This window comes from Coffea arabica, chromosome 1c (assembly GCF_036785885.1).
Source record: "Coffea arabica cultivar ET-39 chromosome 1c, Coffea Arabica ET-39 HiFi, whole genome shotgun sequence".
NCBI classification, from domain to species: Eukaryota; Viridiplantae; Streptophyta; class Magnoliopsida; order Gentianales; family Rubiaceae; genus Coffea; species Coffea arabica.
This window is the reverse complement of record NC_092310.1, coordinates 55,861,043-55,930,583: the sequence shown is the minus strand read 5'-3', so window position 1 is coordinate 55,930,583 and position 69,541 is coordinate 55,861,043. Positions and strand designations below refer to the sequence as shown.

Below are 69,541 nucleotides of genomic sequence, written 5' to 3'. Positions count from 1 at the left end.
TCCATTGAAAGAGGGCTACCCGATACGCTGAAGATGAACCCCAGTATTCCACCAACTAATCTGGAAGCTAAGCTACGTCTTTTCTTCAGGCCTCCAATTGCCTTCAATTATCCAAGCAGTTAAAATTTAAGCAGTGAAATAATCAGTTGGTGTCTGCGCTGCTTTGAGTATTATCAAGTCTGAGCTACCAGACCAGAAACGCTTTGCCGTGACGGGTGCTTCTGCACCCAAAAGTCAGCAAACCACTAACAATAGCATGCTCAGACATCCGTTGACTTTCATGTGGATTCCACTTGGATTCTTGCTAGCTTCCACCAAAGGTGGGGGAAGTGACCCTACTTTTAAGGGGAATCCACAAGATGGAGGATCATCCAAGGGCAATAACGAGGCTAGGTACAAAACGAAAGAGGCATGTATGAATGTAATCCCAACCAGTGTTGGAACTTATATAAATGATGTCTATAGAGAAAAAAAAAAAAAAGTTCAACCAACCTTATTTAGTATAGATACTTTCGAGTACAGGGCAAGACAAGCCACTATGCAGAACAGGTTATAAGTTTTTTAAGAGAGCATCTAACTGCTGAATACACCACCCCACTCAGCCAGTTAATCTAAAGTTCTTCTAGTTGTGCATCTTTTAAGTGTCGAACTGGTTCCCTTCCCACTGTGACACTTCAAAATAGACAACCAAAAGACTACATCATCATTATTACAATTTCCAACGCACCTTTTTATCTTCCCAATTACCTTTTTATCTCACATACATCACATCACAAAAAATGCTACAGTAAAAATATCTCAAATAATTTACAATCCAAACAGAGCCTAAATTCACATACAGCAGTGTTTCGGAGAAGATACCCCAACTAAGCATTTATCAATCAAACAGCAACTAAATTAGCTATGAATTTGCTCGCCACTATCTATAAAGGAGGCGGCAAAGATCAATGCAAACGTATTCAACAGAGAAGATATAGACGGCATACCTAAAAAGATACACATTTAGGTTGTTACATAAGAACCAAAATTTTACAGCAGCGAGATAATTAATAGTGTAATCATAGCACCAGTTACATCACCACAGCCAGAGAAAGATAAGCATATAGATTTATATATTGTAATTAACTGCACTACTCTAAATTGTCTTACTTTACCAGAAAGCGCAAACACCTCTACCCTATCAAGCAACATTTGAGGACCTCACTTTAGAAAGATAGACTTGAGACCTTATCAAAGTGTCACCGATTCTAAACCCTGGCAAGATCATAAACTCAACTTTAAACCTCTTATCTCCTCGACTGACCATGAATGCATCATCCTTCAACTCCTCTACACATTCCATGTAACTGCCTGAGAATTCACTTCCTCGATCAACATAAAAAATCTCAACTTTTGGAATTGTTGCACCGCAAGTTCCTTGCAGGATCCAAACCCATCTTGCCATTCTGACAAATGCTCTGTAGAATGGTGTATATGGATGCAATCCATTCGTCACAAATGTTCTATGGTCAGTGTTACCGAAAAAGGATGTTTCCATCCACGGATGAATTAACAATAGGTACTTTTTTCTGCAAAATTTTGCAAACTCAGATTGTGGGTCCTCAATTAGAACATTAATTGGGTCATCAAGTGTCATTATTCTCTCTGTATCGCATGACTGGGACGAGAACCCATGAAACATTCTCCGGGCAATGTAAGCTTCGAATGCATACTTCTTGTGGGACCTCTTGGCATACACAACCTTATTTTCTATAGCATTTGCAGCGTGGTCTAAATCCCAACCCGAAACTTTCATTAAGGCAATCAATGGCTTAGCAAAATCGTGAGTTGCCTTTGAAACTGCTTTCACAATCTCCTCAAAGGAAGAAACATTCACAGTCTTTATACACTCCATTCCTCGTTTCTTAAATTCCTCACTCAACCTCTTGTTTTCCAACTTCAAATCCTCAAGCTCTCGATGCAGATTAACCACCTTAGCCTCCTTAGTTTTGACTTCAGACTTCAATTTCTCCAAAAGCCGCTCTTGAACTTGGATTTCTGCAAGCAAAAGAGCCAAGCAAGCAGAAACAGAATTCACTTCCCTCAACTGCTTTTCCTTAAAAGCTCGCTTAATCGCGCAGAGTGTTTCAAGTTGAGAGACCACAACTTCATCAGCTGCAACAATTTTATCAGGGTCATAAGGAATATGAGCTTCTTGAAGCTTAATATAAGCTAACTTTACAGTTGAAACTGTATCAAACAACTTGCAAATCTCCAAATGCCCACATTCACATCCTACACTCCCCTCGTCAACCAGATGGATCTTCTCATTATCACGCTCGGCCTCCGCAGAGAGATCACTGCTCGTTTCCTCTCCTAAAAATGCCACCTTTTTACCACCATCACTGCACTGGTTTTCGGCAGTAAAGACCCCAATGGACATGAACTTGCAAACTCTCGCAAATCTGGAAACAATGTCTGAAATATTCGAAGGGGTATTGGACGGTTTAGCAGCGGCACATTCCATCATCCCCTCCTAGTATGCTTCCAAACCCTTTTTTTTTTTAAAATATCTGATTCCAAGAAACCAGACCAATGGGAAAGTGGGATTTCAGGAAGGAAGGAAAAGCATGATTCCCTCTGAAATTAGCCTTAAACAAATGGCCCAAAACAAATAAAGGTTCAAACTTCAATTCAGTAACAAGAAAAAATAATGCCAGTAGTATTAGTAAGATTCTCAACAAGTTAAAAGAAAAAAAAAAAGAGTTAAATTAACAGCAAACAAGACATCTAGGTCTTCATAGATTTGTAACTTCACAAGCAAGTTAAAATAGAAAGATTCGTTAGCTTTACTACGAGGCTATTCAACCAAGAAATCAAATAGTAGTAAAAAGAATATACAGATTGGGAAAAAAAACAAGATAAAAGCTTTGAAAGAAACAAAAGGAAACGACAAAATCTTACTGCGAAAACGCAACAACAAAAATCCACCAACTTTTACTGTTAACAAGCTCCAAAAAACCGAAGTGGCTTTATTCGTTCCTTGAGGGGCTGGGAAGTCACGGCGAAGAGAATCAATGGGATGGAAAAGAGGTTAAAAGAGAAAGAGAGGAGGCATTTTGATGATGGAAAAGGCCGTGGGAATAGAGACAGCAGTGAGGTTGCAGCTTTATTTGATTCAAGATGGTGGACAGCTGGTAGTTCTGACACTTTGGGAGCAGGGACGACGTCCTGTGGTACCTAAACGGTTGGGTCGAGAGTCGAGACAATACTAAAGAAGTTGAGGAGAAGAGGGAGATTGGAGAAGCTAGAGCCTAGAGAGAGTTTGGGTACTACGGCTATACTTTTTCTCTGCAGAGAAACCAGCGAGTGGGAAAGGGAAAGGGGCAAAGAGCTTAGAAGGGAAGAGAAGCTATGCCCAAGCTTTCAAGTGTCAGTCAAGGGCGGGACGACAGAGAGAGCAGTATGTTGTGTTTCTTGAAGGTTCGTTTGGTTAGACTAAATTGAGCTCATTTGAATTGCTAGTTTAAATTTTTTAAGAATATATTATACTCCTGATTCGATGAACGTGAAATAAAAAAATAATAAAAATATATATGTATGATAAATGTAAAAAAGAATTACGTAAAACGTGCAACAAACATCACAAACTACTTTTTCGGATTAAAAAAAAAAAAAAAAGAAACAAAGAGAGAGTGAATGGGTCAGAAGTTTTCATTTCTTGCTTGTAAAGTTCCGTGACCTTTACATCAGACTAGCGGTAACTCGACTCATCGTATTCAGCCAGCCAGCCCAAAATTGGAAGCTTCAATCCCGCATTCGTTTTCGGCTCTTTCTTTCAATTCTTTGGTCTTGGCCGAACCTTCAGAAGAAAAGCGTATTCATGATTCATGTCACTGGCTTATGTATCCCAACATTTTCATTTCCATATTATTATTGGAATCCTTAACGAAGGCAGAGTTTTGAACACTTTGGTTTGTTTCTCTGATTTTAATGATCCGTGCCGAGAAATTAGACGACAGGCAAACGACAAGGATTCATGTACGTTAGGCAATTCTGAGAGAGAGAGAGAAGAAGAAGAACAATGGGTGATTTCTGGCCCATTTCTTGAATATATATAAACTTGCGAATATAAACAACATAACTTTAAGGAACGAAAAATTGTTCTTTTGGACTTGTAAGATTTAAGCACTGCTATTGGTTCTTTAAACTGTTACTATAAACAACAAATGAAGCGAAAATCGAAGACTAGACCATAATTTAAAATTAAAAAAATAAAGTAATTGGTAGACAGTAGACTGTCAAAGATTTATGTATTTGAGATAAAAAAAAAAAGGGTAAAAAACAAAAAAGTTCTCCGCCATAAATCTAATATACAAAAAAATTTCACGTATCTTCAAAACGTACAACACAAAACCTCATGATTTGAACTAAATTGTACAGGTGACAAAATTTGTTAAATTTAACAGAAATGGACGAAATAACAAAAATGCTCCGATATAACTAAGCAAAAAACAATTCAACAAAATCATTTGTTTTATTCTCTAGAGAGAGAGAGAGAATTGAGGGTTAAGGGGTAGAACAGGTATATTTGATAAAAATTAGATATAAATTTTTTTTTAGGTTACAATAAGTTATTTCCGTTAAGTTTAACGGATTCAATCACCTTTACAATTTAGTTCAAAGCACGAGGTGTCATATTGTACGTTTCGAAACCACGGGGGTTTTTCTGTATATTAAATTTACTGCGAGGAGTTTTTTATTATTTTTACCCTAAAAAAAATGATTATAACACGTTTGGATTGTTATTTTTTAAATTTTTTTATAAAAAATAATATACTAAACTAATGTGATATACATCAGATAAAAAAGGTAAATAAAAAATCGTGTAATTTTTTTGGTTGAGATAAGGGTATGCCGACCAATACAGGCTCAGACTAGCCAGAATAACACATACTAATATTTGGGTCCTGGATGGGCTCTCTGAAGTTTACGTAACTAGGCTAAGATCATTCTGGAGGTCCAACTCTTTCGCAGGTAAGTTGGATCACAGCTGTTAATATGGTACAATTTGCCAGCCAGATTATTCACGGAGGGTTGTCCAAATTCAACTTAGCCCAAACGAGTCGAGTGAAATTGGAGTCATCCTCCTGCTCATCCTTGCTTGGGCCCGTCTCTTTTTTTGATCCTTCGACAAGGCAAGGCAGTCACTGCTATCATTTCCATTGAGTACGCTAGGGGCGCGGGGAATGTGCACGCAATTGGTGGCACGGATTACACTTGGAGAACAATGCATGATGTATTGATTTTTGTTTTAATTTCCTTTTCTTTTTTTTTAGTAAGAGAGGAATAAGATTTAAGAAATGAGAAGAGAACGATGGATTTGAATTTTGAACCCCAGAATCTCTAATGCATTGATTCAATTAGTAAAGACAAATCATTTCTTGACAAAAAGATTGATTGCTAGTGACGGTGATCGAAGGCAATATCACCTAAATTTTTTTTTTTTTTGTTCATTGGAAAAACGAAGGAAATAAATAGAAACTCAAAGACAACAGACGTACAATTCAACAAAACAATGTAATAAATATTCTACCCGTATGAAAACTATTTCTCATATTTGATCCCAACTACCTAAATTCAGAATAACTCTCAAACTCCATTTTCCATTCCCAAGCTCACCCAATAATCACACCCGTGATTCCAAACTCTTACACATTCAGCAGGGTCTTCCCCTTCATATCCTTTTTCATCTGAATATTTGATAGCGACCCATGATCAAGGTCCCTGCTCAGCTTGATGATACTAATGGTCTGAAGCTGGACTATTCATCAGATGGACTAGGAATTGAATGGCTGGGCAACTTTTTTGTTTGGTTGAACTAGGCTATAACTGGTTCGAATCCCTTCTCGTTGGGTCAATTCTTGAGGCTCCGCAATTGCTTTTTACGCCCTCAGTGCTTTCAGTTATGAAGAAAATTAAAGCTTTCTTTCCGCAGAAAGATTGAACGTGTCGTGTCTGTCGTGCTTACTAAAGCTCGGAACTATGAATCTCAGCAAGGAAATTAACTTTTGTAGTTGAAAATTAAAATCGTATAAAAAAAAATTAAAAGTTAAAATAATATCTCAAAGACCAAGGAAGCTGTTTTTATGTATGTGCCTAGCAATTCATTTTTGGTAATTGATTTTGTCATGTTTGCCTAGCATTAAATGCCTAATAATTGATGTACAACGTGATTTGCATTTTTCTTTTCTTTTCTTTTTTTTTTTCCCAGGGGTGAAGAGCACTGATTGGACTTCCTATTGAAGTTTGAACGACAAACAGGGAAGGGCCCATATGATCGAGCCCCCGATAGTTCCTGGCAAATGCTTCTTATCTCCAAATTTGGGCCCCTCCTTTCCTCTTCATAAGTTTGTCTTTCCGAAGGAGTCGCTGTCCTTCATCTGTTGTTTGCTCAATCATGGATGCATAGAAGGAGTAATTGGGGGTTGGGGTGGCGGGGGAGTGATTGTACCATAATTATTGTGTATATTTACATTTTAAACTGCTCATCATTACCCCCAAGAACAGAAAATTGCTATCTTGGGTCTTAAATTTTGTTATTCACCACTGCATTGGGTTTTTATACGATACATGTATAAAAATGGTATATATGGAAAGGTAGTTTATGCACTCCCTTCGTGCACAAGTTGTGAAATTAGAAGCTGGCATGTTTTTGGAAAGTAAAATAATAATAAGGGTTTTCTAACTGGTGCCCAATAGACACTTATAACTAGGGATGTACGCGAGTCGAGCTACTTGCGAGTAGCTTGGTCAATGGCTTGGCTTGAACTCGGTTTGGCCGAGTTTGAGCCGAGTCTCAAACTACTCGAATGTACTTTCGAGTCGAGTTTCGAGTCAGTATTTTGGGGCTTGTAGCTCACCGAGCTACTCGTCGAGTCAGGATATATTTAAATAATATATATAATTTAAATAATATATATGTATTATAATTATAAAATGACCGTTATGGATATAATTTATACTGAATTTATAATATACTCTTCTTTATAATAAAATTCTATAATGACAGAAGTGTAAATTTTTTGAGTCGAGTCAAAAAGCGTGATTAGACTCGGTTTGGTAAAGTTTGACTAAAAGTCGAGTCTTATTGAGTCAAGTTTTGAGTTTAAAGGGATTTTCTCGAGTCAACCGTCCCTCAAGTTACGATTTTTTAGGTTTGGTCGAGCTCGAGCCTAGTTACGTATGGGTCGAGTCGAGCTCGAGTATAGCAATACTCGAGCTCGATTTGGCTCGAGTACATCCCTACTTATAACACACCTATAATTCACTTAATTTATCATATGTATATACATATTCTAATAATTGTTACATTTCGTTACATTTATATACTTTTTCTATTTAATCTTGGGAAAATGACATGTTTCATCCCTCATATTTCGAAAAAAATATTCTTTTCGTCCCTCACTTTTAAAATGAAACAAATTTATCCCTGACATTTAAATATTAAATCTATTACATCACTGAACCTAATTTTCATTCTGAATCAAACCATCCAATAATCCAGTAATAAATTTCGAAAATAGAATTGACAGATCACTCGGTCAACTTCATCATATTTACATGACATTTATTAAACCAAAAAAATAAAAATTATAACATAAAAGGCCATCCTTTGTCTTGGAATAGTAGATTTTTTTTTTTGGTAAATCTTTTCATGCACTATTAGTATGTCCAATTGCGAATCTAGATGTGTATTATAAATATAAAATTTAATGTTTAAATTTAAATTAAAATGATATGACGGTACATAAAACCGTCAGTGTATACAATTATAATGTAGGAAAGATTAATTATTCTTTTTTATGTTATAATTTTTTATTTTTTATTTTTAGGTTTATTAAATTTCATATGAATATCAAGTTGAGTTAACCAAGTGATCTACCAATTACACTCTCAAAATTTGTAATCATGTTGATTGGTGGTTCGATTCATATTGAAATTTGGATTCAAAGATGTAATAACTTCAATTTTTAAATGTCAATGACGAAATTGCTTCGTTTTAAAAATGAGGGACGAAAAGAATATTTTTGTGAAATGTGAAGGATGAAACCGATCATTTTCCCTTTAATCTTCACTACTCTCTTTTGTATTTATTTATTTTCTCTAATTAATCTTACATTTTTTAAAATATACTTTAACGAGTGGCGGATGGGCACTTGATAAATTGACACATAATAATATTATAGTTGCTAGAAGTACAAATTACTCTAAGCAACTATTTTTTTAACTATTTTTTACCTTTGTATTTTAAGTATTTTTACTCTTGATTTTTACACGTTTTCGCCAATTCTTAAAATCCTAAACTATAAAACATAATGATTAACAAAATTTTAAATTATATGCTTATAACTTTTGATGTTCAATGTGTGCCAATGTTACAATGAATGTGATGCTATTAAAATATTTTTCATAAATTAAATTGGTAATGAGCAAGTGAATACGGGGGTCTTCACATTGGTGGAGACAAAACAAAGGCACTTGACAGTTGACACATGCACGAATGGCTCAGCAATTCCGACAACTCACCGAAGCCTTTCTCACTAATATGCGACATGTTTTCTCTGACGATGGCGATGCTTGAGGTGCTTTCGTTGTCGCGAGATTGTCACCATGGGCCCGAATAACTCCCCCTCACTGCGAAGCTTAAACAATCTCCGCCCACTCTCCTTCCATCTTCAATCACAAACGGAAATTGGTGATGTGAAGAAGATGCTGGTGTAACTTCAAATTTTACAGGACGACTTTTAGTCACTGTAAAAGTTTGATACGCCCACTTTCTTCAAAAGTTTGGTACATCTAATGGTGTAGTCAGTATTGAAACTGCATTTCGAGTAGCCATTAACAATCATAGTAAGGGTTCTATTTGAATGTTGAGCCTCTAGCTTTTGGTTTCCTCCCCTTCCCTCCCTCCCCCCCCCCCCCCCCCCCCCCAAAAAATGGAAGGATTCCATTTATGACAAGAGAGCAGCCGTTCCAGTAAATCAACTTGAGCTGCTTCAAGCAGCTACATGGAACTGCAGCTTTATACAAAACTCAATCAAGCTGTGAGAGTCACCAATTCATTTCACTAGTTGCTTGATTTTATTAACGAAAACTAAAACGAAAAAAGGAATGCCACCTGCACTTGAATTTATCAGGAACTCAAGTGAAAGTACAGTGATGTAATAACCAAATATGGTACAAACTTCTACCACCCTTTAAAAGCCAGAGAACAAGGAAATGGTGTTAATGATTTGGACATGATATGTGCCAGTTAAGGTACGTTCGAGTTGGACTCAACAAGCGGGTGCGAAATCATGCCATAATGCCTTTTTTTTTTGTGGTAACTTTGGGACCCAATCAATTCCAAGTACTACATGTGTTCTAATTTTAAGTTGTAGTAAAAGCCTTTGCCCCCAGCCCCCTTGCATTCTGGAATCTACGGAAGTGACGGAGGACAGAGATTAGAGAGTGATGGGTGTTTTCTGCCATCTGCTCTGCTTATTTGATCAGAGAAACCACATCCCTCCCATCCCTCTAGGGTTTCAGAATGTTGCAAGTTGCGACACCTCCATCAGTGGAGTATATATGTTAGTACTACTACTGTCTTACAGTATTATTAGTTGCTAAACCCTGCAACTAATTAAACTAAGCATTTAACGAGTGTACAGGCATGAAAAGTTACGTAATTAGTGTATTACCGACGACCAGATTGTCCTGTTAGCCTATAATTCATATCAATTAATTCCGCTGTCAAACCCTTTGCATGCATCTCTAATTCTAATTATCTTGATATTATTCCCTTGAATTTCCATGATCATTCGTAATACTAGTACTTTTCACAGTCTAATGTGAGACAGAACCTGCCTGCAGGCTGCAGCAAATCAGTTAATTATGTAGTGGACAGATATTTTGTCACCTGGTTCTTTTTGGATGAACATGAAATATAGGCAAGCGATTGATTGACATTGTATTGTACACAAGCCTAATTAAGGCCAGTAAACTAATCATACGTGGTGGGATATCATCATATTTCTGATTTAAACCAGGAATATTTTCAGCGTACTCTTAAGAGTAAAAGTATTCTTCCAGGGAATTTTGATGTCTCACATTCTTGCGTTGCTTACCGAATTATCTCGTGCACATATAGTCATTTGTCTTTAATACTAGTCAAACCTCAACATTGATGGGAATAAGAAAGAGGCCGGAAAAGGGTCCGGCTGTCAGCTAGGATGCATCAAATCCGTTGGTAGACATAATTTTAACAACTCATGAATTCGTGGCTTCTGCTTATTAGCAGGGTCGATTGCTGGATTTATGTTCCAAACCAAACGTATCCTTTTGGTTCGAGCTCTTTACACATTGCTTCTTCTATGGTGTGCAAACGAATCGAGTGGCTTGTGAGATCAAACATGTTCTTTTGGTTCGAGCTCTTTACACATTGCTTTTTTTATAGGAGTGTAAATGAATTGAGCGGCTCGTGAACTGCTCACAAACTGATCGATTAAACAATCTACTTAACTTAGAATTAACCGAATTCAATTCGACCTCAAGCGGCTCGTTTCATTGCATTGACTGAGTTTGAGTCGATCTCAAATGGCTCGTTTAACCAAACGAATTGAGCATCGATTATTTTTAGTTAAGGTCGATAGCTTGTTGAGTCTTATCAAGCAATACATACAATATATAAAAAATATATTTATAATACATACACATATATATATATATATTTGTGTATAGTAAATTACATATATAGGCATTAAATTCTTATAAATTTTCAAAATATCTCCTTTTCTAATTGAATTCAATATATCTAGCTCGATTGGGCTTCAGTTTGTTCGAACCAAATGAGTCGAACTCCAACATCTTTAAAACATCAACGAATCGATCTCGATTTGTAGAATTTCGAGTTCGATCCAGTCGAGTTCAATCTTGAGTAGTGCTATATTAAGTCAAAATCGAGTTCAAGTATAGCACTGCTCAAGATCGACTCGTTTTATTTGTACATCTATTCTTCTACTCCTTAAAACTCTTCTACGCTTTTTTCAACTGGCAGGTACTTTTGGAAACAGCACTATCAAATTAAAACAATCGGAAATTTTCATAAAGTGGCTGAATTAAGTAATCTTATGAAAAAAAAAAACCACGTGAAATAAAATGTGCAAAAAAAGATAATACGCAACAAATTGACAGATGGCTAATCGAACGCTGAGAGGTGAGAAGATTGGATTAGGGAGGATGGCATCGGTTTGGAGCCAGTGCAGGGAGTGTTACCTTGGGTCAAGAAATGCACGTTGGCGCATCTCTTCAAAAATTTTCTGTGTCTTCCAATCGGAAGGAAAAGAAACAAAAAAAGAATTGTCGAAATTAAAAACTAATGATTAGGCATGTTAACGAGTCGGATATTAATCAAACTTATCATCCTGCAACGGAGCACTTCTTGTTTGGATTTGATTTTTCAAAATCAAATACTATTCTGATCCATACTCTATGAAAATTGATCACAATTCATTCTTTCAGTTCATATTTTTTGCACGCAACACTCTTGAATTTGATTCCGTAATTTGAAAAATATAATTGGACTGCATTTTAGTTATCTTTGAATTCATATTATTTTTTTTGCTGTTTTTGAATTAAACCTCTTAATTACACAATTAGAGATACCTATAGATACTCATTACGTACCAAAATCCACAAGGATGTAGATCTAGATTTTGTTTTCGAGACCCCATGAAGGTCTAGATCCGGGTCCGGGTGTTGATAAATTTGGTGATTCTGAGTCTTAATCAAGTAGATCTAGTCCAAACCCACCAATTGACATGCCCAACACTGACTAACAAGTTGCACCAAACCACTGCAACTCCATTGCAGGATATAAATGGTTCCTATAGCAGAGAATCATTGAGGCATTACGCCAATCCTGTGTAGCATACTCTGCATGGTTCTATAACACTGGTGCTAAATGTTCGCCTAGCAACAAACACAAGTATTAACATCGTACACGCATGGATATATTCAGATCTTAGGAAAAAGGGGAGAGAGAGAGAGAGAGAGAGGGTGATGAGAGCTGTTGCAGCAGAGAGCTAGCAGAGGTTTGAGAGATAATAGAGAGTATTTTTTGGGGGGTTTTTAGTTAGACTTTTACTGGGAATAGGAATCGGTGAAGTACAGTGAAGAAAAGACTGGCAAAAGAATCTGTGGCCTAAATATGGCAAAGCAGAGGAAAACACCGTCTGTTTAGTTCCTCGGAAACCTCCTCAGTCCTCCAGGCCCACCCCAAACCAAGGCGAGCCCTTCTTTCAGCATTATCTGTACCTACACTTGTCAACTACTCCCACTATTAAGCTATCTAGGATTCCCCGGTTGGATCCAAGAAGAAGACCTGAAACCCTTTGCAAACTAAGAAGAAGAGGGCCCAAAGGGAAGAGTAGTTTGTCTGCAGGAGGAAAAGGGACTTGACGTGACCAGAAGAGTTGAATGTGTGCTGTATAGGAATGATTCTGCTGCGTAAGAGTTGTTGCATGGGGTGGGACTGGAGAAATTAATCGGAGCCTGATCAATTGGCAGCACAGGGTTAGCCTTCGGAAGATATTAATTAATCTTGATTCAGTTCCTTTCCACTTGTTGCTTGCTTCACCTCCATCCGAGTTTGACTTTTTCGTTCTGGGCTTGCTTCAAATGAAAGAGATGGAGTATTGGAAGCTGAATAGTCTCAAGTTGACGAACACAAGGCTTCTTATGTACCTCGTTTCCATCGCCCTTATATCACTCCTTGCAATGCTTGCCAGCATCACCCGAATGTCTCCTCCAGGTAAGGGATCAGCCTTATTAGTAATCCTACAAACGCGTAGTGAGATGCAATTATTTGCATGAATTTTTGTTGTAAAATTTATGTGATGATGGTTTGGATGAATGATTGTGCCTGCCGTAAACTTGGACAACTGAATTTCTTTCTGTGTTCCCATTTTATTTTTCTTTTTTTTTTTTTTGGGAGATATGGTTTCTTTAGTCTCTGCAACTATGTAATTCATGGGCTTGGCTGGTTCTTTTGTCTTCCTCTCCAGGTTCCAGGTCCCTGCTGACTAGTAAAGCTGATTTTCACTTCCAGCTCCAGGTGGGTGCGTCTAACTGTCTCTCTAATATTTACTTTGCACTAGAGTCTAGACAAATGAACAAACGGAGAATTGTAGGCAGGCAGTCCCCAATTGGTATAACAAATTTTTACAGAATCAGAATTGAATATGGCAATTTACTGCACCGGAGTAGTAAATCAAGGAAGTAAATTGCAAATTCTTGGGCCAGGGCCAAGAGGGTCGTTAATCTTGTGAATCAAATGAATTCCTCCGAGCAAATGGTTCACCTGAAGAAGAATTCTCATCGTCTGAAACTGAAAGTTGAAGCTTGCAGGGGATTAGGACTCCATAATTTAGATAGCTGAATTACACCTAGCTTAGTGAAGCGAATGTATAAATGGAGTCTAGGATGTAGCCAGGTTTTCCTTGATGCTAAATGGCTGACCCTTCGGATCGCCAAACAATAAATTGTTCCTGGAAATCCCCGTTCAAACTTCAAAGTGTGCTAGCTTGCTTGGTCTATGCTCCGCTTCGTGCAGCTTGACTTGACCATATAAAGTTGGAGTGCCACCCTTTTTGCCCTTTATGGCCATCCCACCACGTACCTTCACATTGATCACCTGTTGAAAGAATTAAAAGTACCAGTACTATTGGATTTGGATGCCAAAATTTTTCTGCATATTTTTTTTTGGCTCGAATTCTAAGAACTGGTATTAGTGGATATCAATATTTTTTTTAACATCATTTTTCTTATATCACAAGCATGCTTTTCAATCAATTTTTATTTTTAATCTTTTCAATTATCTTTCTATCTCACACGCACGTCACATTACAAAAAAACATTCTTAGTTTATAGAAGAGAAACAATTTGTGTTGAAGATAGGTTAATTTAATAGTGGCTAAAATTATAAGTTTAAAAAAAAGTAGAGGCCCTGGGTTCAAAATTCTTTGCTCCCTCCTCTCTCACCACCGTTTCTTAGATTCTCCTATTCCTCCTCTCTGTGTCGTTAATAACAAAAAAAAAAAACAATAATAGTAGTAAAAATGAAAAAGATATGTAGGGATGATGAGGTAGTACCGAGTGTTTTTTTTAGGCGTTTGTCGTGTTTGGAATGCATGTGTGGGGCGGTGGGCTGGAGCTAGGGTCTTCTGTGTTGAAACTTGACCAGCGGATTCAACGGAGCCATGTTCTCTGCTTCCGCCTCGTGATCCCTGGCCCGCCAGCTGACTGATTTTGAGGTTGACAGCGGCCTGAATTTCAGTGTAGCCGCTGCCCTCCTCCTCCTCCTTTCATCGTTTCGTTCTGCAAGAGGCCCTGTCTCAATTACCATCCTTACAGAAAATGAAAATTCTCATTTGGCCTTCAGAACTGTGCAATCTGCGTTGAGTTCATCTTCCAATCCGACGGAACAATAATAGTAGGAGTAATATTTTGTGTGGTCTCTAGGCCTAACTGACTGACGAATTTTATTGACTCAATAATAGTAAAACGTTTTCTTTTTTAAGATGAATAATAAAAAGGCATTATAAATAGCAGCAGTGAATCCCATTGTCGACCCCTCCTGGGGGTAACTCGAGTGATTTGATGTCCCTCTTTAAGGTATGTCGACCATGGTTCGAGTCTCAGGAGTATCTCGCTCGGAATTCAGATTGGGTGCCTTCTCCCCGGACCTTAGGGAATTAGTTGGGTCGTAAGGCCCGGACACCCCCCAGGTGAAAAAAAAATCTCATTGTGGACGTGGGGTACAGCAGCAGCAGCACAGTAACCTTGAATCGGTCCAAATAGCATTTCTGAATTCTAGGCTGGTGTGACTTGTGGGAAACCCATCGATATTAGATGTATGTAGGTTGGGCCTATGGTGCGCTGAGCCACTTGGTTGTTTAGCCTGCTATTTAGCCTTTTACGACCCATTGCGATGAAATTTTATTGCTCAATTGTGTTTTGGAAGACTCGAAATCTGAGAAAGAAGGTGTTCATAAAACGCTGCTGTAGCCTGTACATAGCTGATGAAATCGAAAGAGTAGAGAAAAAAAAAATTGAAAGAGATAATAGTTAGCCTATGCAAATTCAAAGACATGGCAATGGGATATACATATCCTACGCGGTTGCCATTTGCCATTTGTAGTTGTGCGATTGCTCATGCACTTGAACTGTTTCTTTGTTCTCCCCAAGTGGGAACTAAAAGCTTGTGGTACTTGTGCGAGTCACCGTTGAGCCCATGATTCCAATAGCAGGCCTCAACTTTTAAACCCACAGAGGTCGAATCAATGTTGTTTGCAAAATCCGCTTGTTTTCAGCCCAAAAACTCCCATGTACATTTAACTTTTAAGCTATTTGCCCACTCCAACAATTTTTAGAAAAACTCCAAAGTTTATATATATGCATGTATGTATATGTGTGTGCGTGTATGATTAATTTTTTATATGTTGATAGTGTAGTGATTTTTTTACACTTAACAACTTTGAAATATATCATATATACATGATTTAAATTTTAAATTTTAATACATATTACGTGACATAATTTAAAACTATTGGTATAAAAAAAAAAAATCATACACTGGCAGTATATAAAAAAAAAATTATTCATGATGTAGGTATGTATGTATTTCACTCCCTCAAATTATTTCTGGTTCCGTCGCTGAATGGTCCGACCAGCCTCTTTTTTTTTTTTTCAAACAACCCAACAGAAATCGCATAATATAGTAGTAGCATAACAAATCCCACTAGCACGAATAACAAGTGGAGTATTAATACTGATTTTGACAAAGTTTCGGAACTCAGATCCAGGAGGCGCAGACGCTGGGGCAGAGGAATGGAGCAGTGGAGATTAAGCATTCCCTGGATGCAGGGGGAAGGAAGCTTTTAGGCGGTCCCGGTTCATCACCTCCTCGATGCATATCAAAGTGCGGTAGATGCACACCATGTCGGCCGGTCCATGTCCCGGTGCCCCCTGGAACGCCGGTGACGACCGAGTACTACCCTGAAGCCTGGAGGTGCAAATGCGGCAATAAGTTGTACATGCCCTGAACCTGCTGGTGCTTCATTTAGGACATCGGGCTAGAGCATCATGTCATGTGTCTTCCAACTGGAGTAGCATCATCCAAGTACAACCAACGATCACATATCTACTTGCAGATTTAGCTTATTCGGAGGAGGATGACGCTACACGACGTCCTCATTATAGGATAGCACCATTCCAACTCTACTAGTATTATTAGAAGTATCGCACCCTCAGTCGAGCTCTAAGGTAGGAACTCCACCACTCTTTGATTATAAAATAGTGTCCTAATGTTAAAATTGAAATTTTTTTTTTTTTTTTGAGTATAAAACAGTGTCCTAATGTTAATAATTGAATTTTTTGAGTTTGTCTATTGGAGAAATTTGGAATTTTAAGGTAAGGCGATGTCTAAAGAAGTCTTGAAACTTTTATATTTACGGGAACTCAGACTCGGAGGATGCTTTCGCTTGGATTAAATACATGATGACACAGTACTGTAAAAGAAGAGTTTTAGGGTTTGTGCTTATTCAAAATTTTAAAAAATAAATTTGAATTTTGAAGTTTGTTGAAAAAATCTAAACCACAGAAAACCAAATAGCTTCGTCGCCTCTAAAGTATCCATACGAATAACTACCACATTTTTTTTATTTTCAAGTTACTGAATATTATTTTGTTTATTGAAAAAAAATAGCCAGAAATAAGTGTAACATATCATTTTCAGGTTCTCTCTCGTATGGGTGTTTTTAAATCAGACTGGACCGCTCGAATCGGGAGCCGGCCAATTATCTGGTCCGAGTTAATCCTAAAAATCGAAAAATCAAAAACTCAGTCAAACTAGATCAAAAAGTGGGGTTGACCCGATTTGACTGGAAAAATATGAACCGGTCAAAAATTTTTTTTTTTTTTGGGAAAGATCAAAATATTTTTAGTAGTATGTTTTGACCCCTAGGTTGCTAAAAATTACTAATATACTTCAAATATTTCATACTTTGTAAATGTTATCTTAAAGTTTGGTGTTATTTTTCAATTAAATCCATAATTTTAATTTTAAACTTGTTAATGCTCATTAAATAATATAATTACTACTTGATTGTTCTAATTTATTTATATTTTCTTGTTAAATATATTTAAAACATCAAATATATATGAATATATCTTTATTAATATTAACATGTTATTATATATTGTATATATAATATTTTAATTTTTAAATAATTTTTATTCATGACGTCATCCGATTCAACTCCGATCAAAACTTATTAATCCCTGACCCTGAATTCGATCGAATCGATATTCGATCGGCTTCTGAAAACATAATCTAAGATCGCTCACGCAGAAAAATGGCGGGGCTTTCCGGTTACCATCGCAGTCGTTCTTTCAACAACTTGAGAAACCTCAAGTATTTGAGTTACCATCGCAGTCGTAGAAGACAATAATAGTGAAGCCCTTAAATGGAGATCGAGTGATGGTGGGGGCTGCTTCGATTTTAACAGATGAAGATGAGGAGGGAAATGGTCCACTGGTCTCTCGAGCATTCTGTCACGTTCGAAATTCATGTGAAAACTCCTTTGCAATTTGCGTAAGCCCCTCACTTGGTCTCCATCATCTGGCTCTTCCCTCAAAAAGTTTCTGATTTCTATACGTCTCCTTGCGCGTGAACGGAATAGTACCGCGTAACACGAATTTCACGTTTCACAGTTCACGCCGCTTAAGAAAAAAAGAAAATCTACGTTAATATTCAATACACACAAATGCTTTTACTTACTTTATGCTGGTACGGTACTGCCGTGCAAGAACCGCAAGCACCGAAAAAAAAGGGGTGATGGACTGGGCCGTGTGAGTTGCTGTATTAATCAATTATTGGTTGGAAGTTTGGTTTGGATAGCGACATATAATAGTAATTAAAAAAAATTTAATCATTTTAGAAAGCTGTTTGTGGTTGATTAAAAAGTAGAATGAATCAATCACGCTTCATATTCATAATTTAGCTTCTATTATTGTTTCTTGCCGACGCAATCAGCAGCGTGTGGTTTTGGCGGCAACCGTGTGTTGCTGCCCGTAACCGATCCCAATGGCCATTTTCGAGTTTTTGACTTCAGAATTCAGATCGCACTCCGAGCAGCCACCACTTTCCCTGCCGCAGCGGCAGAGGAAGTTCAACTCTTTTGAAAGTCGAAATGACAAAATAATGATAAAAGGTCCATGACGTCAAGCAAAAAATAATTATGTACCCCTCAATCCTTACTCGGAAGCTTCAGGTTTTGTCTGATGTTCAACATTTTGATGCAAAAAAAAGAAAAAAGGTACTCCCTCCCTTTTTTTTTTATAACTGACGTTTAAAAAATTTGCTCTAGTATATTTTTATCTGTCATTTTATTATTTCTATACAGTATTAATTATTTTTTCACAATTTTACCCTTTTATCTCTCTTTTCCAATACAGGGTTCTTAATTACTACTCTAGTTTGGTGGGAGTTAGTTTGCATTACTTTTGACCTAATAAAATAGCACCATTTAGTACTCTAATGAGAGAAAATGTGGGTGAATTGGACAATTAATGAGGGTGCAAAAGGAAAGTAGTGTACAGATTTAAGTAATAAAAAACTTTTCTTAATTGATGTGTAAAACCTTAAATGTCAGTTATAAAAAAAGTGAGGTGGTACTAGCTACTAGCGGATGAGTTGACATCCCTTTGTGATATACTACGCAATTTTCCACTTCTGATTGAAATCAAGAGCTATTTTATTTTCCCCAAGAAAAAAAAAACTATATATATTAGATTTCATTCTTTTTCTATGTTAGTGTACAATTACTAATTTTATATATTCATTTATTTGGCATTTTAATATCTATAAAGCTTACAGGTTAAATTTAGAGGATTTTTTGATAGATCAAAAGATTTAATATATATATGTCTGTGTGTACGCGTGCGTGTATATACATTCGCACATACATGCACACGACACGAATTTAGTTGAAGCAAAATTATATCCCAAGTTAAAAATGCGTGTGTTTGGTTAGCAAATTATTTGTACAAAATTATTTACTTTTATTATAAACATATTTTTAACTGTCTTTTATCTCACATACACCACATAAAAAAAGTGTTTCAATATATATATATATATATTTAAAAAGTTTATCTCAAATAATCTCCTACTTAGTATGATAATTCGACAGGATTTCTATCCTGGAAGCTCGATAGGGTGTTAGAAGAAAGAATATATCTATCATTTTATTTTTAAGGGATTCTTGTACCATTTTGTTCTTGATTCATTTTTGACTATTATGGCAAGAGTTTTGAAGTGATCTTTTTTTTTTTTTTTTTAGAGTTCTACGTAATAGGATTATTACTAAGGTGTGGCTTCAACTTATGTTTTTATTTTAATATATAATTATTAAAAACAAAAATGCATCTACACAATAATAATATTATGTAATTTGGGTAAAGAAGTAAAAGCAATTTTTCAAACAAAGGGAAACAACAACAGAACTCATTTACCATTTTCGGTCAAATGTGCTTTAATCATCAGACTCGAGCAAAGGAAAACTAATTAATATTCCACGCAATCAGATAAAGATAGAAGGAGGATATTGACAACTTGTATTCTTATGTATACCGCTCCCACTTTCCAGCACAAGACTTTCATTTATAGAAAGGAAAATCAAATCATGCAGTAACAATTTTCCATATATACGACTACGAGCTAATAAAGGAAAAATAAATTGACGTATATATAGAGACCACTCAAACTCTCCGGAGGTTGTTCTCTCAAACTTGGACGATCTTAAACGCGCCAGCCGAAAGCGCAAGGTCCACAACCAACTACGACAACAAAGCAAACTAGAAAGCCAGCCGAAGCTGCAGCCCTGCCAGCTGCCCAATATAAATCTCCACCATTTTTACTTCCTTCTATTTCTATTTTTGGCGATTCCTTCCGTTTCTTAATAATCTCCCAAATCACACATCTTTCCCAGCCGGTCTCTGGCTCACCCAGGCATCCCTATGCCGGAGATCGAGGAAGTCCCTCCGGCTTCGGCCGTATCGGAACCTCCGTTATTCGGCAAATACGAAGTCGGACGACTTCTGGGCTGTGGCGCATTTGCGAAGGTGTACCACGCTAGGGACGTCAGAAATGGCCAAAGCGTGGCCATCAAAGTCATCAACAAGAAGAAAGTATCCAGCACCACCTTGATGTCCAATATCACGCGCGAAATCTCCATCATGCGCCGGCTGCGCCACCCCAACATCGTTAGACTCCATGAAGTACTCGCCACCAAAACCAAGATTTATTTTGTCATGGAGTTTGTCAAAGGCGGCGAATTATTCGGGAAGATTTCCAAGGGCCGCTTCTCGGAAAATCTCGGCCGTAAATATTTCCAGCAGCTGATCTCCGCCGTCGGTTACTGCCATCTCTACGGGGTTTTCCACCGGGATTTAAAGCCTGAGAATCTATTACTCGACGAGAACGGCGATCTCAAGGTTTCCGATTTTGGGCTTAGTGCCGTGACGGACCAGGTAAGAGAAGATGGGTTCCTGCACACGCTTTGCGGGACCCCGGCTTATGTAGCACCCGAAATATTGAGCAAGAAAGGATACGACGGAGCTAAGGTGGACGTTTGGTCCTGTGGGGTGATTTTGTACGTTTTGACGGTGGGTTATTTGCCGTTTAACGATCCAAATCTGATGGCCATGTACAGGAAAATCTACCAAGGCGAGTATAGATGTCCTAAATGGATGTCATCCGAGCTCAAACGGTTTTTGTCTCGTCTTTTGGACACCAATCCCGCGACTAGGATAACTATTGAGGAGATCAAGCGAGACCCTTGGTTCAAGAAAGGGTACAAGGAGAGGAAGTTTTACGAGGAAGATTTTGTTGAATTTAATGATGACAAGGTTATTAAGGATGATCAGGTGATTCAAGGTTCCACGAGTTTCAACGCCTTTGACCTAATCTCATTATCTTCCGGGTTGGACCTTTCCGGGCTGTTCGACGAATCGTGTAGCTCCGCCCGGTTGGCCGTGGAGGATTCTCCGGAGAAGATCATCGAGAGGGTGTCGGAGGTGGCAAAAGGGGTGGAAAACGCGAGGTTGAAGAGGAAGAAGGAATGGGGCGTGGAGTTACAGGGTCACCGGGATAGCGGTAAATTCGTAATTGGATTGGACGTTTTCCGGCTGACTGATAGTATGGTAGTCGTGAACGCCAAGAAAAGAGCCGGAGATGCGGGATTCTTTCATGAATTATGGGAAAAGAGAATTAAGCCGGCAATTCTGGGCCAACACCAGCAGGGATTGGAGTTGCAGGCTTCAACCTCTGGCTCTAGTTGCTGCTAGCGACGATTCTTTGCACCCAATGGCGAAAAAGAGTATTCAAATTGGGTGAACCCAAATGATGATTCATAATCATTACACAAATTTTACTTCTTGCTGATCATAATTATAGAGTCCGTGTTTGTCTGTACATGATTGTAAACAAGAGGAAGAAGGTAATTCTTGTCTGGGTTTATCGATAATTACCTAGGCAGGATTTAAACCATTTTTTACTACTAGTTTTTTTTTAAATTAATTTATTTATTTTATTGAGTCGAGCCTCTTACATGGGGAAGAAAAATGACTCGTTAAAGCATGAAATGGATTAGCGTCCAGTTATGGTGCTGTATTATTCTGTCAAAAGTGTATACACCATTATTAAGCAGCTGGCAAATGTATGCTGTGCCAACTGCCAAGTCCGATTTGATTCTCACTGTACATATATTCATTCAATAAAAGTCGACTGAATCATTTTGGCTAATATATTAACTCCCGTCGCTGTTTTTGGCAAACACATTAACTGTTGTGTTTTTGCAAGCGTGCTTTCATTAGTCTGCTTGCTTTGACGGGTCAATTTTGTGTTAGCGGAAGTGAACCTTTTTAATAAGTTTTCCAAGAGTGGGTTTCAAGTTTTCTAAGCTGATTTGAGGCAAATGCTTGTTCAACTGTTTTGCTATTGTAATCAATGCTATTAGTTGAATTTTGGCACCTAATTTGCCTCATCTGTCGCTGTTTAGGCCCTTTACGTACAGGCCCTGCTGGTTGAATGAATGGAAGTCCGCTGAATCCGCCCCAGCAAGGAAGCTGCCAGAGGCAGATACAACGATCGCTGGGTGCCTTTAATCCATGTCGACACTTATGCCTTTGATTGATCTATGTCGTCCACTATTCTGCTGGCTTCTTCTTGATGTGACGTCGGGGAAATTTCATGGCAAGCGATCCAGTTTGTCACTTTTAGACGACTTTTTTTTTTTTTATTATTATTCATAGAGTTCAACTCCAATTGAAACATTGGATGGCACAAATATCTCAAATAATTAAATATTTCGCTTACATCATCAACACATTTTCCAATTCGCCTTTTTATATTTATACTCCCTCCGTCCCACTTTGATAGTCTTATTTTCCTTTTTCGTCTGTCCCAAATTGTAGTCCACTTTCCCATTAAGAAATGTAGTAATCTTTCAAATTATCTAAAATACCCTTATTAAATATCTTGTTATTAATACATTGTTATTAAATACTAACCCACTACATTGAATACATTGAGCTTTTCCAATACTAACCTATTAGCTGTAACTGATATTAATTGGCACTCTTCGTGATTAGCGTAAGGGTATTTTAGGAAATTATTAATCTAAATTTATGTTTCCAACCAAATTAATTACACTTTCTTAATCTGTGTGAAAAAAAAATCAAGACAAACAAAACGGGACGGAAGGAGTAATTATCTTTTTATCTCACATACATCACATCACAAAAAAGTATTACAATAATTATTCCAAATAAGATTTTAAATAATACTCTATCCAAATAAACCCATCCTCACTTTTACCTTCGTAGAGGACGGTATCCAAAATATTTTGGAAAGCAATTTTCTAAAAAAAATTATTGCTTTTTTCGTGAACACATTTTTCAATCATCTTTTTACCTCACATGTATCAAATTGTTATAGTAATTTTTCTATAAAAAAAATTCAAATAAATGCAATCTAAACAGAGCCTTAATTGTTAGATTTTAATTAAACATTCATGTCCACAACACAAGTACCTCATAATACTTTCATATTGAATGTATTTCCCCACTTTCAGAATCGACATTCACACTTTAAGGCTTGAGATATGGCTTAGGTGTTTAAGGTTTTGTTTTAAAAAATAAGAAAAATTAAATATTAGCATGCCGATTAAATAAGTATTAAACAGGAAACATCCATTTTCACACCTACCTGTTATAATCTCACAGATCAGCTAAATAATCAGCTTCCATTTTGTTCTCACTTGGCATCTATTGAGCGCATAATAGGACTGGAATCTTTACACTCTACATAATTGCGTGTCCTGCAATATGCAAATCTTAAAAAAACGCAACGCACTGACAGATGTCAAATAAGCAATCACGAGTCTCTCAATAATTAAGCAGTGGTGAGCACTTTGATTAGTAAATAAGTATAGCACTAATTAACCACTCCTCTTTTTGCCAAGAAAGATGAATTATCATTCTTTAATCCTTTCTACGTGAGACTTCACTTTTACCGTTTGCTTCGAGTGACATACAATTAACCAATCAGGTCTACGAGGTGTGCTGGAAAAAAGGATTGGCACTTCATGATGCTTATCAGGTGCAAAATTTTGAGCAATTAGTTGTACGTTGATAGGTATATATATATATATATATATATATATATATATATATATATATATATATATATATTCTCTGAATGAAGATGTGTTTTTTAATTGACGACGCTAATTCAATTACACCTCAACAGCAAAAAATTTCAAAAAAAAAAAAACACACACACACACACACACACAATCATATTTGTATGTCATTTGTTGATACCGATAAAATTCATCATAAGAGGCTAATGGTTTGTTTGAATTGTAGTTTATTTCATCGTATCATCAATATATTTTTCAGTTACCTTTCTATCTCACATATATCACATAAAAAAAAAAGTATTGTAATATTTGTTTCAAAAAATTATTCCAAATAATATACAATCCAAATACACTAATATAACCTGCAACTGTTCACTTCCAGTTTTTACCTTCTTAGAGCACGGCATCATAGTAAATAGTTGAATTGTTCTCTTCAGAAGTTAATTGGTTCATGGACAATGCTTGAAAATATTTCGTGCTTGTTCCTCTAAAAATTAAAAGAAATTTGAATGTAATCTCCAAATCTATGCATACACAGACATGTATGATTTGCCAAATCCTTAGCCTGGTGGTCTTAATTACAAGTAATAAGAGTCGATGCATTTTCTGTCACCCTTTAATCATGGATTTATCACAAGTTTTCATTACATTTTATTAACTTTTTTTTTTTTCCCGAAACCATAGCTTGTATTAGTATTGCCAAAATTGATAGTATATGGACAATAGTCCAAACAAAAAGGGCAAAGGTCCTACCATCTGTTCCAATACTTTACCACTAAAGATTGGGGTTAACCTATTTTTCATCTAACCAACAAATGTTGAGAGTATATTTGCTAATTTGAACAATCCTGTCATTCTTATCTATGTGAATGGGGAAGGAGGAGTACTGTGAAAACAATGCACTAAGGGATTGCATGTCTTCAATGATTGTAGCCACTCGACTTCCTTGATGATCAGACATGAACTTTGAACATAACTTATCAGCTTCTTGCTTTCCAACTCTATTCAGATATTTGTCCATCTTTGGTCTGCAGCTTTTTGATTATGACCATCTTGACTGCTTCTGCTTGGTATTGCACTGAGTCTCCAGTTTTCCTTTCTCTAATTGCCCAAGTAGCCTGCAGTTGATCTGATTGATTCCTTGCCAAGATCCCAATGCCAACCTCCGGTTGCTTCTTGCTCTGTTGCATATGTATTTTGATGAACAATCTTCCTTATTCCTGCTTGTTCCTTGAGGGTGGCGGGTCACATTAACGATCTATGCATTGTCCAAACCTTCAATTGCTTTAGGCACGCCGACACGCTCTTGGACGACCTTGACCAACGCTTGCAAAGATTCATTTAACTTTTTAGCTCGTGTACATGTCATTGGATCAAACGGAACCTTGACTCACTCAACTTACAGAGTTACACCATCGACCTCATCATTAAGGTAGTCCTGTTATGCTTGTTTCTCGAGTGCTCCCCCTATGATCAATTTTCCGGTTAGTTTCGTCGAACTCCATCCATCCCACTCGTGCCTTTCCAATTACTCTGTGAGGTTCTTTTTCTTTGTGGTTGAACTCCCTGTCATTTCTGGGTTTTCAAATTTGCCGAAGGACATTGATTGTCAATGGTATCTGGTCAGCCACTGCTCTAGATTCTTGAGCTTCCATGACTGCTGTCCACCATTTATGAAAAGTATTCTGTCAAGTTGTTTATGCCATCCCATTGTATTGGAGACGTTTTCCATATTTCCTAAGTTTGTTGCACTGCAGTAGCATATGTTCTACTGTTTTTTACTTCTCACCGTAGCCTGACTAGATTGGGTTCCCTTATCTTGCTTTCTTGTGAATGTGATCCTTCACAGGGAGGGCATTATGTAAGCATTTCCAAATAAACTACAAAACTTAAGGACATGTAACTACAAAACACAAAACTCAAATATATGTAATTTAATAGAATATCAATTTTGACACTGTCTACTCTCATTTTTGCATTCACATATAGGATTGAAAGATGAATTAAATAAGGCGATACTCAAACGAGTTCAACTTAGTTAGAAGTTGTTTGAGTTTTGTTCGTCCACTAAACAAACTAAATGTGAATGGTATTTTGTGTTTGACAAAATTTCAAACTTAGGCTATGCTTCACTCAATTAGTAACAAAATATTTGAGACTTACGTCATAAATATTTGAACTAATAGAGCTTGATTTAAATTATACTCAATAAAAGCTCGTGAATTCGGCTCAATAAATAAATAAGTCAAGTTTAAAAATATAAAAATATTAATCACACTTCAATTTTTATTAACGGCACTTTTACCATTTATTTTATTATATAATTTAATAAATAAAAATCATATAATAGAAATGATAGTGAAAGTATCATTAATAATTCTCAAATAAATAAACAAATAACCTTAAACAAAGGAGTGTTGGGCTTGAGTACATTCGTTCATCGTACCCCAATCTACGGACACGAGCGTCATTTCGCTTGAACAAAATATAAGGGCTTAATTATCAGCTTGGCTTGGGTTATTAAGCATTTTTCTGAAAGCGTCCTGTTTCGGTCCACCTTCTTGATTGGACTCGAGTTAGGGTCCAGACACGACATAAAACTTGCGGAGTGGGTTTCGGAGTTAACTTAACGGCCGCATCTTAAGCAACGACGTCGCTTACCTTGTGGTTTCATTAACTCTGATGAGTGAAGGCTGAGTAATCAAACTCGCGAGAGAGCGGCAAACTGAAAACGGAAAAAGCACTCAACAAACCTTCCAGAAACTCTGTAGATGCTCGCAGGTAACTTTTTTCACATTGTTATACTGTGCTTGCCTGCTGCCTGTATATTACGTTTGTATGGTGCCTATGGAGGAAGCTGCCTTTATGCTAATTGTCGCTGCCCTGCACTTTATTTATTCACACTCTCACTGACAAACCATCAAACAATTCACGTGCCAGCATCAATGGCGCATTTAATGGTTTGTTTGTTTAATATAGGTTGGCTTTCAAGGTAGCGGCTTAACATTGTGTCCTAGAGAGGATTTCTTAATGGGGTTTTGTGGGTTTTGAGGGTATGTATGTAGAACTTCTCGACAATGGTTCTGGGCAGAAGTCTGCAGAATAATAAGCAAGAGAAGAATTTCAAACCTGCAAACCGAACATTTGGGGGTTCTGGTGCTAGTAATGGAAGATTAGCTTCTGAATCAAAAGGGAATGGCAGAAGTAAAAGGGTTCAAACTGGAGGGAATAGAACTACAGGTGCTTCTCATCCTAGTCAGAGTAAAGTGACAAAGCAAGGGGTGTTTGGAAAAAGAAGTTTCAAATCAAAGATTAATGGTGTAAGCAATGGATACGTGACTAAGGGAAATAGTGGTTGTAAGCCATCGAATTCTGATAAAAAAAGAAAAAGAACTTATGCTGATCAGCCTCCAGACGAGGAAAGAGTGTCCAATGACAATGTAGGATTCCCAGCAAGAAGGTTTTCATCTAGAATCGTGAAGAATAAGCTTAATGATCATTATCATGAAGAAAAGCGGACAACAAAAGGAAACTCCTCTGGGTTTGGAGATTTGAGTAGAAAAGGTTCATTGGCTGGAAGAGGAAAATCCAGGGAAAGTGAGTTGGCGGGCAAGAAAAAGTCAATAGCCAAGGTAAAGGCTGTAGATAAACTGAAAGATGTTGAAGTTGAAGGAGTTAGGAATGATAAGCTGAAGAAAATTGCTAAAAGCAAATCCGACGTAACAAAGCAAATGGAGCAGAACCATGGCAAACATGCTGTCGGCTCTCCTGAAAGACCTTCCAAGAAGAAAGTGCAGTACAAGAAAAATATCACTGATGATTCAGAAGTAATGGATGAAAAGCCTAAGAAGAAAAAGCGAAGGATCAGGCTAGATCCTCATGATACATCAAATAAGAGGCTCGATGATGGAGCAGCTATTAATAGTCAGTAACTTGATACACTTTGTCTCCTCCTTCTCACTCTCCCTCGACACTAATGCGAACATACACCCACAGACATATCTTGAGATGTCATTTTTTTTATAGGTTCATTTTTTGTTCATCAAAATGATGCTTTAGGCACATGCTTATCGCTATTTCCCTCTTTCTTATTATATTTTAATGTCAACGGGGTTCATGCAAATAACATTGAGTTAGGTTTTCCTGGATACATTTGGAATGTAGGACCACTTACATTGTTAGGGCTGGTGCTGGTAATTAAGGAAGGGAAAGACATATTGGTATAGTTATTGGTATACTCACAGACATATTGGTATACATTGTTGAAAACACAAGAAGAATTATTAGCTGTCCATATCAAGCCATTGTCTCTATGTGAAATTTGTGGCAGGTTAAGGACTAAATTACTGCTTCTTGCTCTTGGCAGCGCAATATGTCATTCAGTCACTCTAATTGAACTTAAACTACTTGAAAGGAAATTTGAACTTGAACTTTTTGAATTAGATAAGGTGGGTTCTACCTACTTTCTGAAGTTGCAAAATTTGCTGCAGAAACTCAGAAATTGTAAGTAAATCCTTTTATCTGAGCTAGGTGAAGTTTAAAACTATTGTTGATTATATATGTGATTCAAGCTATGTGTGTTTGTCCCATCCATTTGGATCAAGCATTCATACGTCTTCATAATAATCTGTATCTTGGCTCTTTTTAGAACTCTGAGCTGTTTACAAGTGTTGTTCATCTCTTTCTAACTTATTCTCTTGTTTACCTTCCAGATCAGGTTAAAAAGAAGAAGGAAGATGACTCAAAAACTTGTGTTTTGGAGTTGTCCAGAAATGCACAATTTCGAGCAATAGTTCCTAGCCCCTCTATCCTTTCCTTTGTCGAAGACAATGTAATTTACCTATTTAGACGTTCTATGCTTGAATACTAACACCAAAGTCTATATTTTGTCAAACTCTACTTAGCCTACTCAGAGATAAAATTATGAATAAAGTGATTTTTCAATTCTTATACAGTTATTAGGCCGAAGACGAGAAATTGAATTTAGGAGGGCTGGCTACAATACTGAGCTTTCTGCTCCTTTAGACAATATTCCCTATTCATCAAGCTCTGAAAGGGAAAGGATTGAAGAAACGGTATGTTCATATGTCATGTATTGCATGGGGTTTTTAACTGGTATTGAACTCCTTTTCTGTTGAGGGATGGGTTGAAGGAAAATACAGCATAGCTAGGTGGATCCGTGTTAACTATGCAAGGAAAGAATTTACTTCTGCGGATTAACTTTTTCGATTTTCTCTGTCTCGGTTCAATTTTCTGGTCAGGTATTTAGAAATAAATTGACATTTTATGCTGCTGCAAAGATTTCCTCATCATTTCCTCCTTCTGAACTTCCAGAGATTGCATTTGCAGGTAAATCTCATGGAAAATTTTTTTCATCTTCTTTGTGAACTCTTCTGCTTATTTATGGTTTGAATAAAGTAATTTTGTCATCCATAAATTGGCCTTTCAGTAGCTGATTAATGTAAAGATGATATGGGTTTATATGATATGGTGAGTGCACTTTCTGCTGGCACCATAGAACTGTATTAGGACATAACAACTGTGTAAGTTGTATGAGAAAACATCAAATGCATACTGCTCCACATTAAAGCCATTGTACAAGACACATAGGTTTGCATGATGAAAGTTGCTTGTCTAATTTATGTTAACATGACAAAAGCTTTTTGGTTACGATGTTTCTGTTGTGAGAATGTTCTGTTTGAGATTAGTTCGTCATGACTTTTTAGCATGTCAGACAAGATATATGCTTTTTTGGCTCCTGTATTTTCTCAAACATGATGAAATTAAACATTGTTTTTGAAGTGGTTGTAGGAAAGAGTGTTATTTTATTTCCTTTCTGTCAGATAATCTTGCTGACTTCTCTTATCTGCATTAAAATTCTTTTTTTCAGTTCTCTTTACTATTACTTTTTCATGTTTCTCATGCCTATTGAGGTTGCTCTAGTTATTTCATTGTTGTATAGTAAATTTATGGAGCTGTGCCTTTGAGACTATTTTTGATAATATGATAGTTGTAGTGTTTCATTGAACTCAATCTTTTTATCAGGGAGGTCGAATGTAGGAAAGTCATCTTTACTGAATGCATTAACTAGACAGTGGGGTGTTGTGAGGACATCAGACAAGCCTGGACTTACTCAGGTGTTACATTTATGACGTCCTTGGATTAAACTTAAAAGTTGCACATGCATATTATCAGCTTATGTTTTTCATGTAGACCATAAACTTCTTCAAACTTGGACCAAAGCTATCTTTAGTCGATTTGCCTGGATACGGATTTGCGTATGCAAAAGAAGACGTCAAGGAAGCTTGGGAGGAGCTTGTGAGTATGCAAATGGCTTTTAGCTTCTTTACAAATTCCTATTCCACTCTTTAGTCTGCTTGGTTTTATCCAGATACAATTGTTGCAATTATTCACTGACGAGTTAGGTCATTGTGAATATTTCGCAATTATGATTCAGATTTAGACTTATCATTTAGAACACTATGCCACTGTTTACTTTTTAGCAAAATTAGTGTTCAATGCATTATTTTGGTCATAGGTGTTTGAAAAAAAAATTGGTTTGAAGCAGGGTATTGCCTTGAACTTTAATAGTCGTTTTAGTACTCACTTAAAATGGAACTGCAGTTTATACTGCATTTCCTGTTCTGGATTCTTTCCATTCTTCTCAATTAGTGCCTTATTAAATGCTCATACCGAAAGGTTGAAGGTATGGGTTAGAGATATAATTTCTTTTGGTTAGTAGTCTTTAGCTGGAAATGTTAAATGTAAGTTATATTTTGTGGTAATTACCCTACTTGTTCTATTAAATCTAAGTTTTAGTAATTGCTGGTTGCCATTGTTCATGAACTAGATAATGCCTTTTCAGCAGTGCAGCTATCAATGATCTTCTTTTCCTGGGTTATAGCTGTATGATTCCCTTGTTACCTTGGCTGTAATTTGCTTTGTTTGAATGTCTTTAATATACTTCCAATCTCTAGGTGAAAGAGTACGTGTCTACACGAGTTGGTCTAAAGAGAGTGTGTCTTCTTGTTGATACAAAATGGGGAATGAAACCAAGGGATCATGAACTTATTGATCTGATGGAAAGGTACAATAAGCATATTATCTGCTCATTAAAAATTTTCTCCCTATACAGTCATCTTCTGCTTGGTTTGGTCTTTCCCTCATGTTATTCAAATTGTTAGATGAGATTTTTACAAGAATTGTGGTTTTAGGAAAATAAAATGTAAAGGACACATATATGAATGTTTATGAGGTCTCACCTTGGACTTACTCCAATCATGAACTTATTGATATGATGGAAATGTGTAATAGTGGATGACATTTTTTACAAGAATTTAGTTTTCACCTTGGACTTGCTCCACATAATGAATGTTTTTGAGGTTTCAGCTTGGACTTGCTCTGTCATTAGTTGTTTCTGTAAAGGGATATATCTTTTTTCAAGTTAGATTTTGGCTCAACCTGTAAATCCACTTTCTTCTGTATGGTTAATGTGCAGGTCGCAAACCAAGTACCAGATTGTTTTGACAAAGACAGATATGGTTTTCCCAATTGATGTGGCACGTCGGTCAATGCAAATAGAAGAGGTAAATGCAGCAGAAATAATTTCCCCTTTTACTTCCAAATGTTTTTCTACTCTTTGCTGAGACTAAAATAAGCTCTCTCTGTTTGCTGCAGAACCTCAAGGAAAAGAAGTCTGCGGTTCAACCTGTGGTAATAGTGAACATGAAATAAATCTAGCTTTCTTTCATCCTGTATTTATCACACTGAAAAAGCATCCCTGTTTTTTTTGACATTGGATTTATTGCAGATGATGGTAAGCTCAAAAACTGGAGCTGGTATTCGAAGCTTAAGGACGGTTCTTGCTAAGATTGCTCGCATTGTGAAGCCTTAGGAGATACTGCTCAAGTGCACCTTTACTTTCCAAGCATATTAGTAGTATGGCATTGACTAATGTGGTCGTCTTGATCTATGAGTGACTCTTGACATTGGTTGGTATGTGAATGAATAAAGGCTCATGTAATGTCCGCAGATTGCTGATATGTTGGTTGAACGTCTAACCAAGAAAAATTTTGGTTGCAGATGTTGAAGGCGCATTGGAAATTGTTGCTGTAGGTCATTGAAGAGCGTTTGAATTCTGAACAGTTTCGAGTGTGAAAAAGTCAAGATTCAAGTTCTCTTTTTAGCCCCAATACTTCATCAAGATTCGGTCAAGAGGAAGAAACTTATACTAATATCGTAGCTGCTCATGGTAAAGTCAGTAGTGATTTTTAATTCCGTTCAATTTCCATAAAACTACAATTGGATTCTAATGTTTTGAACTTTTGATATTCTGACATTCACCTCTTCCATGAAACTAACTCTATTTGGTCTAAAAAAACAAGATGATGATGTAAAAGTAGCAGCAGTGTTATGATAAATTCGTGATACACTAAAGGATTATGGTGCAAAATTCTGGAATGGAGATAAGGTGAGAGAATGATGATATTAGGAGGGCAGGGAATTGAATTATCATTCATTGGTGATGCTCTGTCAAAAGTTTTGGTTGAGCTGTTACAACTCACCATCATCATATTTCATTGAAGTTGTGTCTGTGTAGCATATTGATGAATGATGAGCGTGACGTGAGAAGTTCATAAAATTCAACAACGGGTGGACCATTGGCGGTGATGATGCATTTTTTTGTCAATCAATTCAATTTGTGTGGATTTGTTCCATTTGGAGATAGTTGCCCACTACTGCACTAAAAAGTCTCCATTGACTGGGTTCGGTCAGTGTTCATGCAGCTCCACCTCCATTTCACTAAAAAATATGCATGCATGCTTTTTATAGACGGTTGTTGTGTTTATGAACGAAATTTCCGCTATTAAATTTGTCCAATTGAGAAAAAGGAAGGGGGGGGGGGGGAAAAAAAGAAGAATAAGGAAAGATAAATTAATTTAGAGAGTCGTTCACCTAAACCCCAATCAATGAGCTGCGTGTGCGTTAGGAAAGTAATCGGGGATTTTTCCGGAATGGGTCAACCCTTGCCCGTCGACTTGTCTTCGTGCCTACGCTGTTATTCTTCTCTCCCCGCGCTTTTGACATACGTGACTGCCAACTTCTGTTCTGATATGCCTTGGTGGCCTCCATGTCCATTACTAGCAAGCAAAATCATGCTGGTAAATGCACACGTTCTTGGAAGCTGATTGGTTCCCATTACCCTATTTTGTCAACTCCATTCAAATTCGTTTTGTTACAAGATGAATTAATGGAAAGTCGCCAACTAACACTTGGAAAAGAATTATTATGGTAGTTGTGGAATAACAAATTTTTTTTTTTCAAATTTAAAAAAAAAGAAAGGCGAATGCCATCCCAGTCAATCTCCATCATTGCAATTTTTGTTCCCTCTTTTATTCTTTTTTTTTTTTTTTAAATTCTTTCTCACCAATTAAAAAAAAACTAAATCAGTTGAGATTAAAGTCTATAATAGTTACATACCTCCCAATAGAAAGCCATCCCTTTTGGGAATACTTCCATTCTAGAAAAAGATAGTAATGTATAAGTAAAAGATTTTTTTTTTTTTAAAAAAAGGTGTTCTTGAGGCACTTATTACTCAAAAGATTTTCTCAAATTTTTTGTCATGAACAAATTAACACCCGAGAGTGAGACCAAATCCACAAATAAAGAAAAGTCAGACCCAATCATACTATGCATTAACTACTAGTAATATGAAAATATAAAACAACTAATGATTTATGGATAACCCTAGGAAATTCTAATATGATCATTAATTGTTCTACATAAATTCGTACCCAAAAAAAAAAAAAAAGAATGTTCTATATAAATAATAAATAATATGTGATCATATGAATCCACTTGATCATTTAGAAGTCGCTGGTGTGGAGGTGGCGACCAAATCTTTTCTTCTTACCCACCTCCTTCCGGAAAGGGCCTGCGCTTCCCGGTCTTTCTCTCTCTCCTCTCTTCAAAACCTCTCAAAGCAAAGCAGCAAAGGAGGGAAGAAAAACAAAAGATAGGCTAAGAAAAGTAAAGCAAAGGAAAAAGAAAAAGAAGAATGTGTCCATTGAGAATTATCCTAATCTTCCTGTCTGCTACTCTTGCCGGATTCTTCGTCTTCCGAAATCTCAAATCTCAACCCACCACCGATCTTGACTCCGACACCGACACCCTAAACACTGTAGAATGCAATTCCCCAGATAACCTCTCAAAGTCTCCTCCTTTTTCCTCCAAGGTTCCCCCTTTAACTTTCATCCTTTTTCCTTTTCTTTACATATTGTCTAATTATCTTGGGTTTATGTAAATTTTTAACCCCTTCTCTCTTTCTGAATTAATAGGTATGTGGGGCAATTGGGAAAGGGTTTTGGACGTGCGTGGACATGGCAAGTGGAAGATATTTGTGGAGGAATTTGGTGGGCTCCGAGTCCTCTTCTCCAGCTTCTGAAAAGGCCGACTGATGATCCCGGTGGTAAAGGTTGATCATTGGGTGGGATTAGGTTTTGTGATTTGTTACTCCACTTGTTGTATTGTATGCTATGGACTGTGTTCGCTTTCCATTTGTAATTTTGCTTTTCAATTAGGGCTACGAGTTTAGGAGTCTGTATCATCTTAATTGTAAAGCTTTACTGTTATGAAAATACCACGAGAATACCTGTGTGGAATGTAGGTTATTTTTCGTAATAATATGCATATTATTCTTGTTCGTTGTGTGTTGGGAATTTCTTTCTTGGTCGGCCGTTTATGGATATATTGAACTTACTGTCTAGTTGAGCCTGAGCAATGTTCTCTTTCTTCCTTGATATCGAAGTTGGTTGACTTTGGAAGGAACATGTTTGGATGGAGGCTTCAGTTTAGTTAAGCCTCAGTGATTGATCATTCGCTTTGGATAACCAGAAATCAAACCCATTAGTCAATAATGCTAAACGTCTTTAGAACTCAATCTTATGGCTGCTTTGGTAGTAATTGTTCCTCTAAACATTTTCTGAACTTGTTCAGTTGTGTACTAGGTAGAAGGAAACTCCACTTATTGATGCTTCTTTCCTGTATGAAGCTGATAAAAGACCTAGTAAGTTGTCCTATTGTAAATCTTCCTGTAGACGAAGCTTTTACATGTCAAAATATGGTTTGCATGTGTCTAGTTGTTATTACATTGAGAGATCTTAGTTGATTTCCTATCTCTGGATAACTTCAGAAGACTTTTCTTGAGTATATGGATTTTCGAACTTTATAGATGTAGAGATCCATTATGTCTTGGAAATTTGTCAAACTTTGTAGCTTTTCACTGGATATGAATGTTCTCTGGTCTTGTATCTGAGAACGTTTATTCATGCAAGAAGCTTGTCAACAGGAAAATTAGGATAATTACTTGTAAAAGTTGTTCTGTTAGGATCATTGCTTGTAAAGGTTGTCTTCTGGGAAACATCATTTACAATTGTTTTCTTGTTGACCTCTTAGGGCTCTAAGAGCTGCAAAGATCCAGTTAAACCAGGCGCATTCTGATGAACATCTTGATAAATTGTGATTGATTACGAGTGTTGTAGTCAACATATTTAAGATTAGTCACTGTGTCCACAAGCAGATGTGTAGATTACGTTACAGCATGTCTGTTTAACCCCCTTTTCTATTAAAGACATCGCGCTGGGTAATGTTTGTAGGGGTTTGCTTTCTTTGATGGGAATGGGCATCTACAAGCAAATGGTATATCTGAAGTACATCTATGTTGTAACATCGCAAGGTCAAAAACGTGTTTTAGGAAATTGTAATCTTTATGGATCTTGTTGACAGGCTGAAACTTAGATAGATGAATTCCTTTTCGAACATACTGGGAATTAAATTTGCATATGTGTGTTTTTGTTTGATCTTATGCCTGAAAATGGATTGCCATACATCTAAGATTTGCTTGACATTAGAGCAAAGAAGATTGGTTTATTCTCCACAATTTGGTTTAAAACGTTAATAAAATGTCTCCGAAAAAATTAGTGCAATGGATGGATTGTCAGAAATATAGGAGGAAACGTATGTCAGTTTGTGAAATGAATTACTTGGTCCAGGCTGCTGAATGTAGGGGTGAAGGACGACATTAATAATTTTGTAGACAGAATCGAATCCCTTCCTGTTAATAAATGGGTGTTGGTACGTTTTTAAACTTTTTTTGGAAGAGGCATTGTGCAGACATGTTCCTTGACCAATGCCATCTTATGTTCTGCCTTTTTTCTCGTCCTTGTCTCTGGATATTTTCGCTTTCAGTACTCAAGAAGATAATCTTCTTGACATTTTTAGCCTGCCTTTGATTGCTTACCGGTCTGTTTGCTTAGCAAGGCTGAGGCATCAGGTTTAAGGGGTTCAGAACTCGACTGGTTCAATTTTTTTCTTTTAACCCCGGTTGATTCATATGGGCTACGATTAATTTTATCTGGTCTGCTTTTTAACCTTCTTTAATAGCTGAAACAAGTTTTCGGTTGAACCCCAAAACCCGAGCCATCTGACGTTACTTTTCTGGGTGAAAATTGTTAAAATGTCTGCAATTCCAGTATCGAAGCTTTGCCTCCCTTCACTCTTTAACATAGATTAAATCTAGCCGGTGAAGGAATCTATACGAAGATGACGGATGGTACAAATTATTTGAATCCTTAACTTAAAACCGGATATGATCAATTAATGATGGCGTGTTTCAAGAAAAGCAACTCAGATTGACTTGTAGATTTCATGCGCAGACGCTGCCGTACAATGGAGTTCCAGTCTTCCAGAATCCGAGCAGTGCAAGTTTTTCAATTCAATTTTGACATTGAAATTGGACATCCATACGGATACCCTGCTGTTTCAAACAAAAATTTTTTTTTCTCCGGGACAGACATATTCAGGAGTTAATTGTTTAGAACCATTGCAGCCAGCAGCCTCTTGGGCTCTTGTTAAGTCTCGGTGGGAGTGGGAGTGGGAGGTAAGGGTTTAACCTTTGCTTCTCACCTTGCCACTTAACTGTGACTTCCTTCGATTGAAAGATCCTGTTGGGTTCCTCTCTTCTTAGATTAGGCTAGAGTAGGCAAATGTTATCGTTGCGAAAAAAAAAAAAAAAGTTTAGAACCATTGCACTAGTATGTTGACCATGAGGGTATTTTAAAAAAATTAATAACAAATAAAGCAAACCGGTTCAAACCCAAATTTACAGGGTACACGAACTATGGGCTTTTTAAACTGGGAATCGTGAGGCGTAAACAGGAAAAAAGGTTCTCATGTTCGTTAGCCCGCTATTGGAGCCAGTCAGATCCTTATTGGAAAAAGGGACGCAGAATTCAAAATATTGATCCAATCACAACGGTCGAATTACGCCTGATCCAAAGGATAGCTAGCAAATCCATAACAGAGAGAGGAGAGAGAGAGAGATGGGGAGAAGGAAAGGGCGAAAAGAAACACCGGAAACCCTAAATCCCGAACAAGGAGAAAATGATCAAACGCCACCGACTTTATGTGAAGCAGGAGGAGAAGAAGAAAGAGCAGGAAAAGGAGGGAGCAAGTTTTACGCGGTATATCTACTAACTTCGCTTTCCCCAAGATTCAAAGGTTCCTCTTATATCGGGTATGTAGCAGGTTTGGATCCCCGTCATTTCTGGATCCATTTTTGAAACTTGAGTTGGTTCCCTAGCTTTATCTTGGGAGTGTTTTGGAATCAGGGAAATTGCTTAGTGATCGGTTGCCAAGTTTCTCAATTTTCTTTGAATACAATTTAGCATATATTTAATGTCGTGGAGTGTTGGGTGGGTGCTGTAGGTTTACAGTGAATCCTCGTCGCAGAATAAGGCAACACAACGGGGAGATAGGGAGCGGTGCTTGGAGGACCAAGAAGAGGCGACCGTGGGAGATGGTCCTTTGCATTTATGGCTTCCCCACCAACGTTGCCGCTCTCCAGGTACATGTTACACGATTCAATTCTGTTGCACTAGCAGTGAGTTAGATGTTACCTTTTGTAAATGTCGTTGACACGCCTTGGACTATTTGTTTTAAAGTTCATTTTTTTAAAAAATTTTAAGCTGCTAAATTGAGTGCTATACTGGTGAGTGGACGTAAGATTAGTGTTTATGAGTTTTTTTCTGTGACCGCTTGGTTAGCGTAGGCAAAGACAGTTTTGCAGATTGTGGATTCTATGCAATAGATTTGTTCTTTTTAGCTCCATCTTTTGTTCTCCTCTCTGATTTGCCCTCTTCGTGCCATAGTTCTCTGTTGAGTTACACTTCTGAATTCTAATAGCTTTGCAACCCACAGCAAGTACCAACTTTTTTTTATCATTGATGGGCCTAGAATGATGTTAACATGAGAGCCAGTTCTTTTTGCCTTAATTATGAAATGAGGCAGCATACTAATTGCTGTCTAATGAATCGAATTGCAGTTTGAGTGGGCCTGGCAGCATCCACTAGGATCACTGGCGGTAAGAAAAGCAGCTGCTACCTTCAAATCTCTTTCTGGGCTTGCAAATAAGATAAAACTTGCCTACACTATGCTCACCCTTCCTTCTTGGCAGAGGTATTACAGGATTCCTAGACGTGCTAAGCTTGAAATACTGACTGAATTTTGGTTATTTACTGATGGCTAAAGTGTTGCTCCTGTGTACAGCTTAAATCTCACAGTAAACTACTTTTCCACAAAATACATGACGCTCGCATCTGGTTGCCCTAGCCTGCCGGAACAAACGAGGGTACAGTTTGGTTCTATGGATGAGCTTCCGTGCTATACAGGGGGCAATTTATGTGCGGGGGAAAATGATGACTGGGATCCTGCTGGTGACGACTGTGAGCACAGTGGTGGATCTGAGGAATCTGCAGAGGATGGATCAGCAGATGCACAACCGCTGAGCAATATTGAACTTGTTCAAGATGGCTTCAAAGAAACTGAAAATCTCGGTCTGTATAACTGGACTGAAGCAATTGCTCACGAACAACAAACGTCAACAGAAAGCAGCGTCTTCGAACTGCCAAAGAACTTGCAAATTAGCAAAGAAGAGGCCCAGAAGCAGTCATTCCAGCTCGACGACTTTCTGGTCTTCGGCTGCAGTAACGCAACAAGAATTGCTGAAGATACAGGAACATTCAGATTGTATGATGAATTTAACGTCGCAGACCCTCAACTGCCCAGGCAACAATCTGTACAAAATGTAACTCTGAATAAATTTGAACTCCCTTGCACCTCATCCGAAGTTGAGGTAATAGATTTGTCTACACCCTCACCTTGCTACAATGTGAGTACAGGGAATAAGAAGAGAAGACTCTCTGTTGGATGTCCTGAAATAATAGACTTGACCAATTCCCCCATGTTTGTTTAAATACAGAAATATGTCTTAGAATAATGTAATTACTGCTGGATGATGCAAATAATATATGCGATCCAGAAATAAATTGAGTTTCTTACACACTTATTTTGCGACTTCTTATTTTCATCCATCTGAATCTTACCCAGGGAAATTGGATTTCGTAGAGATCTGTTACTGGGGGTTTGCCATGGTACCTGAATGAATGTGAGTGCAAAATGGCATTCCTGCTTTATACAACAGCTGATCGCTAGATGAGTGTCATTCCTGACAATTTAATTCCTTGACAAGTGTTGTTCTCGACAGTTGACAATTTATCACTATTTTAAGCGGTCATTTCACATGAAATCTGCAGCGCATAGGATTTTGCCTGGTTCAATCACATTTACTAATTCATTTACCAGGGAATTTCCATCAAAATCGATATTGATAACCTGATAATGATGAAGGATTAACTAAATTTAGAGCCCCGAGGTTTTGCCATAATTTCATTTGCACCCCTAGGATTTCAAGAAATAACTAAACCCCACCATCCCCGTTTCACCTTCCCTCACCGAAGAAGTCAACCATTTTTTTTTGCGTTGTGGATAAGGGATGATGGACTTGTGGCCATCGTTCTCTTTAGTGTAGATCGCAGACAACACGCTGCACAGCATGGCACAGTATTTGATACAGTAGTATAGTATGGGCTTGCGCCTTACAGAAGACGAGCAAAGAGAAAAACCACAGTAGCCATCCCCGGCCTCCTCCAACCAGCAGCTAGAAGCCCCGGACTTCTCCCTCGCCGGAAATTAAGTTCCTATCTCAGTATTACAGTCATCAGACAGAACCTGTTCGTGGTACAACTTAGTCGCAACATAAAAAAGGATCACCGCAACAGAATGTTTGAGCACGTCACCGCGAATGAAATAGCAGGGTATGGTGTTGGTGCTTTGCTACTTTTTGCCACAATTTCAGCTCCCAAGATTGACTCTTTAATTGCAGCTTCCCAGCGTAGGTAATATTTTCTTTTTCCCCCTTTTTCGCCTTATATCATATGTCACATTCTGCTCTCTCTATCTCTGCTGTAAAACCTACTAGATGAGTAGGTTGACAAGGATGAGGTTGTTAGTACTAATCGTGATTCTGCATGGTAAATTTTTTTGATGGCTATTTGTTTTTGCCAATGTTTACGTGTGCTTTTTGTTCAACCACTGTGAAACATAGCGTCCATAATCTGGCAACCACCATCAGGAAAAGCTTTAGCTAGTTACTACTTCAATTTAGAGAAATGGAAGTGTTATTCTAGCTGAAATTGAAGTGACTAGCTATTTGATGAATGACACCGGTAAGATTTCTTTGTGCATTTTCTTGGACAAGCAGTTCATTGGGCATGTGCAAGAGATGTGGTGATTTGAGGTTGATAGCATGCTCAAGATGCAAGGGATCTGGTTCGATCACTCGAGGAGGTCCGTTCAGTCTCAATCCAGTAGATAGTGCTTACCAGTCCTTCAGGGTCAAGTCCAAAGAATTATCCATCTCATGCACCAAATGTCAAGCCAAAGGACATTTTGGCTGCCCAGCTTGTTCTCGAGTGCCCCAAGCATGATCTTCCATACGACATGAAAACCAGAGCATAAGCAGTTGTTGTCAAAATGAGATGTTATGTGGTAACATACTTGTGCTTCATACTAGTGCTCGAAAGGGAAATCAGTATTCTACTGGAAGTTCATGGAAAGACGTGACCACGTCTGATTGATAATATCAGATTTTATATTCATTTACTTGCATGTGTCATAAACCTGCAGAAATTGGCAATAATGTCCTCAACCGGATAATTCTAGCCAAATTGAGATTTGAGAACCGAATCTCCCTCAGAGCTAGGACAAACTATTGAATCGGCCAGACCATACGGTTTGCTTACAGAGAAGTATTTCGTCTCTAAACAGGAGTTATTTCTGGATTGTTCTTACTTCGTCAGCAAGGACAAAAGGAAACTAGCTCTTGCCCAATTTAGTTGCTGTGTCTATGTTCAGTTGTAAAAAAAGCTATTTGTGGGACATCCGATTAGACTCTTCTACGAAAGGCTGATACTCGAGGCACACTGATTAATGGATATCAGATCATTCCTTATCAACCCGGAATCCATTAATACTATAGCCCCAGTGCATGAAACAGCAAATACTGCCCGTCAGGTCCTTTTTTTTAAAAAAAAAAAAAATTTGGCCTGCCATTGGTTCAAAGGAAAATGTCTTAATATGAATAAAAGGCCTGAAAGTCACCATAAATAAATTAAAAACTGGGATTCCTTAACATAAACAGTGGTATGCAGTGGCAGCAATTGGTTGAAGGTACCCATAAAAATACTTCAAGATTGAGACGTTGGTCTACAAATGCATAGGCTATATTTACACATGCATTAATATGCAACATACAACCGAAAGTAAGGGATTTGGAGTCGGGGAAAAGGGACACCTTGAACCCGTAAAAATACATGACAATGTGGAATACAAAGACAGACTCAAGGTAACTTATCCTGCAGTATCAGCAGCTGCGGCGGCTGCTGCTGCTGCTGTTGCTGGTCCTCCGAAGCTTGGGTTTCCAGCTGTCGATGTTGAATTTGCTGCTCCTGCTGTTCTGACTCCTTGCGTTCTTGTTCACCTTGCCAAACCCAGACAATATCCTGCAGACCAGGTCGTAGACCGTCATCTAATATCTTCAGATATTCCAGTGTATCTCCACTTGATTTCTTCATCTCCACCAAATGAAACTCAGGAGTGACCTCAAAGATCTCCGCATCAATGGACAATATTCCCTTTCTACCTTCTTTTTTTCCTTCAAGTTTAAACAATCCCCGATCCCTTTTTGTTGTCTTTAGCTTCAGACGCTTGGCAACTTCTTCCAGCTTTGAGATTATGACAGCTGCTGGTTGCCAAGAGGTGAATCTGGCTTCTTTCTTTCGTGAACTTTCTTCAAACAGTCTGGATAGATCAAATCCAGCAGAAAAAGAGATGATATCAAACGCATTTAGGTTGGTAAGTGCCAACAGGTCTTGTGTGCCATCAGTGGCTCTACTGCTATTCTCAAGGGATCTGGTCCCTGCATCTGTACTTGAAGAAGCAACTTCCTTGTTTTCTATATTGGGCTTGACTAATTTTGAATTCAATCCCCCCTTAAACCAAGGATGATCCTTGATTTTTGCAATTGAGATTCTAGTACTCGGATTTGGATCCAATATGCGCAAAAGCAGACGGCGCACTTCTGGTGGAAACCAATTGGGGCACTTGAACTCTGCTTTGCCAATCTTCCGATACATCTCCATCAAATTTGAGTCATGAAATGGAAGATAACCAGACAATAGAACAAATAAAATCACTCCACATGACCAAACATCAGCTTTGGCCCCATCATATCCTTTCCTATTAATGACCTCAGGAGCAACATATGCAGGAGTACCACAAGTGGTGTGAAGAAGCCCATCTTGGCGTTTTGATTCAGCTAGGGCACTTAAACCAAAGTCAGATATTTTCAGATTTTCATTCTCATCTAGAAGTAAGTTTTCTGGTTTCAAATCCCGATGATAAACCCCCCTGCTATGGCAGAAATCAACTGCATTAACCAGCTGTTGAAAGTATCTTCGTGCAACATCTTCCTTCAGCTTTCCTTTAGCAACCTTGTAAAACAGTTCGCCCCCTTTGGCATATTCCATTACAAAATAGATCTTGGTCTTAGTGGCCATGACCTCATAAAGTTGAACAACATTAGGGTGCTTAACAAGTCTCATAACAGATATTTCTCGCTTGATCTGATCAATAAGCCCAACCCGCAATATTTTCTCCTTATCTATCATTTTAATGGCTACACTCTGTCCAGTACTAATATCCCTACCATAGTAAACCTTAGCAAATGTGCCTTGTCCTAGTAATCTACCTAATTCGTATCTTTCCATCAATACACTCACTGTATTTTCCATTTTTAAGCTACAAAATCAGTTATTTGATTAAATATTTTTTCTCCTGTTGATGCCGTACATAAATCGTAAGCAGGAGTGTTAGATACTTGATATCGCTCACCCGTCCTCACATATGTCATGCTTTAATAATACCAGCACTTTAAAACTTCTTGGACCAAGTTTTCCTTTGGCATTAGATGCAATTAAATTATGATCTAAGGTAGCAATACCATCATGGATGGAGGAATGAGAATTTGCAAAGGTCAAAACCTCGTCAACATCGGAGGGAGGCTGTGAGATGCTCAAGCACATCTTTCTGCATTCCCTGGTTTCTCCCTTTCAAAGATCAACTGGTAATGCCAAGAATATGTTGCTGAGCAACTTAATGAACTTGGTGCCACTTCAAGATTAAGCTGAGATAGAGCAAGAAGTACGATCACCAGACCAGATAACCCTTAGGCCTGTGGAACAAGAAGGATAAGGTATGTGTTTATCTACAATGAGATAAGACTGCAGTATGATTGAAAAGAATTAACATAGTGAACAACAATATGATCGCAAATCCCCCGTCCCCTCCCCGCTTCTTAAATCCCACCCGTCCCCTGCTAGAAAAAATTTTAAAAAAAAAAGATTGCAAAAATGTAGTGTCAAGAGCAATCGACATCCACCAATTCCAGTGAACAGGAAACACTCAAAAAGCATCGGTACACTCAATGGCAATAATTTCACCAATTATCCATTTGAAAAATGCTTATCATGAAGACCATTTTTGTCTAATATTTAAGGTTGTGAGAGTAATTACATACTGTAGACAACATATTCAGAGAAGAACTAATGGAATTGGCAATTTCAAAGCAACTCTAACATGGTTAGCGTTCATGATTATGATTTAGTGGCCAAATAATATTCTTAGGAAAATATTATTATTTTCTAATTGCTACAAAATCAACAAGATAATTCATTTCTCGGAGAATTACTATGAAATTAATTAAAGTTGTTCTCAAGCCCATATGCATGTCACGTAGATATCCTTCCTGTTCATCACGAGTCAAATCTACACACCCAGTATTACACTGGGGACAAATAAGGACACGAATATCAGAAAAAACCATGCTCAATGTTGCCTAAAATAATAACAGAAACTTATAAACCCCAATTAACAGGCTAAGGATTTTCAGCCTTCTTCCTCTGTTGCTCTGCAATCAAGATTCAAGCTTTCCACCCCATTAAGACAAATAGACAATCCAAAAAGGACTTTCAGCTGATCAAAAATTGAACATGACTAATCTCATCCCAGCAGTTTAGTAGAAATGCGATAAAAACATAATAATCAAATAGTAGTAGACACCCATAAAATTGACCCCAAAACCGACACTTACCTCTCTATTTCTTTGAGCAGAGATAGAAAGACCCCACATAAAATCTGCAACTGTAAAAACAATGGAAAGATGTCGGGCTAAAAAGAAAGGTCTTTCTTGATACAGAGAGAGAGAGAGAGAGGGGAAGAGAGAAGAAGAAGAAAACTAAGAAGAGGAAAGAAAAAGAATACAAGTGGCCAACCATATATGGGATGAAAGTGCGAAAACAAGGATGGATGTACTAGAAGACAGCGGGAGGAGGAAATTTCTCGTGTGGGCTCGTCTATGATAAAGGCACGTGAGGTGTCCTCAAGATCCGGAATCTGTCCTGAATTTCATCATCTTTGTTGCAGGAGCACTAGGCACTAAAAGACGAATCTTAAAGAACTCTTCCGGAGTTGTTGGAACCCACATCGCCCAACCCGGTCGGTTCTTTCAGGGTACCTATGATCTCATTACTGTAGTTAAACTAAATATGCAGATTAACAATATTGAGTTGCCTTAAAAAAAAAAAAGAAAGAAAAACAATATTGACTTGTCTAGACAATGATTTTATTTCAATTTATTATTTCACATGGTACGGGAAAAGACAAAAAAAAAAGGAAAATTTGAAGATAATTGCACATGACACTTCTTGAATTTCATCAAGTTTTGACTATCAAGTGAAGTCAATAGCTAGTAGTGTTCGGGATATATAGCCCAAGATGGGGGATGAGATGACTGAAATCATGGTGAAGTAGAACATTATATTCACTAATTGGCTGGACGTGGATTTCTTATGAGTTTTTTTTTTAATTATTTTTTACTGTGTTATTTAACCGCTAATCTTTCGAATGTTTCTAATCTAATTGGGTGCGTGTGTTTCTATCTCTTGACAGAAAAAAAAAAAAGAAGAGTAAAACATTATATTCCATGAAAGGGGATAATTTCTTGCTAAGTTGATTGGCAAATCACTTAAGACCAAATTTAAAGATGCCTCTTTGAATAATCAAAATCTCTCTACTACTACACAGCAACAAGTAATCCCTGTTATTTTATTTACGAAGAGAAATGTCCTTAATTCATTGTCTCATGACTTAATTGAGCAAGCTAATTATGATGCTTTATGGCCCGAAACTGTCACACACCAACTATTCATGCATATGACTTTGAATCTTTGATTGCATTAAGATTTCAAATGCTACGGCTCAGGATGTTTAATAATAATAAGAAATCCGTCAACCTCCTCCAATGCACTCAATTGAGTTAAAGCTAGTTTGTATTAATAATCGTAATAACGGCAAAGACTAAAGAAAACTGCATCTCTAACGCAGGAAAATTCACCCAACACGTCAAAGCAAGAAATGTTTCCCCATCCTTCGACTGTAAATTACCAGAAGAATGGGATGCTGCAACAAATACTGGGCTCTGAACTATATGATTCAAATAAATGCGATACATCATTGTCATTGTCATGTGAAGAAAACACAAAGAAATGGACGCATCGGGAACATTGAGAAGGAAATGATGGGGGTTGGCAAGTTTGGACGAGTAAGAACACAGGAGTTAGGACAGGTGGTGAAACCGTGATCAAGTGGTTACGTTTATTACTCCCTCCGTCCCGTTTTGTTAGTTTTAGTTTTTTTTTCACACAGATTAAGAAAGTGTAATTAATTTGGTTGGAAACATAAATTTAGATTAATAATTTTCTAAAATACCCTTATGCTAATCACGAAGAGTGCCAATTAATATCAGTTACAGCTAATGGGTTAGTATTGGAAAAGCTCAATGTATTCAATGTAGTGGGTTAATATTTAATAACAATGTATTAATAACAAGATATTTAATAAGGGTATTTTAGATAATTTGAAAGATTACTATATTTTTTAATGGGAAAGTGGACTACAATTTGGGACAGACGAAAAAGGAAAACAAGACTATCAAAATGGGACGGAGGGAGTAATTCAGAAAATTGAAAAGGTAGGATTTGTGCCTTGTGGGGTGAGTTTGAGCCCACGTGGGAGTCGGAGGAATGGAGACAGACAGAGACAGTCAAATGACTTTCATCTTTAGTGCACCTAATTCCCAGCATGGTGCCACGTAGCCAGACCAAGGTAAAAGACTCAAGGTCATGACTCTTTATCCCTAATAATTTATTCATTTGTTAAGATGAACGTTTGATTCTGGAATCTCAGTAATCTTTCTACCCAGTTATGAAGAAGTCGGATTGAGTATGAATCAAATTTGTAAGCAAGAGCTGTATTTTGGTAGGAGCATTACCCTTATAAAATTGTATGCTGGTACTTCTTGAATTTACAATGCGAAAATAAGCCGGTCGCTTTTCTACTTTTCATTGTTGTAACGCGAAAATCTGAAAATCTTTAATTGTTGATCAGAATGATCAGATACTCCTATATATGTTTTTGAATTTATTCAGGCAAAGATCAAAACAAACAGATGAAAGATAATCATGAGCTTGTAAGCTTGTAGAGTTAGAAATTGCGGTGATATTTCCTCTAATTAGATCACTAAAAGTAATAAAAACCTGACGGGCCACCAAGTGTTTAAAAGAGGAGCTATATAGTAGGAACAAAACAAACATGAAGGGAATTCATGCTCGCCCTTTTTCTCATCGATGCTTGCGCATATATAGAACATAACAACACCAAATATATAAAGGAAATTTAAAGCAATGAATTATGCGATTTTTGCATTGAATGACAACTGTGTTGACGGACGATCGGTAACAAACAATAGATATATATATATATATTCCCTCCCTTTTTTTATAACTGACGTTTAAGAAATTTGCTCTTAAGTACTTTTATCTGTCGTTGTATTATTCCCATGCAACATTAATTATTTTTTCACAATTTTACCCTTTTATCTCTCTTTACCAATACATGGCTCTTAATTACTACTCCTAATAATTATTACTTCTCTCTTTGCTTTTGGCCCAGTAAAACAGCACCATTCAATACTCTAGTGAGAGAAAACATGAGTGAATTGGACAATTAATGAGGGTACAAAAGGAAAGTAGTGTATAGATTTAAACAATGAAAAACTTTTCTTAATTGGTGTGCAAAACCTTAAACGTCAGTTATAAAAAATGGAGGGAGTATATATATATATATATATATATATATTGGAAATGTGGGAGCGTAGAAGCTGCCCTTAATGTCTTTCATGGCCTTCAAGCGAAAAACGTTATTTGCTGGAATTCTGTCACCGTTGGCTTGGGCACGCATGGTTATGGAAAGGAGGCTATAGATATTTTTGTTTCAATGGAGAAGGGAGGGATGAAACCAGATGGCATTGCCTCTGCTGGATTTTTATGTGCATGTAGCCACTCTGGGATTGGTTCTTGAGGGCAGAAGTTATTTCTCACGACTGCGTGTAGCTTTCATGGCGTTGAACATTACGGCTGCATGGTTGACCTATTGGGTCGATCTGGATTTGTGGAAGAAGCGCTAAAACTTGCGAAGACCATGCAGCACATGAAGCCTAATGCTGTGGTCTGGAGAAGTCTGCTCCAGGCATGTCAAATTTGTAAAGATACTAAATAACTCAGAATCTCTTGGAAGTGGATCCACGTGATGGGGGAAATTATATACTATGTGTTTTTATCGAGCCTATGTGCATCACTCAAGTGACGTCAATGTATGCCGGAAGTTAATGATGGAGGCAGAGGAGTACGTAAAACCCCAGGATGTATTTCAATTGAGGTATAGGCAATGTTGTACACCGATTTCTAGCTGGGGATACTTCACATCCTCAGTTCCAACTTCCAACAAATTTATTCATTTCTGGATGAAATCGAAAAGGAGCTACAGGCTCATGGGTACCAGCCAGATATAACTTCAGTTCTTCATGACGTCGGTGATGAAGACGGAGAGAGTGCAGCCAGACACCACAGTGAAAGGATTGCTGTTGCTTTTGGGCACCATCAGGAGAGAGAGACTCTCCGTGTAGTCAAGAATCTTCAAACTTGTAAAGCTTGCCGCTTAACTATTAAGCTTAGTTCAATGTTATTTAAGAGAGAGATTATAATGAGAGGCCGAGATCAGTTACACCATTTCAAGGATGGGTTTTGTTCTTGCAATATTTACGTTGCTGAAGAAGATCATCCTGATTACTCAACCTACAGAACATTGGAAAGATGTTGGCTTTGCCTTTCAATTTTTTTTTTTTTTTTTGGTTCCTTTAACAGGGAAGTGATGAACTTTAAGAAGCAGGGAGAAGAAGGGGGAATTAAATCCAGAATCTCTAATTCCTTTTAATTGGTGAATTTTTTTTTTTGATTCCTTTAACAGGGAGAAGAAGGAGAAATTAAATCTAGAATCTCTAATTTCTGAAATCTCAGCTTTAACCATTAGATCAAAACCTTCTTGACGGTCCACTTTGATGCATGGATCCTCAAGAGTATCACGATGATGTTTTGATCTTAATACAAAAATATAGTTTGTGCATTCACCGTGCACCGTGAGATGTTAGATGCTGTTGCTTTACAATTATACATGTATTTGTTTTATGCAAGCGAGCCAGTTGACTCAACAGGAATGCGAGACTTAAAAAAACACTTGTGTTGAAGAGCTCCTATATTTGTTTTAGGGTGCCTGCTACATTTTTACCATTCACTTCAGATTGGGGCAAATTTGAATCTCCATTTCCTTATAACTTCACTTTCCATTTTCTAACTTTGTGACCATGGGTTACGTGCGTGCTGGTGTACCAAAAACATCTTACTTCACTCCGTCGGTCTGTTGTATCACTTCTACCACTAGCAGTAGTAGGTATTTTTGCAGTTACGTCTGCATGATCTACAGTATCATCACGTTGTATTCTACCAGCAAGGTTGTTCAATGTACCAATGAGTAGTCTGGTAAAGTAAATAGACTAATTTATTTGTTAGAATGATGATGAGAACCTTGATTTGATTGCGATTGAAAGTCATTATTTGACGAGGGTCCCCTGCTTTGAGAAAGTATGACTGGGAACTTTTTAAGATTCGTATGGCACAAACCACAAAGTTCTCTGTATTTGGTTCAATTTCAATACAATACGTTTGTATTTGGCAAAAATAAAGTGGCAGTCAAGGTGCATTAATTGAGCAAGTCACAGGTAATTCAGCATTACATTGCAGAGCAATGGAGTCAAAGCCTGTATTAAACTCCACGAGATTTTAGGAGGTGCTCTAATCTAGAAAATTCCGAATTCAATCGACTGCACGTGCATTCTTCAACTCCAATGGCAGGGTCGAGATTGCAGGTTTCACATTCACATGCCCAGCCACCCCATAAATTGTGGCTAAACATGCATGGCGTCATTTTCATATGCCTGCTTACGAGGTAGAAGTTAGAACCATGGTTTAAAGTCAGGGTCGCGGTCGCGGTCGCGGTCGGCGGTCGCGGGCGCGGTCCGAAACGTTCCACATCGGTCTCGACATATCTATCGCGGTTTCGGTGAGACGTAAATTTTAAAGTATTTAATATTCTAAAAATTGTTAATAATATAAAAAAAAGTAGGCTAAATAAAAATAATTAAAAAATAGCAAAAGAAATGACCAAGTCAATCCGTCGCGGTGTGACTCGGCTGATTTCTCGTCTTGACTCGGAATAACTCGGAGTAACTTGGTGTGACTCGGCCGAGTCAATCCGTCGCGGTGACGACTCGGCTGAGTCGTCTTGGTCTCGGCCGAGACTTCGAACCATGGTTAGAACAAATCTCGGCCTTGCATTTTAATTCAAACCATTTACTCCTCAGATTTGATTTCATCTTCCACTGGATGCGCATACAATCAATTTAGCGGGTTTATAGCTATAACATGCCTGTTCTGATAAAAGTTGACTTGAAAAATTATCCTTGGATAGTCGCTGAATTTCCCCCTTCGTGTATGCTTCTGTACTCTTTATCTATCGGACATGATTGGATTGTGTTAAGAAACTTTTTAAGCTTCATGGATAGGAAGGATGGCAGTTGGTCGGATACCTTAAATATTCCTCTCACTTAAGGTTTGGATTATCATCGAATATCCTCTACCTACCAATTTAAATAGTTTTAAAATAAGGGAATTAACTTATATCAAAACTAAACTTAATGCATATCACGTTAAATCAACACACTTTTATTGAATTTATAACTTGAATAGGCTTATAGAGAAATTAGGTATTTTATGAAGGGTAAATATATAGTCTTTTAAAAAAAGACTTAAATAATTATCTCATATGCGGAGAAGTTCTTAATCTAATAATTAAGGTTAAAACTCTACAACGTAGAGGTTTTGGATTCTTTCTAAACACACATACATGTACACACATAAGATCCTTACGAATTATCCACCATCGTCCAACTAAATGATTTGGATCGAGTACCCATGGGGATGTTGAGTTTTACCTTGCCTACCGTCGACCCTATGCGTGAACCTCTCTCCATGCGGTTTTAAATGAGAAATGAGAAGGCAGCTAGTTGAAATTTAGAGAGATAGGGTCTGTTTATTATTTGTAATTTATTTATATTAGATTAAAGCGAATGTGGTTAAAAGAAATAAAAAAAAAACAAAACAAAATATGTTATAACTTCACTAGTTAGGACTACCGTATTCTTTATCGTAGTTTGATTTGAACCCTAAAAAGAAAAAGAAAAAGATTACTGTATTCTTACCTGGTGATACCTTTGCCCATATGATATGACCGGGGCACCAAAGCACAGGGAATAAAGACAAAAAAGAAAAAGCCCTGGGCAAATAGAATACGAAGTCTGTATTGGGAATCTAACTGTATATAAAGATGGTGCACTCACATTCATAGTCTGGTGTCTGCTTCTTCCCTTCCCCGTCCTCCAAACATCTATTATTGAGGAAACTTAATCAGACATTTTGCAGAAGCAATCGAAAGAGAAAATGCACACGCGCATCTCGGATGTTCCCATAAAGCCCATCAGAGTCAAGTCCGAGGCCAAACTGTCCTCTTGCTCTAGGACTCTGTTGAGGCAGCCATCAATGAGCAACTCCTCTAATGAAGTCTACTATGCAGATTCGTCTGCCGGCATCCCATTCAGGTGGGAATCTCGACCTGGAACGCCTAAGGTCAAGCTCAGCGAAAGGGAAAGGCGGCCGCTTCCTCCTCTCACCCCTCCACCTTCATACCTATGCAGCCCTGCTAGGATCTCTGTAAAGAAGCATCCATCGGAGGCGCCTACGCCTACTACTGCTAACCCCAGTAGCATCTTGCAAACTGTTCTTCCTAAGCTGAACGTAATCAAGAAGAGCAATGCGCAATCCTCACCGTCGTCGTCTTCTTCTTCTTCATCCTCTCCATGGTCTTCTTCGCGTTCAGTTCGCTCATCTCCTTTTACTCCAAAGCCTGCAGGCGGGAAACAACGTAGAAAATTGTCTTTTCACTCATGGAGGAAAGATGTTGAAGGTGATGAAGACGAGGGATATGTATTCCATGTCTCAAGTCTCTGCTTTGGCGGTGTAGGCGGCCGTTGCTCCTCCAATAGTGTTACGCCGAGCCGCGGCTCTGCTAATCTGCTCAATTTATTGCTAAAAGAATCTGCATGATCGATTCTTCATAGCCCTTGTTGTTTTGGGAAGCTACGTACTAGTACAATTTATTGCTACAAATCTGCTCTTCAGCCCAAAAAAGTGTGTGTGGAATCAAGTATGTGGTAGCATGTAAGATAGCACTGTCATGTACTAGTAATTTTCAAGAAACATAATAGTACTAGCAATCACTAATAAGTTATTACAGCTCTGCTTTCCAGTTCTCCTTCAGTTTTTATTATGATTTAGAGATTGTGCTCGATCTCTTTTCGGGAAACCTTGAAATGAAAAGTTTTCTTGTAACGCTGCTGTTGACATCTTTCATTTCTGTGTCTTCAATTGCCCAGCTGAAATTCGGAAATGAAGGAAGGCTAAGCAAAGCCTATGAGAATCGCATTTCAGTCTGTAGTAAAAGCAGGTTGATCTGAGGTCTTGCATTGCCATTAAGGGCATAAGCAAGAACGAAATTTGGTGCCCCACCAAGGGGGGTTATGCAATTCAAAGCTGAATGACAAAATATTTTGTATAAAAACTCCAGGATTTCATCAGAGTCCAAAATGCTGCATCACAATCTTAATTCAAATGATGATCTACTATTGATCTCATTAAGATTCAAAAACTAAAGTTTAATTCCAAGATTTCTGGATGATGACATTTTAAGAGGCAAAAACAGATTTAATCTTAAACCAAAAAGTTTAGGGCACAACCCCATCGGCATTCTAATTCTACTCGGATCGGCAGATTTGTGCTGCAGCGTAGTAGTGAGGATCTTGTCGGTTTCCGCTTTCCAAGTAGCAATACATCCAGCTGATATGAATTTTACACCGGTACGAGTGCTTTGGCAGTTGGACGGACCACCTGCTGTCAGATTTTCAATTCGTGTGTTGTACAATATACAGGCAGCAGGACAGCACGTGAATAATGGGGAGAGGACATTCCAAAAAATGGAGCCCAAACAGTCGACGGCAGCTTCTGATTTGGATTCATTACTTTTGTATTTACCTATTCAGAAAAATAGAGGTCCTATGGCGTTTACCTATAAAATGCCGTTTACAATGTGGGCTTGTTATTGTGATACATCAAACTCGGACACCTAAATCTCTCTTTTGACTGTGCCACTGGACCGGATTAGTGGGCCAGAATTGTCCGTATCAATTCTGCGGGCCTAACAATGCAAAGGGCCAAGGGACAGACGCTTGCTACCTGTTAAATATAATTTCTCCTTTTCGTATGCTCATCTGATACAATTACCAAAAGGGCCGTTCGATCCCTTTCTGTGGAGTCCGTGGGAGCCCATACATTTCACTGAAAAATAGCAACAATTTTAAATTTAAAGTTTGACGTGTTATTTCCACAATAATTATCCAATGATCAGAAATTCAGAATGCGTTTGTGCAACCCCCCAAAAAGGGAAAAAAAAATACATAGCGTAAATCTCAAAATAAATGTGTAATGTTGAATCTGAAACAAATGAGAGGTAATTCTCGTCGAGGCTGTTGATGCCAGTCTTAACAGTTTTGGTCTGTGAGATGAAATTAATTTATGAAATAATTAAAAACAATACAAAATTTTCTAATTGGTGCCTGTAAACCAATCTAAATTATAGGTAACTTATTCTATTAGTGCACAGAAACAGCTTCTCTACATTTAAATACTTACTCAAATTAAATCTATACATACTCTTATTGCTACTCCCATTCTAACCTATTATAGGGAGATTGACCTAACAGGGTCACGAAAAACTCACGGGGACCATACAAATGCATTACACAACCATATAAATTGAATAGAAGATATATTAAGTGACAATTTTGATGAAGAGTAAGATTTGAATTTATGATCTTCGGCCCCCGACAATATACAATATATGTGGTGGTCGAAGCTAGTTGGTTAAATATAAATAGGTATAAGGGGGCCAATGTATACTGGCCTGTTTGGGAGCCAGGTTTTTGGACAAGTTTTTTACCTACTAGTTTTTTAACAACTTTTGCTACAGGAACCTCAAAAAATTTCTCAAAGTTTTTTACCTATACACTTCAAAATACCCAAAACACAAAAAAAAAAAAAAAATTCCCTTCCCTTTTTTTCTTCTTCCTCCCCCTTCCTAACCTACCACCACTGCCGGTGTTGACCACCACCGCCATTTCGTCCCCCATCCTGCGGAGATGCGCTTGGCTTGTTGAGAGGCGCCCTGGTCGCGTGCTCTTGCTAGTTGTGGACGCGTAGGGGCAAGCAGGGGCACAGAGGTCGCGTGATTGCACGCGCATTGCGGCTGGGTCGCGAGCTTGGGCTGCATCTGGTGCGTTGTGGAGAAGAGGAAAGGCTGAGCCTGGGCTGCGTCTGCATCTGGTGCTGCTGGGCTACGTCTACAGCGAGGGGGATCGCGCTGTGGATAAGGCGCACGCTTGGTGCGCGCGCTTGGGAGTTGGGCTAGCTAATACGCATGCGGAGGAGGTCGGGCAAAGGGGTGGCGGGGGAGAGGGGAGGAAAGGGATGGTGGGCAGAGGGGGGTGGCGGAGGAGTGAGTAGGAGGGGTGGCAGGCTAAGGGGAGAGGAAAGGGATGGTGAACAGAGAGCAGTGGCGGGGGAAGGGCAGAGGGAAGAAGAAGAGGAAGGGGAGGAGAAGAGGAAAGGGAGGAGAGGGGTGGCGGGAGGTGGCATTGGTGGAGTTGCTGCTGGGAGGTAACGGGGAAGGGGGAGGGGGAAAGAAGAAGAAGAAGAAGAGAGGAAAGAAAAGAAAAAAGAAAGAGAAAGAGAAAAAGAAAGAAAAAAAAGAAAAGGAAAAAAAAGTTTTTCGCCTTACAAAAACTTCTACAGTACGCTACAGTAAAGTTTTAGACAAACTCCTAAAAATTTTTACCAAGTTTTTATTATACTAGTTTTTTAACAACTTGTACTACAGGAATCCCAAAAACATATCAAAATTTTTTAACCCACACACTTAAAATATCAAGAACACAAAAAAAAAAAACTCCTTTCCCCTTTTCTTCTTCTTCCTCCCCCACCACTACCTCCGTCAACTGCTCTGTCACCGGCCACCACCTCCGCCGCCGGTTCCGTCGCCGATCACCTTTTCTAGTGCCGATTTTTTTTTCCTTTTTCCCTCTCCCCGTTTTTTTTTTTTCCTTTTTCCCTCTTCCCAAGTTTTTTTTTTCTCTCTGCATCTCCCCCCTCCTTCCCCACCACTCTTCCCCTTCCCCTCTGGCCGATCAGGTTGCGAGACCAGATAGCACTGAGGGAGGGTGGCGGGGAAAGGGGAGGACAGAGGGAAAAAGGGGATTTGCCCCAAAAAAAAATTTGACGGGTGGCGGGATTCAGGGATGGTAAACGGGAAGGGGAATAAAGGAGGGGAAAGGGGCCAAGGGGGTGACGGGAGGAGGGGGAAGGTGGCGAGGGAGTGGCGAGGTAGAGGGGAAAGGTGGGCCTGTTTTGAAGTTGCGGGGGGAGGGGTGGAGGAGGAAGGGCAGAGGGGAGGGCAGAGGGTGGCGGGGGGAGGGGGAAGGCGGGCAAAGGAGATGGCAGAGAAAGGGGGTGGCGGGGCAGAGGGGGAGAAGCAAAGCAGGGGGTGGCGGGATGTGGCACTGCTGGAGGCAGAGGTAACGGGGAAGGGGAAGAAGAAGAAGAAGAAGAAGAAAGAAAAGAGAAAGGAAAGAAAGAAAGAGAAAGAGAAAGAGAAAGAGAAAGAAAAAAAAAAGTTTTTAACCTTACAAAAACTTCTACAAAATTTTTCTCCTTACAAAAAATTTTTATAAAATTTTTTCAAAAATTTCTACAGTGCACTACAGTAAAGTTTTAGACAAACTCTAAAAAAACTAGGTTTCAAACAAGCCCTCAGTTTCTAAAGAGACCCGTAATGTGTTTGGAAGAAACAAGGTTGCGATTTCCTCGGCTTAAAATACGGGTCAAACGATATAACGCATCGCTGCATTGCCTTGCATTTAAAGCAAGTCTTTACATCACACTATCCATTACTATTTACTACTTGCAAGCATATGCAAATGGGTAACGAAGATTTGTTTATCCTTTCCAATGCTCCAAAACCAACCCTCCATTTTCCATTCCCTACTCCTCATCTATGTCCGGTCATATATACCCTTTACTGGTTTCTCTCCTTTTCTGCACCTACTCTGTGATGCCAACTTTCGCGAGAGTTGAGTTTTTGTCTGGCCAACTTCAACCCACCAGTTTGACGCTCACAGGACGTGCCCTCATCTTTTTCTTTTTTTTTTTTTGCCCACCTATTTTACTCTTCACTAGAATCATGTACACTGGGGAGTTTTAGAGAACTCGACAAAACAATATACTAATTAATTGAAGCCAATTATAAAAATTTTTCTCTAGTTTTCTTTGAACAGTATAAACTGTTTAAGTTTAATATATACTTTAACCTTGAAAGTAATTATTTACCCAAAATTAGAAAAATCTCGGAACGGTAATTTCTTTTCTTTTTAGGTTGCCTTTAACATTGAAGGTATGTGTATTGCTTCATGTTGTAGCAAAGTAGGTTTTACTTCCTTTCCTTTGATATGAAACAAACGATACACATGGAATCTCGTAGATATACACTAACAACAGTCTATGTTTTACCTTCTCTTTTTTCCCCTCATGGGCGTACATGCAAGCCAAAGGGTTGTTTTTCTTACAAGAACTTCAACCATTGTATGCCCTCGGATATGTGGACGTGCGTCCTACTTTGTTACGCTTCATATATCTAATTCCCAGATAGATTTTTTTTTTTTTGTTTGGGTAATTAAAGATCAAAGATATATAAGTTAGTTAAGAACCTTGTTCATTACAAGATTCTGGGTATATGTCCTTTCTTACCTTGACATGCCACCCACGAATGACAGCTTAGATCAAAGATGTGGATGGCGCTAGTACAAGTTATTGGCTGTGGCTGAAACTGTTAAACACGTTTTGCGAGTCAATAGTTACGCAAGAATAGACTGTTTTGAGGGTTTAGCTTAGGTATAAATTGTGAACGCCGTCAAGCAATTCAAAACCTTTTAGACGACTGGCAGTGAATTTCCGAAGCAACTCTTTTTTTTTTTTTTTTTTCCTTGAAAGCCGACTACCCAGAAAATCTCTCAACTATTAAACTCCTGCTTTTTACTGCAAATCTATTAAAAGAATAAAAATAATAAGTTCCAAAAGCAAATGTATTTTTGACATGTCTATCTCAAAGCATAAAATTCTTCTCCAGTTTCTTCTAGCTAGACACTGATTTCTGCCTCGTATAACAAAGGAGGAGAGCCTCGTATAATCAATTTCTTGACATTACAAATTATGAATCTAATGAACGAATGCTACCGTTTTGCAAGGAGAACGGTTTAATTCTCTGTTGCTTGGAGGAGTGCTTCGCCTGAAAATTTCAGATCGTGAAGTCCATTGCTGTATTTCTCAAGGCGACACGACGTGTATCACATGAGAGGTGGGTTCTAGGACATCGACCCGGACTAGGAAAAAAAACAAACCAAAAGATTTTGCCTGGAGGAACTAAATCTTTAGCAGTACCCTGCTTCAATAAATCTACCTTTAATATCTAGACCTTCACATTAAGTCATCTTTGTTTCATCAAAGCGATCATCATGTTTTCTTTACGTCTAAAATTAGATGTTGAAAAACACAAAAGAATAGCGTATTTTGTTAAGACAAGAAAATCTGTCCATTGCTATGGGTGAAACCCCAGTTGGCTACCGTCAAAAAGTCAATAGCCGTATGAAGTCACACGTGGGGGGAAGCAAGCTAGCTTTGACGGAACACCCCTAAGGGAGCGTGGGGGCCAATGTAAAAATTTGTCCAAATCTTCAAATTCAATGATGTATTGATTATCACTTCTTTCCATCATCACTCCCGATCTTCTAATTTAGGCCGCCCTATTCTTACTCTAGCTCTTAAGGTTGGAGTATAATATTTCACCATCTCAGATACACTTAATTTGTTAGTTTGTGATGAAAAAACATTGACCTACTTTTTCCTGATACCTTGCCTTTTAAGCACTCCTCTTTTCCCTCAACTAGTTTCTTTCTTTTTTCTTTTTCGTTTCTCCTCCTCTCCCTTGAAACTTGAAAGTTGAAGCTTTCTCTCCCTCGCCTTTAGTCCTTTCCCCCAATCCCATCCCCACATCTAATTTGCAAGCCGGCCGTGACCTACACTAGCATTCTTGGATGTCCAGAGAAAGGTATGATCCAGATGGTGATAAGGCACATATATAACCTTGATTCTGTAATCCGAAATTAAGCAACTGTTTCTAAGTGTTTTTTTCCCCCTTATATTTCTTTTGGAAAAGTATATACAGGGAGAGATTAGATGAGATAGCAAAGAAGTTGAAAACAGAATTCGATGCATCGTCACAGATGGGAAGGAGAAACATGTTAGGTCCTCCAGGAACCTTGAATACCATTACTCCATGTGCCGCTTGTAAGCTGCTAAGACGAAGATGTGCGGAAGAATGCCCTTTTTCTCCTTATTTTTCCCCACATGAACCCCAGAAATTTGCTGCTGTTCACAAAGTTTTTGGTGCTAGCAACGTTTCCAAGATGCTCATGGTAAGTAAACCATTTAATCTTAGATATCAGATAAGAATCGAGAAATTAGTCCAACATAAACCCTCCTTCTCCGCCTTCTTTTCCTCTTCCCTTTTCAATTTTTTCTTTGATCCTAGGAAACAGTTATTAACGAATTGAACTCCTTCTGAATATGTGAAACTATTTAAACACTGCAATTCTTGTTTTGTTTACTTCAATTCTTTGAAATTTGTAGGAGGTCCCTGAGAATCAAAGAGCTGATGCTGCAAATAGTTTGGTATACGAAGCAAACGTGAGACTAAGAGATCCAGTATACGGATGCATGGGGGCAATTTCAGCATTGCAACAACAGGTTCAATCTTTACAGGCCGAACTTCATGCAGTTAGGAATGAGATACTGAGATATAAATATAGAGAGGCTGCAAATAATATCATAGCATCTACTCATGCTGCTTTGGTCTCCTCTGGAAATCATGTATCTGTTGCTATGATGCCACAAGCTCCGGCTACTCCAACTCCCACCCCCGCTCCCCCTCCTTCTACTCCCACACCAGCTCCCGCACCACCTCCTCCACCACCGGCCCAACCTTCTGCTTCTCTTGTTGTTGTTTCCACCACTTCTTCTGCTCCTTCAGCTCCATCTTTGTACACCCCACCTTCTAGCACAGCTAGTTTTAACACTATCACAAACAATAATATACCCTTTTTCGATTAATCTATCAATTTCACCCACAGATTTTTTTTTCCCATCATATCTCTCCGTATACGACTTCGTTTGAGCTGAAAATTGCCTATCAACAGAAGTAAATGACCCATTCATTTAGTTAGGCAGCACGAGTCACATTCTTAAGACATCAAAAGTTAGGTCAAAGCCAAAGAGAAGATAAAGAAACCGACCCTATTATCCTCATCCTACACAGAAAAATACCAGTGTACTATTTGGCCTTAAATATTCGGATTGTAGATTCTTGTTTTTGTCTTTGCTTGACTTAGATGAATGGTGCCTGATTAGAAATAAAAAGAAAGAGGACTGAGGTTAATGAAGCATAAGCAATGTGTTTATTGAAGCCTTTTCCTATTCTGTTTTTATATATTTATTTCAGGACTTTGTGTTTTTGTTTTTCTTTTCTCGTTCAAAAAGAACTTTTCTTGAAGAGACAAATTCTTGTTAAACTATCGGTACCTGCAACTACTGACCTTCATTAGGGTTTCTGAAGGAAACTCCACCCTTTATAGATCTACTGGGCTTTCCGTATTTGCCGTCCCTTTGGGGTTGGAGTTGATAGTATCAGACCAGGTTTCTGTAACTAAAGAAAAAAAAATCCAAATGGAAACTAGCTGGTTCCCAGAATGAAAATTCTGAATTTCCGAGAGCTAGCTTGCCTTAATTTTCCGAGGAGGCCTTTCTTTCCCCTGGTTTCAACAACTTCAAACACGCGAAGATCGAATGGGAGCTTGCACGTGTGGGGTACAAGGACAATGCTGGAAGTCTGAAACTCTCTGCTGCTCATACATGCAAGTCTGTGCCCGTTAAAGGAACTTCAAGATTAAGGAATGCCAGAGACTCCAGAGAGGAGACAAAAAGTATTGTACATGTGCAAGATCAGAAACATGACCCCGAGTTCCGGTCAGAATTGCAGTGCCGTAACATTATATTATTTTCTCCCAATAGATTTTTGTAGTTTAGATTCTTGTTCTTTTTTTTTTTTTTTTTTTGGCCTGGAATGTGAAAAAATTTATGCTACTTATTGCCCAGGATTTAGCTACAGCAAGCTTGTTCTACGCGAGTACTGAACTCGCATCTAAGGTATCGTACTAAGTTGGTGTTGCTGTGGCTGTGGCTGTGGTGGTATATATGACAGAAAATGCTCTGGCAATGTGTTATATTCTTGTTTGTCATCTCTCCAATTTTTTTTTTGGTTTGTAATTTATATAGGATTTACTTATTATGGGGTTCTGTCCTTTTCAGATTATTTTTTCGTATTTAATTGCATTACCACTCGCATTGGAGTACGTGTGATTGTGCCGAAGAAGTCATTTCGTTTGCTTTCGTATTTTGTTTGGTTCATTGATTGGGTTATGGCGTATTCCGAGTAATATTAAAGAAGTCGCAATACCTCTTACTCTCCTATTGGATCCTATCTATTTCTCTCGTAGGTAAAAGAATACGTATAAAAAAAAAATTTTCCAATTTGGCAATGACTGGTATATTCACTAAATTAGTTGTGTGATACTTGATGGATTGATAGGAAAGACTCACCACTGGGGTCTCTGTACAATTTGGTTGAAAGGTAAGCATCATATCCTTCACTGTCAAGCCGGTTTCTGGGCAAGCGAGTATCAGGCTCACCATCATGCCCAAAAACAAGTGTCATCAACTACTCCGGCCACTATTATCTTAGTTCAGAATTTCTAAAGGTGAATCAAGAGGAAGGTGCCACTGGTCATTTGGTCTAGTGGTCATCGCCCTTTTTGGTGATGCTGGAAGTCAGGGTTCAACCTTGCCTCCCTCAAATTTGTCACAATATGTGATTGATCTTAGTTGATCATCTCCCCTTACCCCTAGATTAGGTTGGATTAGGTTATAGAACATCTACCGTTGAAAAAAAAAAAAAAAAAAAGAATCAAGAGGAAGGCAATTCTTGCAAAAAGTATGCACAGATGAATGCTTCAATAATTGCAAGTACATAACAGTACTAAATTACTAATATATATAGATTCAGTGTTTTCTTTTTTTTTTTTCCCCTGTTTATAACAGCTGTATTGAAAGGTGGTTCCAAATTGGCTGCTGTTGAAAAACAGAATGCATATGTTTGTGATAGGGATCCATTTCACAAGGCAAGGGAGAGAAATACAAATAAATTAAGGATCTCCAAAACCACATATTAATTGCTTTGTGTAAATTATACTACTCCCTCCGTCCCGTTTTGTTAGTCTTGATTTTTTTTTTCACACAGATTAAGAAAGTGTAATTAATTTGGTTGGAAACATAAATTTAGATTAATAATTTCCTAAAATACCCTTATGCTAATCACGAAGAGTGCCAATTAATATCAGTTACAGCTAATGGGTTAGTATTGAAAAAGCTCAATGTATTCAATGTAGTGGGTTAGTATTTAATAACAATGTATTAATAACAAGATATTTAATAAGGGTATTTTAGATAATTTGAAAGATTACTACATTTCTTAATGGGAAATTGGACTACAGTTTGGGACAGACAAAAAAGGAAAATAAGACTATCAAAGTGGGACGGAGGGAGTATGTGCTAATTAATTGGGTTGTCAACGAAAATGCTCACATCCAATCCAAGGCTTTAGTACTATTGATTAGTGGCATAATTGTTAGAGAGTTTTCTTGGCGTGTGGAGCTCATCCAGAGTAGGAGGAGTGATAGGTGTAGTAGCAGGCATTGGATTTTAATATTGACACACCATGCTCTTACTAGAAAGTTAGTGGAAGCTGTACGTAATAATACTACGTGTATTTATAGTTTTATATATACACAATTGTACTAGGAGGCTTTGAGAGGAGCGTCTGGAATTAATCAATTAAGATGGAATTTGTTTTCACGTCATGGTTGCTTGAAGCGGTGGCTTTTTGGCTTGTCGTTTTATTTATTTTGTATGGTCAAACACCAATCCAAATTTCTCATATTTCTGCGAGGGCAACCAAAAGAAGTTTGGGTGTGATATTTAGAAGAAGATTATTTGAAATATTATTTAGAATAATTACTGTAATTTTTTTTTTATGATATGGTATACGCAAGATAAAAGGAAATTCAGATGATTGAAAAATATGTTTGTGATATGATACGACAAGTAAATATATATATATTTTGTAAATAATGCCAATCTAATTTTAACTAAATGTTCTCCCCAAAGGCTCACACCACTGCTCAGAGATTTATAAAGTAATAGAATAAATTAGAAAGGTCAACATTTAAAAAAAAAAAAAAAGCATTTATTTACTACTTGGAAAAACCCTTGTGTCCAATAAAAAGAACAAATGTAATTAAATGGAGCAACGGATAGGGGCAAGTAAAATGTACTTCAAGAGCTTCCAAATTTTCCAGCCTCTCAATCCTTTGTTCCCTTTTTGCCTTTTTTTCTTTTTTCCAGATTAAACACAACCAGAAGAAGACAGGTTCATGTGTTGTTAATGTTGACTGGCTCTGGTCGATGGACTAATCACATTCAACAAAGAACTAAAATAAGCACAGAAACGTGTTTAGAATTATACAGCGTTCATCCTGATGATAGTCAATGACCGGTGTGGCATTGACAATTTGTGTATGATTCCGATATCAACAAATGTAAATAAATATAAGTTCCCGACGTACGTAGGATATTGAGAAACTGCTTTGCTTACTGCTCCTCCGTCCGACTTTGATAGTCTTGTTTTCCTCAAAATCTTGTTTTCCTTTTTCGTCTGTCCCAAATTATAGTCCACTTTCCCATTAAAAAATTTAGTAATCTTTTAAATTGTCTAAAATACCCTTATTAAATATCTTGTTATTAATACATTGTTATTAAATACTAACCCACTACATTGAATACATTGAGCTTCTCCAATACTAACCCATTAGCTGTAACTGATATTAATTGGCACTCTTCGTGATTAGCATAAGGGTATTTTAGAAAATTATTAATCTAAATTTATGTTTCCAACCAAATTAATTGCATTTTCTTAATCTGTGAAAGAAAAAATCAAGATTAACAAAACGGGACGGAGGGAGTATCACATTTTACAACAAAAAAGAAGTTGTTATTCAAACCAAGTTATATACTCCCTCTTTTTTTTTATAACACACGTTTAAGGTTTTGCACACCAATTAAGAAAAGTTTTTCATTGTTTAAATCTGTACACTATTTTCCTTTTGTACCCTCATTAATTGTTCAATTCACCCATATTTTCTCTTACTAAAATACGGAGGGGCAGATAATTACTAGGGTTGTTACAAAGAGAGAAGTAATAATTACTAGGAGTAGTAATTAAGAACCCTGTATTGGAAAAGAGAGATAAAAGGGTAAAATTGTGAAAAAATAATTAATACTGTATGGGGATAATAAAACGACAGATAAAAGTATATTAGTGCAAATTTCTTAAACGTCAGTTATAAAAAAAGGGAGGGAGTAGGTATTTTTAAATATTCAGAGAAAGAAGTGATTTGGATCAATCAATGGTTGCCTAAATTCCCATCTCCTCCATTTATTTACGTGTCGGAGAGAGGCGATTGACTTCAATCTCTGGGCCTGGGGGACTAAAATTAGCGCCCGACACTGTTCATATTACTAGGTCATCACATGGTTTGTTTCAACGAATGCTTTTCAAAGCTCGGTCACTTCTGCACGGTTTAATTAAACTAACTATTTGCGAAATTTTTCAAGTTTATGGATGGATTAGATAGACTATTAGCATAATTACAGACAGAATTCATTAATTATATAAGCATTCTCTGTACTGGCAAAGGGTGTTGGTGAATATACTTAAATGTTATCCTCCTCCGATCTCAAGGTCATTGCCACCCAATTGAACACACACAACATCGTTCCAACGCTCAAAACATGAGTTGACTTTCTTCGCAAAAAAATGAGTTGATTAGTGATTTAAGTGTGGTTTAGAGTTCAGACTCACTCTATTAGCCGAGTCGGCACTTGTGACCGATAGTGCTGCCCTTAATTATATACTAATTCGTATATCAACGGTTGTTTAGATCATCTAATTAAGCTCCACCCCCTTCTAGTCATCAAAGGGGAAATCTTCAAAAATCCAAAAAATTTGCTCACTTTAGGGGTGCAAACGAGTCGAATCGAATCGAATCTCAACTTAGTTTTACGAAACTCAAGCTCGACGAGCTCAAAATATAAAGCTTGAGTTCGAGGTTAAAAATTAAAAAAATTATTATATTTTTAAAAAATGAATAAAATAATATTTTTCAATAAATAATAAAATATTAAAGATATATATGTAATTTTACTATTATATATATATATATATATATATATATATATATATATATATATATATAATTGAACCGACTCGCGAGTTAAAAAGCTGAATATTTTTGAACTCGAGTTCAATTTGATTAACTCAATCGCGACTCGAGCTCGATATTGATCGAGATCGATTGGACTCGAAACTGCTCGCAAGCATCTCAATTCGTTTGTAGTCCTAGCTTACTTACACATCCCATCTATTTCCTGCCAGGCAACATGGAAGAATCTAAATCTTTTATCACAGCTTTTGTGATAGAAGTGAGGCCTAGTCCAGTTTGCTTTCTGCTTTCTAAAATTACTTGTAGAAAAGTCAAGAGTATTAAAAATCTTGCTCACAAATTTAAGGTTTTTTTTTTCATAAAAGTAGAAATTTAAGAATGGTTTTAAAAGCGGCTTATAGAGTTTGCTTGCTTATATGAGTTTTAGATAGAAAAATCAAATGAAAATAAAAGTTGTTTTTTATTGGGCTCAATAGGCCCATGTGAAGTCCCATCGGGTGTTAGGCGTGGCTTGGCAATCGACTTATAGGTACTGTTAGGGGAACCCTTAATTTCTACAGGGTACTTCCAATAGTAGACTCTTTCCAAGTGGTGACAAATCTAGGACTAATTGCCCGTTTCTGACTCAAAAGGCCCAATGTTTTGAGAGCCCCATTTGCTCACTGAATCCATAAGTTGACCTGGCATTAAATCATATATCTACTCTCTGCTACTGTAGCAATTTTCGGAACCAATACATCATTTCATTTTTTTTTTACTAAGAATATTTTTGTTTTTGGTTTTTTTATTTTGTTATTAGATTTGAATTTATTTCAAAACTGATTGTCAATTTTGAAACTTCTTGGGTCTTGGATTTATTTCGATAAAATTGTTGATTAGCAGATTTGGCGATTGCAATATCCACACAAGAAAATTATAGTAATTTATTTCTTGTATTTTTCAACTATGTTAACATTTTTTAGATCTATTGAATCTGTTAAATTGCAAATGTGCTATTTCTAATACGTGTTTAACCTATCATCAATAATGATGTAAATCAAATTATGCATGACGATTTTCAGCAATTCATTAACGAAATTTGCTTTTTATCCAAAAAAAAAAAAAAAGGGACGACACAATTCTTGGCAACGATGATGCTGTTGAGAGTCAATCATGTAACATGGCCTAGACCTCTATTCCTACACTTTGAGCTGGCATCCAAAACTTTAAACCTAAAAAGTGACCATATGATTAATCAAAAGAAAAATTGATGAAAAACATCCCAAATTTATAAGTTGGATATGCTGTCACAAGTCTCAATTCATCTAATATAAAACTATTTAAATTTTTCAAAATCACTAGTAATACGTATTTTTCTTTCTTCAAAGCAATACATTGAAGTAGAAATTAAAATAACTATACTCACTTGGTTGCCTCTTTGGCCTCCAGAATACGGAATGGTAAGTACAACTTACTTCGACAGAGAGGATAGAAAAAGACGAATTGATTCAATTGAACACTTGGTTTTGGGGGGGGGGGGGGGGGGGGGGGGGAACAAACCAAGGAAGAAAGACTTCTCAAAACTTAAAACAACATCCTACACACAAATTAATCACTACGTCCAATTGATGCTATGATCAATCAGTTCAGCTTCCTACACTTTTTCCTTATCTCGCCTTGAGATCGCGTAAGAGGATTAATATCTCCCATCTTGATCATTGCTTTCACAAAATCAGAGTTGAAGGTCTTCGAATCCTTGCGGTACTTTTCGACCAACGAATCGGTGGAGCCGCCGTTGTATAAAACTTGATCAGAGTGTAGGAGGCCCTTCTTGTTGATAAGGTTCTGGAAGTATTTGGTGTCAAAACCAGTAGGAGTTTGAAGGTCTAATGGAGCCAAATTGTTGTCTCCTCGGCCGACGGTTGCGGGACATTGACTCCGTCTGGTTTTAGCAAAAGAAGTGTCTATTTTGGTCTCGTTGTATATACGAGTCCGGAAGTTGGTACATCTCGCTTGCCCGATGGTGTGCGCTCCTGTTGTTAGTAACACCAAACATACAAGGCAAGGCAGGCATTTTAGAGATTGACCAAAATATTAGCATTCAAGTGGTCTGTATAATTCTCCAAATTAATCGTATGAGCCAAATTGTAAGGATTTACACTAAAAATTATACAAATTACATAAACTGATTTGAATTGGATACAACTCAACTCATGAGACCCTAATTCATTGTTAGTATTATTTAACTTCTTGTTTGTAATTAGTAATTTGTTGCATGAGAACGTCGGTGCCAATCCTAAGTGGTAAAAAGGTAAAAGGAGAAAAAGAAAAGAAAAGAAAAGAAAAGAAATGGCGGAAGTATGGAGAAATGAGTACCAGACAAGGCGACCATATCCTTTGCTGAGAGGCCGACGGCTTGAAACCTATTAATGAGGTTAGCGAGAGTAGATGCTGGACCCGGAAGACGGCCACTATTGGCTTGAGAAAGGCTGGCCGTTTTGGAGTCCCTTCTCCCAAGTTTGACATCCCAACTAGGTCCTCCAAGCTGATATGATGATCCAATGAAAAATAATAAAAACAGTGAAATATAGGAACTTTATGAGCAATGGAAGTTTTTGTTTTTGTTTTTGTTTTTGGGGTGGGGGGGGGGGGTGTGGGGAAGAGGAGGAGGAGGAGGATACCATATGCAAATGTAGACTTACAATGACAATGGAATCACGAGCAGCAATGGCAACAATATCGGCGCAGGACACTACACCTGGACAAACTTTTTCTACCTTTTCCTTGATGTTATCAATCACACCGAATCCTCGTACCGAATTAATGTTGGGAAAAGCAGTCTTTTCCCCCTTGAAAGAAGAAGTGTCGTCTAGGAGTATAGATGCATCGCATCCCTGAAAAAAACATCATTCATGCACCTGGCAGACTTTAATACTGGTATTATATGATTGCATATATGAGGATTATATATATCTGATTCTTGTCATTAACTTTTGGGCGAAATCGAACTGATTACATTAATTAACCCCCATCAGAATCGTTGGTTCTTGTGGTGTTGCCGTGCATGGTTGGGGACTTTGGGGTGCCCTCACGCATTAAAGAACATTTTGTGAAGTCGATTAAAAATGCATCCATCGTTTTTTAAAAAAAAAAAAAAAAAAAGTTGTTTGGAATATTTTAAGAAGTCTGAAGAGATTTTTTTTTTTTTTTTTTTAACTCAAGCACCTGCTAAGCTGTAATTTAAAGCTCTGCATAATTTCTTGTGAAATTCAAGTGAGCCAAACTGTTTTGCAAAACCCCTATCGCAATTGATGGACAGAAATCATGAAATCAAATGCTGGAAATATTACTTGGACAAAACAATCATGAAAGAAGAGCCGAACGAGCGAAGCCCCCATTCTTCTTTCCTTGGACACGGCTGATTGGACTTCTGATCTTATGGTACCAAGCACTTTCGGACAACTCTTAGAATAGAAGCTAGTCGAGAGTTGGGCAGAGGCAAAACTGATCATTGAGTAAATAACCATAAGTAACGTGACACTGACCATAGTAAAGGAATTACGGCAATAATTAGATGAAGACGCCATGTCAAGTTTTGGTAACAAGTCGATATTTTTGAAGCTTGTAGTTGAGTCACATACAGCTGCAGTTTATATAGACTCCTAGGGGATGTTGTTTGGCGCGGGCATCTTGCCTAACAATTTAGACTACTGCATGTAACTGAAAATTTTACCATATTATACAAAGAGTGAGAGCAAAACTAAAATTAACAGAGCGAAAACAGAAGCAGACTTGGAATTGGATACTGATTGATAATATATGCACGTGAAATGAAATGGTTCAGCTTTTTCCTTTTTCTTTCGGCTGTAAGAATTAGAAAGTCTTTCTTGAATTGAAAAAGGAAAAATAAAAAAGAAAAGAATCATTGGTTGATTGGTTGGGATGGAAAGTGGTAGGTAGAACAATCTGTCAAGTTTTGTCTGTTAAGCATGCCATTTGCTTTTTTGATAGTATTCTAACCTATAAAACTCCATGCAGGATGGGACATCTTCACGTAGAACATCGTAGACTCTTCAGCAACCTTTTGGGACCGTTAAAAGCAGCCATGCATGGAGGATAAGTACTCAAGGACTTTTGCTCGTCAGCTGCGTGATACTTTAATCAGTCTTAAGCGTCCTTTTCCTTTAATTTCACCAAGCCAAAACTATGACGGAAGAATATACCCCCCCCCCTCTCTCTATAATTAACTACGATAATAAAGAGAAAACAGTTCAATGGGCTTATAGAATTAGTAACTCGTTGAAGTTTTACATGCTTTTACAAGTTACTGTTTCTTAAAAGGATATGTATGTTTCAGACAAGTCATCAAGGATACTTGGACAGCTCGAAAATTATCTTTAACCTTGTGAAACAATTGAGACTTTTCGAAAGCAACACTTTTCCCGCATAGTGAACTTTGGTCCATTTTTGTCTTGTCAGCATGCTTAATCAATATAGGTTGATGGAAAATTTTTGGTTTGTTTCGGAGTCTTTGCCGCTTACTATTCAAAGGTAAGAGAGGTAGAGTGTTGGCATCAGCCTATTAGCCAAGCAATTGAATGATGATATCATTTAATACTGCTGTAAGTTTTAATCTGTCAAATAAAGCTTCGTATTGAGGATTACCTTATCTAAGACGCAGGGGAGGTATATGGAACAGTGGGTTCTTCTTTAAGGTCTAGTAGAGGTTGTCTTACTAATTTTTTCATAGTCTCACATCGTTTCTTTGGAGTTGGAGGGTTGGGTGGTTAAGTTCTCAGGTTTGCCTCAAGAGTTGTCGGCTTTTGAGGTTAAATCTGAGATTATATTTAATTAACTAACTTCAAAAGTCTGAAAAAAAAAAGAGGATTACCTTATCCACAAAAAATATCCAGAAAATCGGTGGGGGTTTTTCTTTAAACGAAGACAACAATCGTAGGGCTAGCTCATAAATGTTTTTCTTCAAAATTACTGTTACGACCGTCTAACCATGGGCGAAACCTCAAAAAAAAAAAAAAAGTGTGTCAATTTCAGTAAATGTGTTTGAAGAAATTGGCCGCGACCTTGTTCTCTTTTACTAATATTCAGATATTTCACCCCTAAGTTTTTGGGCTAAGCTCGAAAAAAT

The 69,541-nt window shown here is 37.7% G+C and overlaps 10 protein-coding genes across 12 annotated transcripts in view; 7 read left to right on the top strand and 3 right to left on the bottom strand.

Moving 5' to 3' along the window:
- Positions 1-88, top strand: part of LOC140036930 (transcription repressor OFP17-like) — a 1,161-nt gene extending 1,073 nt beyond the window's left edge. The window contains exon 1 of the mRNA XM_072080156.1: positions 1-88. This exon is cut by the window's left edge and continues 1,073 nt beyond it. The gene's annotated coding sequence lies outside the window, so the exon portion shown is untranslated.
- A 1,092-nt stretch (positions 89-1,180) lies between these two features.
- LOC113712073 (protein GRAVITROPIC IN THE LIGHT 1) lies at positions 1,181-2,506 on the bottom strand. The gene has a single exon (XM_072047515.1). The coding sequence runs from the start codon at positions 2,504-2,506 to the stop codon at positions 1,181-1,183; it is 1,326 nt and encodes a 441-aa protein (XP_071903616.1).
- Positions 2,507-11,739: 9,233 nt separating this feature from the next.
- On the top strand, positions 11,740-16,495 carry LOC113731319 (EPIDERMAL PATTERNING FACTOR-like protein 6). Of its 2 annotated transcripts, none has more exons than XM_072080147.1 (3): positions 11,740-12,832; positions 13,086-13,139; positions 15,879-16,495. In XM_072080147.1, the coding sequence occupies exons 1-3, from the start codon at positions 12,700-12,702 to the stop codon at positions 15,926-15,928; spliced, it is 237 nt and encodes a 78-aa protein (XP_071936248.1). In that variant the 5' UTR covers positions 11,740-12,699; the 3' UTR covers positions 15,929-16,495. The 2 variants fall into 2 exon arrangements, with proteins under 2 accessions (XP_071936248.1, XP_071936245.1); XM_072080144.1 differs by having other exon boundaries at positions 11,750-12,832; positions 13,086-13,135.
- A 3,220-nt stretch (positions 16,496-19,715) lies between these two features.
- On the top strand, positions 19,716-21,886 carry LOC113731310 (CBL-interacting serine/threonine-protein kinase 11-like). Its single transcript, XM_072080143.1, has one exon. The coding sequence runs from the start codon at positions 20,101-20,103 to the stop codon at positions 21,427-21,429; it is 1,329 nt and encodes a 442-aa protein (XP_071936244.1). The 5' UTR covers positions 19,716-20,100; the 3' UTR covers positions 21,430-21,886.
- Positions 21,887-26,228: 4,342 nt separating this feature from the next.
- LOC113743038 (uncharacterized) lies at positions 26,229-32,365 on the top strand. The gene is made up of 12 exons (XM_072080142.1): positions 26,229-26,567; positions 26,766-27,710; positions 28,499-28,617; positions 28,742-28,861; positions 29,048-29,135; positions 29,832-29,923; positions 30,000-30,104; positions 30,764-30,873; positions 31,285-31,372; positions 31,464-31,499; positions 31,597-31,781; positions 31,869-32,365. The coding sequence occupies exons 2-11, from the start codon at positions 26,864-26,866 to the stop codon at positions 31,678-31,680; spliced, it is 1,689 nt and encodes a 562-aa protein (XP_071936243.1). The 5' UTR covers positions 26,229-26,567; positions 26,766-26,863; the 3' UTR covers positions 31,681-31,781; positions 31,869-32,365.
- A 4,388-nt stretch (positions 32,366-36,753) lies between these two features.
- LOC113731293 (uncharacterized) lies at positions 36,754-39,189 on the top strand. The gene is made up of 4 exons (XM_072080139.1): positions 36,754-37,359; positions 37,551-37,689; positions 38,167-38,300; positions 38,391-39,189. The coding sequence occupies exons 1-4, from the start codon at positions 37,166-37,168 to the stop codon at positions 39,094-39,096; spliced, it is 1,173 nt and encodes a 390-aa protein (XP_071936240.1). The 5' UTR covers positions 36,754-37,165; the 3' UTR covers positions 39,097-39,189.
- A 448-nt stretch (positions 39,190-39,637) lies between these two features.
- LOC113731300 (uncharacterized) lies at positions 39,638-40,844 on the top strand. Its single transcript, XM_027256484.2, has 2 exons — positions 39,638-40,078; positions 40,444-40,844. The coding sequence occupies exons 1-2, from the start codon at positions 39,963-39,965 to the stop codon at positions 40,667-40,669; spliced, it is 342 nt and encodes a 113-aa protein (XP_027112285.1). The 5' UTR covers positions 39,638-39,962; the 3' UTR covers positions 40,670-40,844.
- A 543-nt stretch (positions 40,845-41,387) lies between these two features.
- On the bottom strand, positions 41,388-43,033 carry LOC113731280 (CBL-interacting protein kinase 2-like). Its single transcript, XM_072080134.1, has one exon. The coding sequence runs from the start codon at positions 43,031-43,033 to the stop codon at positions 41,582-41,584; it is 1,452 nt and encodes a 483-aa protein (XP_071936235.1). The 3' UTR covers positions 41,388-41,581.
- A 14,712-nt stretch (positions 43,034-57,745) lies between these two features.
- On the top strand, positions 57,746-60,318 carry LOC113731287 (LOB domain-containing protein 15-like). Of its 2 annotated transcripts, none has more exons than XM_072080126.1 (3): positions 57,746-58,073; positions 58,191-58,440; positions 58,655-60,318. In XM_072080126.1, exons 1-3 carry the CDS (start codon positions 58,060-58,062, stop codon positions 59,132-59,134), a joined length of 744 nt encoding a protein of 247 aa, XP_071936227.1. In that variant the 5' UTR covers positions 57,746-58,059; the 3' UTR covers positions 59,135-60,318. The 2 variants fall into 2 exon arrangements, with proteins under 2 accessions (XP_071936227.1, XP_071936218.1); XM_072080117.1 differs by having other exon boundaries at positions 57,747-58,073; positions 58,182-58,440.
- Positions 60,319-65,697: 5,379 nt separating this feature from the next.
- Positions 65,698-68,061, bottom strand: LOC113731273 (peroxidase 4-like). Its single transcript, XM_072080105.1, has 4 exons — positions 67,746-68,061; positions 67,098-67,289; positions 66,772-66,940; positions 65,698-66,428 (listed from the first exon to the last, which is right to left on the bottom strand). The coding sequence occupies exons 1-4, from the start codon at positions 67,980-67,982 to the stop codon at positions 66,037-66,039; spliced, it is 990 nt and encodes a 329-aa protein (XP_071936206.1). The 5' UTR covers positions 67,983-68,061; the 3' UTR covers positions 65,698-66,036.
- Positions 68,062-69,541: the final 1,480 nt, after the last annotated feature.

Excerpts from the sequence above, each read along its gene's own strand:
- LOC113712073 (XM_072047515.1), bottom strand. The coding sequence starts at position 2,506 with ATGGAATGTGCCGCTGCTAAACCGTCCAATACCCCTTCGAATATTTCA.
- LOC113731319 (XM_072080144.1), top strand. The coding sequence starts at position 12,700 with ATGAAAGAGATGGAGTATTGGAAGCTGAATAGTCTCAAGTTGACGAAC. Across the intron at positions 12,833-13,085 it reads CACCCGAATGTCTCCTCCAG|GTTCCAGGTCCCTGCTGACT; the intron begins GTAAGGGATCAG and ends CTTCCTCTCCAG. Across the intron at positions 13,136-15,878 it reads ATTTTCACTTCCAGCTCCAG|ATCCAGGAGGCGCAGACGCT; the intron begins GTGGGTGCGTCT and ends TTCGGAACTCAG.
- LOC113731310 (XM_072080143.1), top strand. The coding sequence starts at position 20,101 with ATGCCGGAGATCGAGGAAGTCCCTCCGGCTTCGGCCGTATCGGAACCT.
- LOC113743038 (XM_072080142.1), top strand. The coding sequence starts at position 26,864 with ATGGTTCTGGGCAGAAGTCTGCAGAATAATAAGCAAGAGAAGAATTTC. Across the intron at positions 28,862-29,047 it reads GGGAAAGGATTGAAGAAACG|GTATTTAGAAATAAATTGAC; the intron begins GTATGTTCATAT and ends TTTTCTGGTCAG. Across the intron at positions 30,105-30,763 it reads AGGAAGCTTGGGAGGAGCTT|GTGAAAGAGTACGTGTCTAC; the intron begins GTGAGTATGCAA and ends TCCAATCTCTAG.
- LOC113731293 (XM_072080139.1), top strand. The coding sequence starts at position 37,166 with ATGGGGAGAAGGAAAGGGCGAAAAGAAACACCGGAAACCCTAAATCCC. Across the intron at positions 37,360-37,550 it reads AAAGGTTCCTCTTATATCGG|GTTTACAGTGAATCCTCGTC; the intron begins GTATGTAGCAGG and ends TGGGTGCTGTAG. Across the intron at positions 37,690-38,166 it reads CCAACGTTGCCGCTCTCCAG|TTTGAGTGGGCCTGGCAGCA; the intron begins GTACATGTTACA and ends ATCGAATTGCAG.
- LOC113731300 (XM_027256484.2), top strand. The coding sequence starts at position 39,963 with ATGTTTGAGCACGTCACCGCGAATGAAATAGCAGGGTATGGTGTTGGT. Across the intron at positions 40,079-40,443 it reads ATTGCAGCTTCCCAGCGTAG|TTCATTGGGCATGTGCAAGA; the intron begins GTAATATTTTCT and ends TTGGACAAGCAG.
- LOC113731280 (XM_072080134.1), bottom strand. The coding sequence starts at position 43,033 with ATGGAAAATACAGTGAGTGTATTGATGGAAAGATACGAATTAGGTAGA.
- LOC113731287 (XM_072080117.1), top strand. Across the intron at positions 58,441-58,654 it reads ACGTTTCCAAGATGCTCATG|GAGGTCCCTGAGAATCAAAG; the intron begins GTAAGTAAACCA and ends TGAAATTTGTAG.
- LOC113731273 (XM_072080105.1), bottom strand. The coding sequence starts at position 67,982 with ATGGCGTCTTCATCTAATTATTGCCGTAATTCCTTTACTATGGTCAGT. Across the intron at positions 67,290-67,745 it reads TTCATGATTGTTTTGTCCAA|GGATGCGATGCATCTATACT; the intron begins GTAATATTTCCA and ends TGTTTTTTTCAG. Across the intron at positions 66,429-66,771 it reads GGATATGGTCGCCTTGTCTG|GAGCGCACACCATCGGGCAA; the intron begins GTACTCATTTCT and ends TACTAACAACAG.